Here is a 72089-nt window from a genome sequence, read left to right as displayed (position 1 = left end):
AAGCGATTTCGACAGAATCGTCTATGAAAACAAGTTGTAACTCGGAAACTAGGCAAAGCAGGAGACAAAATTAAATGACAGTAGATTGTGAGAACATATAGCTTTCATTTTTCACAACAGTTGTCACGATTTCCGATTTATACAAACCTGTAAACAAGATAATTTACCCCCTGAAATGTACATGAATTCTGCATCGGCCCTCATATCTATTCCTCATATGACGTCACAGAAACGCGCTGCTCTGATTGGTTGAAATTTCGTTCGCGGGTGAGAATTGTGCACTGTTGTCAAAAAGGTCGATTTAAGTTAATTAAAGATCGAAATGAGTAGTCTTAATGACGGGGTTTCATTTATAACGATGTCAATTAGTGATTTATGTATTTGTACCCCCCTAGAGTATATGTGATCTTTAATACTTTCTAAGCATAATTACGATTAATCTAAGGCAGAAAACAAACGATGGTGTCGGTGACCTAAATTAAGAATCCTTGCACAGGACTAACTGGCCTCTGTTCTGTAGATGTGTCTGCCCCCCTACATTAAGATGAACGTTACCAGAAAAAAATGATAAACAGTTTGATGACAGTTTACGTTCGGATTAAATATCTTCTCTTAAATATTTCAATTACATCTGTGATTAACATAAACCATATGGGGCAATCGTCGCATTTCTACTACCAATGTAAGTTCAGATCAGTACATCCAGATGAAGCTGAGTAGTCAAGCGACATTCCACGATTGCATTGTGGGAATGTAAACAAATGCGAAAGTTACTGTGTCGCTGAAAACTTGTGAGTCGGAATTGAGACATTTTAACCATCGGAAAACATAAGCGTAATGTTTCCACCAGTGATGTTAGCTGCATGAAGCAACCGCAAACCAAGAAACGGGATGCAACGGAGTAGTTTAATGTAGGAGGCTGTACGAGGCGATGACAACTGATATGCATCCTGACGTCGCTTACATTGTGACGTAATGCAAAATTGGTCGATTGCGAGGGGGCAGACTAGAATGGCGCAGTGACGCCAATACATGTGACGTAATGCAAAAAGTGCACATTATCATCTGATAAAGTACTGTCGGCACCTTTGATCTTTCACCGAAGCATCTTAGAATCCAAATTAAAATACACTAAAGGCCTATTCTTACCCAGACATCCAAGTATTGTACACTGAAGGCCTATTCTTACCCAGACATCCACGTATTGTACATTCAGGACCTATTCTCATCGAGACATTGAAGTATTGTACACTCAGGACCTATTCTTACCGAGACATCCAATTATTGTACACTGAGGACCTATTCTTTCCCAGACATCCAAGTATTGTACACTGAGGACCTATTCTTACCGAGACATCCAAGTATTGTACACTGAGGGCCTATTCTTACCCAGACATCCAATTATTGTACACTGAAGGCCTATTCTTACCCAGACATCCAAGTATTGTACACTGAGGGCCTATTCTTACCCAGACATCCAATTATTGTACACTGAGGACCTATTCTTTCCCAGACATCCAAGTATTGTACACTGAGGACCAATTCTTACCCAGACATCCAAGTATTGTACACTGAGGACCTATTCTTACCCAGACATCCAAGTATTGTACACTGAAGACCAATTCTTACTCAGACATCCAAGTATTGTACACTGAGGACCTATTCTTACCCAGACATCCAAGTATTGTACACTGAGGACCTATTCTTACCCAGACATCCAAGTATTGTACACTGAAGGCCTATTCTTACCCAGACATCCATGAATTGTACACTGAGGGCCTATTCTTACCCAGACATCCAAGTATTGTACACTGAGGGCCTATTCTTACCCAGACATCCAAGTATTGTACACTGAAGGCCTATTCTTACCCAGACATCCAAGTATTGTACACTGAAGGCCTATTCTTACCCAGACATCCAAGTATTGTACACTGAAGGCCTATTCTTACCCAGACATCCAAGTATTGTACACTGAAGGCCTATTCTTACCCAGACATCCAAGTATTGTACACTGAAGGCCTATTCTTACCCAGACATCCAAGTATTGTACACTGAAGGCCTATTCTTACCCAGACATCCAAGTATTGTACACTGAAGGCCTATTCTAACCCAGACATCCAAGTATTGTACATTCAGGACCTATTCTTACCCAGACATCCAAGTATTGTACACTGAAGGCCTATTCTTACCCAGACATCCAAGTATTGTACACTGAAGGCCTATTCTTACCCAGACATCCAAGTATTGTACACTGAAGGCCTATTCTTACCCAGACATCCAAGTATTGTACATTCAGGACCTATTCTTACCCAGACATACAAGTATTGTACACTGAGGGCCTATTCATACCCAGACATCCAAAGTATTGTACATTTAGGACCTATTCTTACCCAGACATCCAAGTTTTGTACACTGAGGACCTATTCTTACCCAGACATCCAAGTATTGTACACTGAAGGCCTATTCTTACCCAGACATCCAAGTTTTGTACACTGAGGACCTATTCTTACCCAGACATCCAAGTATTGTACACTGAAGGCCTATTCTTACCCAGACATCCAAGTTTTGTACACTGAGGACCTATTCTTACCCAGACATCCAAGTATTGTACACTGAAGGCCTATTCTTACCCAGACATCCAAGTATTGTACACTAAAGGCCTATCCTTACCCAGACATCAAAGTATTACACACTGAGTACCTATTCTTACCCAGACATCCAAGTATTGTACACCGAGGAACTATTCTTACCCAGACATCCATGTATTGTACACTCAGGACCTACTCTTACCCAGACACCATGAGACTCTTGTTTTTGAGGGGTACAGGTTGTGTTGATTATACGTATGTGTAACAGAGGGCTGGCCAACTCATACAATCATATACCGGTTTGCAGTAGCTAAATTGCTGATTCATATTCATATCTATGATTACACCATGAATAAGGCCAAGAAAAATATCTGATTTATTCAGGCGGTTCTGATTTGTGTGGGAAAGTTCTCTGTAACACAAGTTGGAACTGATTTTTCTCTGTAAACATAACTCTATTCAAACTTTGTCTTGACACATGGATATGTCCAAGATTTCACCCAAACTGTCCCAAGCACTCAAAATGGGGCAAAAAATATGGTTACTCCTGAATTGGGATCATTAAAAATATCAACCTAAGACGAATGTAAACTGTACTTTCAGAGTGTATTCAATGCAGTTACAGATTACAAAAACGACCATTAAAATTTCTTCCTATCTTGGTGTGGTTATCAGTGAAAAGCGGGTTATCTCTACAATGCCATAAACTAGTTAACAAGGCAGGGATTTACAGGACGCAAAGTTCCTGCATCCTATACACATAAAAATTGACAATGGACACAACGAAATTTATTAACGCATCCACTGGGACGCAGGAAAAGTCCAAATACTTTTTGTAAAGATTTAGATCAAGTAACAATAAGTTATCACCGAGTCTGCTACTAGCCGGGTTATGGTATCATTTGCAATTTAGTTACTGTAACAATGTGATGATCATGATACACAATACTGAATAACAGTAACTGAATTACAACAATATTGCAACGCAGTATTAATAATGATATTTAAGTGTCTCGGCCCCCCATTTTGTAGCCCAGGACCCCTGAAAATTAAGAGTATGTGTTCCAGGGACCCTCAAACCCTCAAATATAGGACTCAGGTAAATCCCTGAACAAGGTATCACATATCTAAACTCACATTCATAATTTGTAATGTCAGTTGTTGCAGATTTGGAGAGCAATGACCCCTGAGCAGGTCTAGGAAAATCCCTGCAGAAGTTCTAATTCTGGGGAACTATACATAACTTATATTACATTCCTTACATAGATATTGTCTGATTACTATATGTTCATATGCTGAAGATTACGTCTTGCAGTTTATTTGAAAAGGAAAAAATGCACAACTTTCAATTCAGTTCATTTAATGTAATAAAACCCATGTAAACAATTGCAAGTAACTTCAATGTTTACCACTGTATCATATCAACGCACATTGAATTTCAACACCCTGTGTCCAAACGTTGAACATTCTTTTCATTGTCAACAAAGTTCTTTCATGCCATTTTTTTCAGTTTGTAGACGATATATGGCAACACATTACTTTCAATGGTCGTGATATTCTTTGATGGCAAATTATATAGCAATTATACGAACAGATAATGCTTAGAAAGACAGTCGCGTCTGTGTACGTGAGACAGTGCATGCACGGAGACTAGACGCTGCCTTGCACCAGCTTGCTCACACAACACAGCTGTATTACGAAGGAACCTGGTTCACACCTTGATTTCACAAACCGAGCTCCGAACGTTAGCTGACAGAGCTCTCGTATCAGACAAGCTTTTGAACTGCTCCGAGGCGTAAGTATGACATTTAATTGGTTCCAAATTAACATCAAATTCTGACAACAACAATCCCGGAAAAAAATACGCTATTATTGTTATACTTACTGCTGTCATGACCTGCCCATGCCCCTTTCTTCTTCACACTGCCATCTGTCGAGCAAACATGTCACATTGTTTAAGGGGAGAGAACTCGATTTGACCTGTGATTATTGATCCACTGCGACTTCAGTTGGATACTATGTCAGAACAGAATTAACGCATATATCTAAACCGATACAGTTGGTTAAATGGTTACAAATCTCGTGAAATAAAAGTGTTAAACCAATGGTTCAACTTGTGTACAATTAATTGGATAACGAATAAAAAAATTATTCGTCCCTGATCGATTATGTTTCTCACTTTTATGAACAATAAAAAATACCAGCGCCTTGAGCATGCACTATTGCGTGATATGTGCACTATATAAATTTCCTATAATAATAATAATAATAATAATAATAATAATAATAATAATAATAATAATAATAATACCTTTTTGATAAAGCCAATGAATTTATTTATATCATTGAATTTTCTGGCCCTTTTGACACCAATGTGATTGGCAAGATTCAGGAAAAGCATGATTAATATGCGGACCTCGCCTTTGAAATGTCTCGCTTGCATCCCAAGTACACTGTCGTCAGGCTCCCCACTGTTCTCAGCGCCTTTGGTTTTGTACCTCCTGATCTCTTGGCGCAGATCAGGAGAGTGCCCGGGTTCTCCAACGGGAGCACAGCCCTTCTGACACTCTGGGTAATGCAGAAGGCTGCAGTGTTGGGGAGCCTTCATATTCTCCGGAAAGTTCTTGGTGGGTTCGACTAGGCAGCGTTTCCTGGGAGAAGTCCCATTCGCTGCCTGGGCTGCGTGTTGAGGGGGCAAGGGCCCTGAGCTGACGATGAGCCTTACCAGCCTGACTGTGCCAGGATCACCCGAACCCTCTCTGCTGCATACAATCTTTAATCTGTAAAACATAATAATAATAATAATAACAACAAGAAGTGTGCTTCTCATAATCGTCCAAATTCATTCGCTAACGATTTTTTTGTTTATTGTTTAACGCCTCACTCAGCAATATTCAAGCTGTATGACGACTAAAAGATCGAAGACCCAGTGATTGACATCATGAGCATCGTTCTACGCATTTGGGATGCGATGATTATTTATTCCAGACCAACGTCAGTGGCAAAGAGAACAGTGACGGCATTGATTGTTATAAGGGTAATGCTATTTTTTAGGGCATTATCATTTGCAGAAGCCCGAGGTCTTCCATTAACTGCCCGACGAAGGAGCTTCATGTATTTTAGCTATAAGACGTCATAGTAACTAATGATGCCACAATGCTCTGCAAAGCATTGGATAACAATTTCATTGTTGCGATATTTCTTCCCTGCGGTCATAAAACATAACATTGTCCTAAAAATGGCCAATAATTGTTTTATTGATTAACCTGAAAGAAAACCCGACAATATTTCTAATTGTTTGTCGGTCTATCAATTTTGCGCGCCATTGGTTTATTAGGCAGAGCCATACCACTTGACTGGTGCATGCATGGTGGTTCTCAGGACAATAGCGAGTATTAAGGAAGGATGTGTGATCCTTTCTCAACCAATGAAAAACAGATTTATTTTATAAATTCAATCATTGCAGAGGGAACCCTTTATACGAGATAGTATGTTGTGATGTACTGCGTCCATGCTGATCAGGTTTTGTAGGTAGGCGCCGCACTCTGGAATATTCCAGCCACGTATGTAGTCGAGACTGGACCCTACAAATCCAGTGATTGACATCATGAGCTTAGATTTGGAGAAAAGGGATACGGTGACGTGCATCAAGCAAAGCAGGATTGACTCCCCGATTCAGTTGTCATCACTGACGACCAGCTTGGGTTACTGAAGACCAACTAAACAATATTTTCAAAAGGTCAGACTGATCACGTGATCATTGTCTGGATTAGGTAATATCGTCATGGAAAGTGTGATCAACGATCCACGCCGAAGGGACATGAGGTGAGTGAGTGAGTGAGTTTGGTTTTACGACGCTTTTAGCAATATTCCAGCAACATCACGGCGGGGGACACCAGAAATGGGCTTCACACAGTGTACCCATGTGGGGATTCGAACCCGGGTCCTCGGCGTGACGAGCCAACGCTTTAACCACTAGGCTACCCCACCGCCCCGAAGGGACATGAAGACATGCAGCCTAGTTTGCTTGGGCCCAACTTCGGGGATGTTTGCATATCAACAACAACACCAAAACGCACGTACTTACACTCTGAAATCGTTTCAATTCTTTAACATAAGTTCAAGAAAAAAGGGTGTACGGGACTGTAAGAGTACTAAGACCCTTGTAAATTCCGTATTTTCTGAGACGAAGTGACTAATTTATTACCCTTAAAATCTCTTTAAAAACCAACATTAAATTGAAAATAATAAAAAAACGACAATAAACTGTATATTGTATGTTTCATCAATCAAAAGGGAGACAACTCTTTGAACTTGAGGTGTTTGTTAAACGACAAATGAAATACAGAAACATTTGATATTTTTAAATATTTTTATTGACACAAACAAATAAGAAATTATGGCAACAATTGTATTACTCTGTTTATACTCATAGTTTGTATACGCCAACACTAAAATTTCGAAGCGATCAACTGTTTGGCCGTCATATTCCATCTAAGGGGCACCCGTGAAGAGCCACCTCCTCGTGGTGGGTGCTGGGTAACGCTAAGCGCTCTTCGACCCCCCGTTGTTGACCCGGGGGTATATTTGGTCCACCAACCCGTTTGCCGTGGGTTGCGCCCCTGTGTCGGTGGAGGACGGGAGGCTGGTGGTTGAGGGCCCTCGGAGCCTGGAACCGTGTTCCTTTTGCCCAACACACCACTTCGCCCCTTACTTCACCTAGACGGGTGGTAGAACTGGCCCGGTTCTATCAATCGGCTGGTCACGTCATGCCCTGTGCATGGAAAGTTTTCATTTGGATTAATCATGACATAAAATTGTTGGTTAAAGACCGTGACAACCTTGTTAATGCAAATTTACATTTTGCCTAGAGTCCTATGCCAGAAGGCGGTGGCTCATGGGCAAATCTGGTGGTATAGACCTCTAAATTCTGAATTTCTTAAGAAGAATGTTAAGGGCCGAACCAGTCTGACACTTCTTCTTTTTGAGTTCTTAGCTATTTATGTCTGTATTTCTGGAGTATAGCATCCCTGTAGCTCTGATCGTGCAGTTTGGTTTCCACTGCAGGATCGTCCTTGTTGACACTCGATGGCGGGTGGAGATCAGAGTTGCTGAAAATCATTATATTACTATGGCTCACAACATTCCCCCTGGTTCAAAAACGAATAAACGTCGACATCTTTCAACATCATCTGATGATGAAGTCTCTTCAGAGGTAGTGGATTCATGGCCAAGATTCTTGGTTATTGAAACCGCAGATGGAAGTCCATTGAAACTGAATCCCTTTGCTATATCCATGGGTATCAAAGGTGTCTGTGGAGAGGTAGCAAACGTCACACGTCTTCGTTCTGGCTCACTTATTGTTGAATGTGCCCGGAGGCAACAATCTGTAAACTTGTTGGGATTACAACAATTTGTTAATACACAGGTTGTTGTCTCTGTGCACAGGACATTGAACTCTTGCAGAGGTATCGTCCGTGACTGATCTCGTTGTCTGGCGTATATGACAGAAGAAGAAATTGTTGATGAATTGAAACACCAAGAAGTAACTGCTGTTAAGCGGTTTACCAGGAGGCAGATATAATTAAAACAGGAGGCAGATATAATTAAAAGGGCTTGTTCTGGCAAATACATACCTGTTCACCTTTGGGCTGTCGGCTCTACCAAAAGCTATTAAAGCTGGTTACTTCATAATATCCCAGTTGATGTTTACATCCCTAATCCCTTTGCTGTCGATGTTTTGGTTACTTAATATCCCAGTGCCAAAATGTTTTAAGTTTGGACACGGTACCAAGTCATGCACTCGTAAACCAGTATGCTCCAGTTGCAGTGGGGCTCATGATAACACCGAATGTACAAAAGACATCAGATGTGCAAACTGTAACGGTGAGCACATGGCATCGTCCAAATCATGTCCTAATTTTGAACTCGAGTCAAAGATTCTCAAAATCAAAATCACTAACAACCTCTCCTACCAAGAAGCCAAAAAGTTAATACCTGCACAGTCTCAAACCACTACAACTCGAACATATTCAGCCACTGTTTCTACCCCTGTTCATTATCCTGTAACAAAGGTTTCAACTTCATGCCAGACAGCAATATCTTGGGTAAAGGCCAAACAAGTTACAATCGATGAATACACCCAGTCCTCTCAAAATGAGCAACATCTGCCTCTCAGACAGAACAAGAACCAGAGACACAATCAAATCCAGGAAACATTAGCCATTTGTCAAATAAAGAAAAGAAAAAGATGCGAAGGGCAAAGGCCCTCCAGCATTTAGAGGTACCATCTACCTCGTCAACATCCGTGACGGTTCATAATCCGTTTGGACCTCTTGATATGGAGGTCACTCCCTCACAGCCAGGAGGAGGGAGTAGACATTCTTCGTGGTCAAGATCCCCTGTTGAAGCGCAATGAACAACTCTATTAATTTAATACAATGGAATTGCAGAGGCCTTAGGAATAATTTTAATGATCTACAATTATTATCTCAAGATTTTAAACCATCGGTTTTGAGTCTCCAAGAGACATACTTGAAAAATACAGATAGATTTGAATTGCGTCGATACAATTCATTTCATTCATTCTCACCTCCAGGTGATAAAGCCACTGGCGGTGCTTCTATTCTCGTGAGGCAGGGTGTTATCCATAGCCCGGTTCCTCTTAAAACCAATCTTCAGGCTGTTGCTGTCCGTCTTACTTTACAGATAACCTTTACGATGTGCTCTTTGTATATTTCTCCTTCTTCAGTTCTTCAGCAGTCCGATCTTCAGGATCTATTCGATCAGCTCCCAAAACCCTGTATCATCATGGGTGATCTTAACGGCCATAACCCTCTGTGGGGTAGTTCCGCAACTAACAATAAAGGTAAACTCCTTGAGGATTTTATTTCAAATAATAATTTATGCATATTTAATGATGGATCAGCCACATATTTACATCCTGGTACAGGAACATATTCTGCACTTGATCTGTCACTCACAGATCCCAATATTTATAACGAATTTGAATGGTCAGTCCACGACGACCTGTGTGGAAGTGACCATTTTCCCACAATACTTTCACCTGTAAACCCTAATGATGATCCTCCTACAACAAGGCGGAATTTTAAAAAGGCCAACTGGCTTTTATTTCAGACTCTTTGTTCTGACCGATTGAAATCTGACTGTTTTTTCAATGTTATGGATCCTATTCAGTTGTTCTCGGACAAGCTAAATATAATAGCTGATGAAACTATTCCTAAGTCCTCTGCGACACCACACATTCGTAAACCATGGTTTACTGACGATTGCAAACAGGCCAGGAAATGTAGGAAGAAGGCAGAGAAATACTTTCGCCGGCATCCTACAGTTCACAATTTAAATCATGTTAAAATCACTAGTGCCAAGGCTCGACGTGCTTTTAAACAGACTAAGCGTCAGTCTTGGCGAAATTATGTTTCCAAGATAAACTCACGGACACCGATTTCAAAGGTGTGGAACATGATACAAAGGATAAAAGGTAAAGGTTCCAAATCTACTGTTCATCATCTGAAGGATGGTGATAATTTGTTAACTGATCAGACTGACATTGCCAATAAACTTGGTGAAACACTTCGCCAAACATTCGTCTTCATCCAATTATGTCCCTGAATTTCAGAAACATCAGAAACAACAGGAGAAGAAAAGAATAAAATTTTACCTCAGACAATGGAGAAGACTACAATGAATTATTTTCAATGCATGAGTTACGTACTGCCCTTGAGCAAGCTCATGATACAGCAACAGGGGCTGATAATATACACTATCAGCTCTTGAAACATTTACCTGAATCATGTTTGGAAACACTTCTAAATATTTTTGATACAATATGGACTTCAGGGAATTTCCCAACTTCGTGGGGTAAAGCCATAGTAGCCCCTATACCAAAGCCTGGCCGGGATCATACTGATGCGTCAAATTACAGACCAATCTCTTTGCGTCTGTAAAACCATGGAACGAATAGTAAATAATAGATTAACATGGTATCTTGAAACCAATAATCTCATAACAAATATTCAATGTGGTTTCAGGAAAAATCGTAGTACCATTGATCATTTGGTACGTTTAGAATCCTTTGTTAAAAATGCTATAATAAATAAACAACATGCTGTATCAATATTCTTTGATCTCGAGAAAGCGTACGATACCACCTGGAAGCATGGCATTTTACAGGATTTACATGATTTTGGTTTAAGGGGTCGTTTACCTCTTTTTATATCACAGTTTTTAACAGACAGGCAATTTCAAGTCCGAGTGGGTTCAACCCTGTCTGACCATTATAATCAGGATCAAGGTGTCCCACAAGGCAGTATTTTGTCTGTAACATTGTTTAGTATCAAGATCAACAGTTTATCCAAGGTTTTAAATGATTCAATGGATGGATCACTTTTTGTGGATGATTTTAACATTTCTTGTCGCGGTAAGAATATGCATACTATTAAACGGTAACTACAGTTGTGTTTAAACAAAATAAATAAATGGTGTCTTGAAAAAGGCTTTAAATTTTCTAAATCAAAAACTAATTGCATACATTTCTGCCGTAAATATAAACCACATAAAGACCCAGAACTGTTTTTAAATGGCACTCTCATCAAGGTTGTAAAAGAGGCCAAGTCCTTAGGTCTCATTTTCGACTCTCATTTAACTTTTCTTCCGCATATCAAATCTCTAAAAACTAAATGCCTGAAGGCACTCGATTTATTGAAAGTCGTGTCTAATTCAAGGTGGGGAGGGAATCAAGCTACGCTCCTGCACCTTTACAGATCACTTGTCTGCTCGAAGCTTGATTATGGCTCCATCGTATATGGTGGAGCCTGTAAAAGCAACCTAAAACTCTTAGATTCAGTCCACCATCAAGGTCTGAGACTTTGTCTTGGGTCCTTCAGAACGTCTCCTGTTGACAGTCTTTACGTCGAGGCAGATGAACCTTCTCTTAACCAACGCCGTATAAAATTATCATTACAATATATTACAAAATTATATTCTAACGAGTCTAATCCTGCATTTCACTGTGTCTTTAATCCTCTTTATGAGGATTTGTATAACAAAAAATCTTCTCTTGTTCCGCCTCTTGGGCTCAGAATTAAGCCATTTATTGCTGCTGCCGGCATTGAGCTGGAAAATATAGCTCCTTCCCGTTTTCTTTCTTCTCCTCCTTGGCAGTTAGTTAGACCAGAAGTTGACTTAACACTTACAACATTTAAAAAATCGGAAACAAATGAATTACAATATAAACAAGAATATAATCAATTAAGAAGTAAATATAATACATATAAATCCTTATTTACAGATGGGTCCAAGATTGGTGGGGCAGTGGCTTGTGCCACTGTCAATTGGTCCAAAACAATATCTTCCAGATTACCCAATGACAGTTCAATTTTCACAGCAGAAGCTAACGCAATACTAACAGCTCTCAAGTATATTCATAAACATCCTAAATATAAACAATATATAATATTTTCCGACTCTCTCTCTTGCCTTCAGGCTATTAAAAACCTTTCTTGTAAACATCCACTTTTATTAGAAATTATAGAATTATATAATGATCTTGCCACTGGCCAATACGACATCGTCCTCTGTTGGTTACCCAGCCACGTTGGTATTTCTGGGAATACTTTGGCCGATCTTGCTGCCAAGGCAGCACTCAACAAATCTGTGACACCACTTCTTATTCCATACTCTGATTACAAAGCCAGCATTAGAACTTACATCCGTGATCTGATGCAGAAGAAGTGGGACACTCAAGTAGGTATTAATAAATTACATGAAATAAAACACTATATTGGCTACACTTACTTGGGTTGTCAGTCGAGATTTGAAGAGGTCATCATGCGACGATGTCGTATTGGTCACACCAGATATACCCACGAATACCTATTAAAAGGTGAGGATCCTCCGTTTTGTATCCCTTGTGATGAAAGAATCACGGTCAAGCATGTCCTGCTTGACTGTGTTGAATATTCCATCACAAGAGATATCTATTTCAAATCACGAACTATGAAGGATCTTTTTAGTAATATAAGTTCTCATTTAATTATTGCATTTTTAAAAGAATTAGATTTGTTAACTGATTTGTAAATAGATAAATATTTTATTATTGGTAATTTAAATTAGTAACTGAGATTGTTAGTGGCTGTACCCTCAAAGGGGGTTGAAGTAGCGTAAAATTATTGTCCTCCTGAGAGGGTACGTAAGTCCCAAAACCAGGTTTTTAATCGTAGTATTTTTGTGTTTTTAATGTATGGCTAAATCTCAGTATAACCGCCAATGGCTGAAGGGATGGTGTAAATCCAGCTAGGGTCCATGCAGGTAGCAAAGGCACTGTAAGTCCCCATGGTCCCTGGTATGGTGATCTACCTTCAGTTGTTGGCGATTACTGGCCCATTTTTACATTGTATTGTCTAAAAATAGTTTTCTACTTTTAAAGTTATATGCTAGCTAGTTTTAACTCATTTTGTGATAATCTAGTGATTTTACTGTCCTTCGTTGACAGGGTTTTATATATGATCTGTATGTATTATAAATTTAGAACTAGTTTTAGTCACGATATGGCTGAAATATTGCCGATGTGACTTTAAATTTTAACTCACTCACTCCATCTAAGGTCAAGGTAGTTTGCACAACCAGTGTCGTTTGTCACGTGACAGATTTGACGGGGTGTACGGTTCGTACACCTTGGCAAATCCGCCTACATGGTTTCGTATGCTTTGGCTACTGACCAATCCGAATTCTTTATTTATCTTCAGGGTAATAAACTACTGTGTCTCTTTCATCTGTCCACAGTTACCTGGGCTTCTGCTACAGAATGGAAGTCGCCGGTGAGTGAGTTAGATATTGTTGATCGTTGGATGATTTATTCTGTTTCTTTGATTTGATTTGATCATATGATCAAAGTGATCTAGACATACTAAACTTGTTATGCCCAGAATGTTGTAGGGAAACAGTTTGGATATCTCTGTTGTAGATACATATAAACAGTGAGGCCAGCTCGTGTTCGTAAGCTATAGAGTAATAGTGACATTACCAAATTCAGTCTACATATACTACCCATCAAAAGTTTAGACTCACTTGTGTAAATATAGCCACTTACTTCTGGCAACTGGTCTAAACTAAAGTTTGCAAAATATTCCATACTGTTTAAGGTACTGTTTACACATGAACTGATGTATTGTAAAACAAATTCGTAATGTTGAAAAGATTATTGTCATAATGATAAAATAAATGATAAGAATCCGTGAAAATTGGCGAATTCTTAACAAAACTTTACACCAAAACGCAGCTGTTCACATGCACGATATCTGCACATGCTTTTCAGCAATTTGATGCATGATCCTCATGCAATTCATCTGCATTAGGTTTGCAGTTGGTACCCCCAAGTTAGTTGAGAAATATATCTTCGATGTAACCATATATATACATAACATATAGTGAGTGTTTTAAGTGAGTCTAAACTTTTGATGGGAAGTATATATGAACAGCGAGGCCAGCTCGTGTTGGTTCTGTTTGATAAGCTTTTCAAGTACTAGTGTTACGTAAAAACATTGCACTGCAATATGTTTGCTTACATTCTTGTGTCCCTTGGTACCTCTAGTATCCGTAATTTAAATGAATATAGTTTTATGCCGTTTGGGGCAATATTCCAGAAATATCACGACGGGGATCACCAGGGATGGCCTTCACACATTGTACCTGTGTATGAGGAATCGAATCCGGTTCTTCGGCGTGACGAGCGAACGCTTTAACCACTGGGCTACCCCATCACCTAGCTCTTGACTTACCTGTAGTAATACATACACCGCACATATTCGAATTTCTTTTTGCGTGACATTTCTGCGCGTTTTCTTTATCCCTTCTAATGAAATTAGTTTTCACGACAGCAGGGGTCACCATGGGAGATAATTATACGCGAGTTTCCGCGTAAATGAGAATATTGTGTTGGTCAGACTCTGTGGTTTATTGACTCCGTCAACGCAAAAAAATCTTCAATGTGATCTTAAGTCATTTTCAAAAGGGGGGTCGAACCCCCTGGAATTATCGGGAAACAAAGGGCCGTAATGCGAACATCACCGTGTCTGTTCAAATCTTGAAACAGTTTCGGTTTCATGTGTTTCTTCTTTGTGTAGCATCGTCTTCATGATACCTTCCCATTCTAATAAATACCTTGTCCCTGAATAAGGTTCTAAGTAATAAAAGTTTTATTTGAATTTTTTTAATAACTGTGGCATTTTGTCATTGGTCTAAACGGTGTCATTTTCAGTGCATGGGTTGCAAATAATTACATTTGTGAGGACAATTAAGGATAGATGGAGCCAGTGATTATGTAACAGCATTGTATAACATAATAATGATACATATTTGATGCGAAATATTCTCAAGCACGACGTTAAAACCAATTTCACCTCACCTCACCTCACATATTTGATTTTAAACTGTCACTTTGTTTCAATATATTGATAACATTGTATTACAAATACGAACTGAGAGCACAAAGTAGAAAGCGGAAAATTAACGTCTCATAATTTGTGTGTTTATATTACATTGCCTTCAAAAGTAAAATAGTTTTCGACTTACATGCTAGTTTTAAACACCATCTGTGATACTCTAGTTATTTTACAGTCCTTTCATGACTGGATTTTTAACAACTTGTATTTATTATGTATGCAAAACCTTTCTCGTCACTATATGGCTGAAATATTGACGAGGTGACGTTAAATTTTAACTCACTCACTCATTACTGTTTCAGTCATCACTAACATAATCGTTATTATTGATAACGCTGACATTGTTTCGCTTTGGATTAAGTATACAGAAATCATTAAAATATAATAAATGTAATATTAGGACACGCAATTGACAGAAAACACATTCCAGCTTGTAAAACCTTCGCGAAACCGCCTGTACTTTGTCTGACAGTCCCTGAACCGCATAGTATTAAGCCCTCCCTGCAAAGCTATATATGTTAAAGCTCTAAACTAAGCAAGACTAGATTTCATAATGTTCTGAATCCTACATATCACTGGAGGTCCTTTTCAATTTAAATGATATCACTATCAAAATTATATATATTTAGAGACAGAGTGTTAGATCTAGTCTACGCTGTACTCAACATTCTTAGTACTGCTGTTGTGAGGCGAAGAAATGATTGCGAAAGTAAGGATGGATTTGATTGGTCAATTCTCAACACTACGCACTTCCGTATTTACTACTTTGCGTAATAGGCAACGGGCGTTGCTTTGGTTTCTGCCGAAAGATCGCCTTTGCGACTAGATTTCGGATACTGTAACACAACACAGGTAAGGCGAGAGAGGACTTTTACAATGGCTGATGGTATTTAGGACCTGTCGACTGTGTGGTATTCTTTTCTGTCTTATCTTGTCTTGTCCCCGACGTCCGCCATCAAGCTGTCAGAGAATGTTCAAGATACGCTTCTTGTTCTGCAATCATGAATGCAACCTGTTTTATCAAATCGTTAAAACTCGTATACAGCTTTGGGCATATCTGGCAAGTCCAGAGATCATTTGAGCTATTTTATGTAAAACTAATATTTTGTTTGTATGACAGTCATAGCACTACGGTTGTTCAATGCTGTGTAAAACGGCACCCTGTGAGCAGAGACCATATAATAGATTATTATATTATTATATGGTCTCTGCTACGTTTATATCAGGACAAAATGGTATTATTCATGGGTTAATCAAGGATTTACCTTGAGCCCTGTATTGGAGGGTCCCTGGGACACATACTCTTAATTTTTTACAAAATGGGGGTCCCAGACACTTAAATATTATTATTATACTATGTTGTATTGTTGTTGTAATTCAGTTACTGTTATTGTATTGTGTATCATGATTGTCACATTGTTACAGCAATTAAATTGCAAATGATACTATAACCCAGCTAGTAGCAGATTCCGTGATAACTTATTGTTACTTGATCGAAATTTTTACAAAAAGTATTTGGACTTTTTCTGCATCCCAGTGGATGCGCTAATACATTGCCTTGTGTCCATTGTCAAGTTTTATGCATATAGGACGCAGGAATTCGCATCCTGTAAATCCCTGGTTAATAATTATATGAGGATGCTTCTGTCAATTTATGTGTTAACTTTGTGAATGCAAACAACAGACTGATTATTGTTTGTTAGGAGACATAAGGTCCGAAGCTGGGTGTTGGTTGTTTAATGCTGTATCCAGCAATATGTCCTCTATACTGCAATCTCAGACAAAATATAGCTATTGATATCGACACATTTGTGATAAGGTGACGCATATGTCATAACAGGGCATCCATCAATCATCAAGCCTGTTACGAAATATGTGGGTAGCTGAAGACCTATCCTACGCTGGATCTCCCCAGGTGCGTAACTGGTAGTAACTGACGCTGAATGTAGAGAGGATTGATCATTGAGAGGAGCTAATGCACCCCTGTGACGCAAGGGCAACACTGTCTCTTGTCGCAGTTACTTGTTGCGACATATCATTGGTATAAATATAGGTATTGCAGTGTTAGTGTCTTTGTAGTGCTGAATTCTAAGGGAGGGCCATAGTCATTTCAGCAACCCATTCAAGGCCTTGTTGAGGTAAACATTTTCTTTGAAAGATTGTTGACTTTTAAAAATCATTGCATTGGTCTTTGTGAAGCTATGACTTCATAAAAATGAAAATAGAATCCCTGTCTATACAACCTAAGTTTGAGATTGCTGTTATCAGAACCATAACATATATTTCCAGGGACTTATAATGTAGAAAATTGGATTGACAAGCACAATTAGTGCCATTTATTGTCAAACACCTAATACGTATCACAATACAGGTACCTGAATCGCAAAACATTGCAATACAATTTATTTCCCAATACACAGCCCTAGTGAACATCCAGTTGTAGCGGCCATAAAATTTCCGAGTCCCGTGCTGGGATTCGAACCACGGACCTTCTGATCCGAAGTCGGACGCCTTGTCCGCATGACCAAAGAGGTTAACCCTGTCAGGAAAAGACATTTTGGTGTTATGCAAAGTTTACATTTAAGATGCAACGAAATGTATTAGTGCATCGACTGGGACTCAGAAAAAGTCCAAATACTTTTTGTAAAAATTTAGATCAAGTAACAATACTAGCCTGGTTATGGTATCATTTGCAATTTAATTACCGAAACAATGTGATGATCATGATACACAATACAATAACAGTAACTGAATTACAACAACAATACAAAATAGTATTAATAATAATATTTAAGTGTCTGGGACCCCCATTTTGTAGCCCAGGACCCCTGAAAATTAAGAGTATGAGTCCCAGGGACCTTCAAATATAGGACTCAAGGTAAATCCCTGTATGACACTGGTTAGAAAAATGAACATATTTTGTTGTTGATTACAGGGTCATGTGACCAATTTTGTGATAAGATATCGATAAGAGAGATGGATAATATGATGTTGCCTCTGAATCAAAGCTGTGGTGGCTGATGAGTCAAGGTACATTTGTCTTTAGGGATATGATGCACAGTATAATCAATCATGGATATCAGATAGGAATGTTAACTGGAGGTTCAAGGTGTGTCACAATGTATTGCGATACACAAGGCTGTATTGCAGTACGTCTCATTATATATTGCATAATTCCAAATTTTGTATTCAGAAGCAGTCAGAAATATTATTGCATGGATTAAAGTTCACAAAATAAGTTCACAGCAAAATTAGATTCTGGTGGTAATGGCAACCCATGCCTCCATCTTTGAGACCCGGATGTTGTTGGCAGAAGTGTAGGAATGTACAAGCACAGTAGGACACTAACAGAGAATTCACCTTCGCGGGCTTGCCTTTAATGATTATGGTAACAGTTCGAATGTGTTTGTCAAGTGTATAACATTAAACGTGATAAAAATCGCTATTTTAAATCACCCCATGTAGCGGGCATTAATTTTTTTGTTGTGATCGTGGAAAGAATGAACTTCAATAAACCAGTTCACGATAACACCACATACCCTTAGCAGGGCTCGATTTAGTGCTTTGTTACTTGCACTGATGCTAGCCAATATTACAAAGTGCAACGTAGTTATAAGTCTAACTTGCACCAGGTGCAGGTCAATTGTTGAGTGGGTAAACTTCTGAATAAAACATCTAAATAATTCAATGGCATATTCCATTCATTACATATTACCATAAAAACAGTGCAACTGGAATTTGGCTGGTGCAACTAGGTTTTTATCTCAGGTTGCACCTGGTGCAAGTAGGTTAACATCTCTTAAATCAAGCCCTGCTTAGTATTGGCTGACTTTAATTCGACAGAACTATAACTGCTTTACACGCTTTGTTTCGAATGTTGTCAATATTATGACTTCCTGTGCAGTTAACCGCGGTTATAATGGACTCAAACCGACCACTATGTTTGGTTCATTTTAAATTCGATCGAAGTTTGTTGCATGCATTTTTACTTTGACTCAAATATACACCAAGTGGCAGGTACCCCAAAACAGTTTGTTATTTCTGTCTTCATTAATACTGTATTTATTTTAGAATGTGACGAGAAATATTTTATTCTTGAGCTACTTTGTCTGCCTTATAGACATTATACATGTAAACATGTACCCTACCAGGAAGTATAATTTAAACCGGTTTGTGAACATGAACGCCCTATCCCTTGATCTTTGAGATTGAACAGGTTTGAAGAATGTCTTAAATGAAAGATTATAGTCTAGTGGTTGACCCTTTGTTGGTATATAATAGGTCTGGGTATTAGCAAATCGGTTGTACTGCAATATATTATGTTTCAGGTACTTGTATTACAATGCCTATTGTGATATATTGTAAACTAAAATGTTTGACTGTGAGTGAAACTGATTGTGCATACAGATTCTATTTTCTACATACTAAAGCTCTAAAAAATGGCTCTGATAACATCAATCTCAAAATTACGTTGGACAGCTAGGGACTCTAGTTTGTGTTTTATACAATTTATAGTATGTAAAGTATGCCATTTTGCCAATTACGGGAAACCTCAGTCTTGACTGAAAGTCTGTGTAGGTTTTAGTTTGAACCATAGAGATAGTCACAAAGCTCCATGTATTGTTGTACCCAATGTACTGGGACTCAGAAAAAATGTTGCAATCATATTGTTTAAGAAGCACATTAAGGTATGCTGGTATACCAGGAATACTGTGGAGGTCTAGGTTATAATGCTGCAAAATTAAGGCGTCGGGGTGGCCGAGTGGTTCAAGTGATTGCTCGTCACACGGGTTCTATTCCACACATGGGCACATTGTCTGAAGCCCATTTCTGGTGTCTCCCGCGGTGATATTGCTGGAATATTGCTAAAAGTGGCATAAAACTAAACTCACACTCTCTCATGTTACATAGGATTTGTGTAAGGATGACATTTTCCTGCTGTAAGTTGTAACATTACTGCATCCTGTGGGCCAGAATAACTGTGTTGTGTTTCCTGTTGTGAGGTTCAGTGGGTCATGTCCAGCACTAATCCACAGTCTGTGAACCTACACCTGTAGAGCTTTGTCAACATCAGAGCCTTGTTTACTAAGGATTGTTATTGACTTAGCATCGATCAGCTTGGAGATCACAGGATAATGGCTTGACTAACTGCACATGTAGTTGAATTGCTGAAATATAATGTTGGGATTTACAGCCTTTTTGTCTACTTAAAAACAATATTGGTTTTGACTGTCTTTTCATGATAAGAGTTCATTGGGCCTATAATGAAAACGAATTATCATGTTGTTAATGTTGGTATGTTTTCGGTGTTTATTGCAAAACTCTCTTGTCCCTTGATTAGATATTTAGCATGCCTTAATTATAGCAAAAGACAGGCTGTGGAAGTACAAGTGAACTGACTCTGAGAAAAAAGAAATATGCTTGCAGTCCTTTTCATGATACCAGTATGAACAGTCATAAGATTTGGGGGTTGTTATTTTTCTTGTACTAAAAGGACACCGAAACCTTTAAATTTGAGTCACTGTTTGACCTTATAAAATGATGCTTATATTGTGGTTCACGACTACCCTCCTTATGTTTCAGCGAAGATGAGCAAGCATCCCACACAAGCGCCACCTAGTTATGACCAAGCCAACTATGGCTACAGTGAACATCCAAACACAGGTGAGCTTTTGTCTGTATGATTTATTGAGTGTTTTCATAAAGATAGTAACATCATTAGATTCCTAAGAAATATGGATAAATATATGTGGATGAATTAAGTTTCATTACCTGCATGTTTCATCTTGTTGACGCACATTTTCAAGAATGGCTAAATGCAATCATTCATCCTTTTAGCAAAGATTTTGAGAAGAGCATCTGTAACTTGGTTGATATCTTTAGGGAGAGTGAGTGGGTGAGTGAGGTTATTTTTACGCTGCATTCAGCAATATTCCAGCTATATTGCAGCAGTTCTGTAAATAATCAAGTCTTGACCAGACAATCCAGTTATCAACAGCATGAGCATCGATCTACACAATTGGGATACAATGACATGTGTCAACCAAGTCAGCGAGCCTGACCATCCGATTATGTTAGTCACTTCTTACATCAAGCATGGGTTACTGAAGATCAATTTTAACCCGGATCTTCAAGGGTCTGATATCTTTCTGACTGCATGGTGTAAGACAAAAACGTAATTTTTATCTGTAATATCATTTAAAGTTTTTATTTTACTAATCTTGAGTGATAAAGGATATATTCATCTATATCACACAAAAATATCAAGTGTTTCCTACAAAAATAGCGTTGATGACATTGTATCGGCGAAACAGTGGCCGCTCATAACATCCGGGAATTTTGTATAGGATCATGTGGCTTCCTATTTATATATTGCCTGTCACCAGCAGACGACTGATCTTACTGAATTTTTGCTTGCTATTTTTTGTTATAAAGGCAACTGATTTTGCATCTGAAGTGGTATTAACGATCTCGGGTAAATAATATTGATGTTTGTTTGCTTTTTATATAACTTTACTTCCCGATTTCCATTGTCAATAAAACTTCTCACGACAGCGACTGGGCACCCGCCCTACCAGTGAAACTGTTTGTGCACTCCGATTGCACACGTACTCACCCGATATAGCGCGAGCAATGCAATCGTCGAAATCACCAGAACGTCGAATTCAGCTCGTGTTGGGATACACTTTTCAATATAAGAAAATAAGATTTTAATTTATTATTTGTTTCTTTGAACCTAAAATCTACTCAGAAACTCAATCATTGATTGACAAAATGATAGTAATGCAGTAGTGATTTCACATTGTTATCTCCCCTGTATCCATGACAACAAAATGTCTGCAAGTATCGTTTACTACAGCATGTAGTACAGTCAGTGAGAATCATATTCAGACACTTATTCCCCCAATCTTATCGCGTTAGGTATCCCCATACATATTCCCTGTTGATACGGTTGTTCAGTGGTTGATAAGCATAAGTACAACAGCAAGTACTTTGCAAGTACAAAGTTTTCATGCTAGTCTTAGGTGCCCATGACCAAGGTTTTTAATGGATAGCTCTCTTCAAATGACATCTATTAAACTGCAAGAGTATACAAAAACTAGAAATTGTTGAGAGAATTATCCATTTACATTTACTAGATAAACAGCTTCTTCTTGGATTTCATGTTTAGTTAGCTGCAAGGTAAGTCGATATTTAGTTAATTTAGTATAATTTTCACTGTGAACTATTCCTGTTTAGCATCATATTGCAACACACGGTTTTTGCTAACACACAGCAGGGTAGGGGTGGGTATTGCAGAGAATATTGATATTGCGATATATTGTGATGCGAAAGCATGTATTGCGATATGTATTGCAATATATTGCATGAAGTATTTTTAAACAAAAAAACTACTTATAATCGAGTTACTGCTTGATTTATAGAGCAAAAACACAACAAAGTCACTATGCTTGATTAAGCTTTAATAACAACTTTTAATCATGATAAAATAAAAATGTGAACAACATCTGGCACAAATGAAACAAGGAAATATCCGAAGATTTCCGAGTTTTATGACGATTCCCGAATGCATGTCAAATACCGGTTTTTGATCAGCGTATCGCAATACGTATCGTTTTCATGTCTAAACCGGTAAATACCGGTAAACTGGTTATATTGCGCAGCCCTACAGCAGGGTATCTAGCAATTCAATTTTGTGACATGAACCCAATATTGTGACAATATTTTTTCCACCTTTCTGTGACAGGTATTGGATTTGCTCCGGTTGAGATGGGTCAAGGCCAGTATAACACCGCCTACAGCCAGGGACCAAATGCCTCCGCATCGTACCTTACCCGCCACCACCCCAGCCAGCCTTTGTGAGACCGCCGCCTCCAAATGGAGCCCAAACCTGAAGAAGATAACACTTTCAGTGATACAGTTATGGCAGGCTTTTCAGATAAAGCTGTTCGGAAGATCTTTTATCAAGAAGGTATGATTGAGGAAGAGGTTAACTTATGTTGTATTGGAATGTACACTTTCTTTGTATAATTTCTAGTACCTTTCTGGGGTTGAGTCCCATCCAGGATTCGAACAGATCTCAAACTATGGCACCAAATGGCCAGCACACAAAGACAGTGATCTAACCCACTCAGCCAATGTGGCTTCCACAAAAAGGGAAGACCAACAACTGCTAGTCTAGATCATGTAGTTTGTGAACCTGCTGACGAGTGTAAGTTGGCATGGCTAAAATGGGGAACTGAGAGAGTGAGGTTGGTCTTACACCGGTCTTACACAAAATCATGGCAGAGCACACCAGAAATGGGCTTCAAACGAGTGACCACCTTGCTTCCATAGGACAAGGTGACCAACTAAAACGTGTCATTTTTTTTACTGTCTAGTCACTTACTGATTCAGACAATGAAATTGATAGTCCTAGCTGAAGAACAAGAAGGGAAGTAACTCTGACTGACTGACTGAGTTTAGTTTTACGCCGCTTTTAGCAATATTCCAGCAATATCACGGCGGGGTACACCAGAAATGGGCTTAACACATTGTGCCCATGTGGGGAATCGAACCCGGATCCTCGGCGTGACGAGCCAACGCTTTAACCACTAGGCTACCCCACCGCCCCCGAAGTAACTCTGTACTATTACACGCTGCCATTTTTTTTTATTATGCACTCCAGTGCGTGTCAATGTCAACTGAATGTCAGAATAAATGGAAATATTTAAGTTATTACTTCTAATTAGTCTTTGTTAGGTGGAGGGGTGGTGTGGTAGCCTAGTGGTTAAAGCGGTCGCCCATCATGCCGAAGTCCGGGTTTGATTTCCACATGGGTTGAATGTGTGAAGCCCATTTCTGGTGTCCCCCATCACGATATTGCTAGAATATTGCTAAAAGCAGCGTCAAACCCAAATCACTCACTCACTTTTGGGTGGAAAAATTATTATTATTTTTTTATACCTTATCCTGCATTACACCTTGATGCATTTACTGCTTTCTTTTGACAAGACGAAGATGTGCGATGGAAACGTTGAAGAGAAGTTGTTCCAACTAAGCAAGCTGCCATTGCACTGCACCCAAGTGCTGATGTCACGTATCTTCTCATTACTGCTTGTCACCAGCCTGACAGGCCATGCGATTTTTCATGGATTAAAGTTTGCGACTATACACGTTTATTTTGTGTTTCTGTTTCTTTCATGTGTTTCTTTGGATAGATTCTTCTGAACCGGTTTGTGATTTCACATATTACTATTTAGCTAAAGAGAAGTGTAATTGTGTATTAACCTGGTCTGCATGATAATTATTTTATTCACGGTAATATCATGCGTGCTTGTTCCACTTAGCCATGTTGAATTCAGTTGGCGTGAACACGGCCTCGGTTTACGCTCTGTAATTCATGTATTATTCTTTGGTAATTTCTTTTATGCTACTTGACCAATGTTCAGTTTATATACTACAATTTTAGTTACAAAATACAATTGTAATTTATTTGGTATGTTGTTACAAGCATATAGATTTTCCCCTTAACCATATATTGGTAGGATGGACATAATGTTTGTCAATTTATTGGTGTGTGTTTATTTTGTACACACTTGGGCTTCTGCTTAAATTGCAGATATGCCACGTTGTATATTGTCTGCAATGGCAGCAAGTCAAGCAGGGCCCCCCATCCGAGGTGTCTAAACTATACTCGGCAGTGTTCCATGACATCCAAGTGCTGACATGGTCTCAGACTTTCTCCCACAGCTTTCTATAAATACCTGAGGGTTTCCAGGAAGTGCCTCACGCAAAATGCATCTATGGAGATGCATGTTTGGAGGCGACGTCGCCCCTGCCGACTATGGCGATATCTGGTTTATTTACAACAACGTCTTTTAGTGTTTTGTCGACACTTCCCACCGCTTCAGCGACTTCGTCTTCAGTGGCGTCAGCACTTGTTTCTCCGACACCATCTACGTTTCCCGGCGCCTTTAGTGTCTTTAGTGATGACAGCACCAGGACCTTTGGTGCATCCTAGTTTACCTGTCGACCAGTTCACGCCTCAGGTGCCCTACATGGATCAAGGTTGGATACAGTCCTTTCTACAGTTTATGTTTCAACAGAGGATGGCGCCACTTGTAACTCCCGTTACCGATCCGACATGTGTGGCGCCTTTGGCGTTACGGGTAGTGCCTCTACCTCTTGGGCTACTTCATATCGTGATTCGGCTTCACCAGGAGCCGGTTCTCGATCGAGCAGGAAATCCACTAAACAGAGATGCAGGTCGAGGAGTCGTTCTCCAGTCCGGAGGCCTTATAACTACCATTCTGATTCATCTGGGGGCGCCTTTGTCCCGATTTATGAGGACTCTGCCAAGTCCTGGATTGGATGGCAGGTTTGACTATCCTCTGTGGCTCCCTCCCCGTGTCCGGGGGATTGACATCTTGATGAGGATTTTGCCAGGCTATCCCTTACTCCATCTATTAAGGCGCCACGTTTTCGGAAGGATGATTTTCCTATCCATGCTCTTGAGGTAGCGGATTTACCTCACGCACTTGATGAGGACTTACACTGTACAACGCTTTGTATGCCAGACACTCGTTTAGCCTTTAGTGAGACGGAAGTTTGACGCTCCCTCAAACCTTTGTCAGTGTTGGCTTCCTCTTCGAGGGCAATTAGTCAGGACTTGTCTGAAAGCAATCTGAATCGTATAGACCATCTCCACACTGTGATGACTTTCCAACAGAGGCAGATTGAGCATATGAGTAATCATCTGTAGGCGGCATTAGTTGAAATCACATCGACACGACGCCTGGGGTATTTGGCTCTCTCAGAAAGGGACTTGGAATTTAACGTCTGCTATGTCAGCCTTGGTCTGCTTCCTCCCTTTTCAATGGTGAAGTTTCCAACACACACTCCCGTGTTTCTGCTTATGCCCGTGATGAGACAGCCCTCAAGGCCCTGGAACAAGTTTCTAAGAATTCGGTGCAAAAAATTCCAAGGGCAGGAAACTATCAACCCTGGTGTAACTCTCTCAAGCCCCAGACCAGCCAGCCCTTTTGGGGTAGAGGCCATGAGAGAGGGAGACAATCTGGGAATTACCAGCCCCCTTGAGACAGGAGTTCTGGCAGGGGGAGGTCCAAGAGGGGCAAGCAATGAAGTGCTGGACCACAACGACTGGGAACTGCCACCCCCACCCGTTCCAATCACAGACACCCTAGTAGGTGGGAGACTGGGCTGATATTGGAAAAACTGGTGCTTTCTAGGGGACCTGTTCGTCACCAACATCCTCCGTCGGGGCTATCGACTTTCACTGTTAGACAGTCCACCGTTAACAATATCACCCTGAACGGATGTCTACCCCCCAACAAACATTACATCTTATTGGACAATATAAACATATTGTTACACAAGAAAGCCATAGAGATAGTTCAGGGGCTGACATTGACACCAGGATTTTATTCACCAGTGTTTCTGGTTCCCAAAAAGGACTCCGACAAGTTCTGAATAATCCACAATCTATCTCGGTTCAACTAACGTTATCTGGAACCTCCTTTCAAATGACAACGTTGAGACTGCTCAGGACCAGAATCAGCGCCCACAATTACCTTATCAGTCTCGACCCACAGGACATGTATTTGCATGTACCAACCCACCCCAGCTACAGGCGTTTCCTCAGGTTTATTTTCAATGGTGTCCATTGCCAGTGGGCGGTACTCCCATTTGGAATTTCTTCAGCCCCGTGGCTAATTTTACACCTTAGGAACTTTCAATTCGAGTCGTACATCGACGATTGTCCTACACAGGGATTTCACCAGACACCTCCTTTATCAGCTGGGATGGATTGTCAACGAGCAGAATTCGGAGCTGACTCCCTCTTGCATGCTCATAGGGGGGATTGTTTCAGACCCATCTGGACCTCTTATCCGTTCGGAGAGAGACCGCTAGCTCAAGATTCTGCGGCATCTTCATCCAGCGCTCCATCAATCCCATACACTTCGCCAGTGGCAAGGACTTCCGGGTTTACTAACATCAGCACAGGGTCTGACAGCCAGTGGACACCTTCAACTGTGCCTGATCTAACTTTTCCTAGCCCCATTCATCAGGCGTCAGGATTGGTCGGTCTCCATCACTCTACCGTCTCACCTCAAGATGTACCCACGATGGTGGACGATAGAGTCGAATGTCTTAGGAGGTGTCTCCTTTACCGAAGTAACACCCTCTCTGTATGCCTCTTCGTAGATGCATCTCTCCAAGGCTGGGGTGCCCATCTCGAGGGCAAGGTCATCTCAGGGCGGTGGTCCACTGACCAACACAGTTGGCATATCAACAATCTGGAGCTGGAGGCAGTCATTCTGGCCATGTCTCGGATGGCAGTCAGGACTTCAGCATGCCGACCTCATCATATCGACAGACAACACCAAGGTGTCTTTGCAACTCATTCTCCCTCCCTGCTGCGTAAGACTTTTCGTTTTTTTTCATCTTGTCGATCGCTTGGACTTGCAATTCATCGTCCAGCGTATTCCGGGCTGCAGAAACATTCTAGCGGACGACCTTTCCAGACCGGACAAGACAGCGCCCATGGACTTAAAGCTACACCCGGAGGCATTCGTATGTCGCCTTTTCGGCCATCCCAACACTTGTTTACCACCAGCCAGAACTTCTAGATCCGAACCTACATATCTCCAGTTCCGGATCCACAAGCATGGGTGGTAGACGCTCTCAGCGTCCGTTGGGAAAGCCTAAGTGCGTACGTTTTTCCACCACCGGTACTTCTTCCCAAGGTCCTTGAAAAGGTCAGAGCGACTCACCACCTCTCTCTCTGATTATTATGGTGCCTTGGTGGCCGACGAAGAGTTTGTTCGTTTGTTACCAACGACCCTCTAAAGCTACCAGAGTGGCCCCAATCTACTGATACACCCACACAGCAGACTTCCACACCCGGCTCCAGATCAGTTTCATCTGCACGCCTGGTACATTTACAAAGGGCTTTAAACGCCACAGGTTATACAGCTAGAGCAGTTAGGGCAATAACTAAAGCACAGACACCCTCTACTTGAGGTTTATATGTCGACAAATGGAGATCCTTTGAGAGGTTTTGCAAGGACAAACACCAGGATCCTGTTACCCCATAACCTTGAATTCTTGGCTGAATTTCTTCTGTTTCTGCGTAATCACAGACACCTCAGGAGTAGTACCATTACCACGTATTTGGTTCCTCTGAACTCGGTGTTAGCTGTTCCAGAGGACAGAAGATGACCAAGATTCTGGAATTGCAAGCTTTGCTGCGGCGCTCCTTCCAATTAGAGGACCAGAAGGCCAAGTTCAGACCGCCTGCTTGGGACCTGAAAGTGGTGCTTTGGCTTTTGCAGGAGGCGCCGCTCGAACCACTTCACACCATATCTTTTCACAACCTCACCAAGAAAACAGCTTTTCTGCTTGCATTGGCCACGGCAGCTAGGATGAGCAAGCTGCATGCACTCGATGTCACATGGTTTCGTTTTGAACGTACCCAACACAGGGCCGTCCACCTGTTACTGTGCTGGGACTTCATAGCAAAAAATCAACTCCCAGGACAGCCCGATAGGTCTTTCACTATTCCAACTCTGTCTTCGATTGTGGGGGTCTGAAGATGACGTAGAACTTCATTTATGCCCGGTCCGCACACTTCAGTGTTTTTCCCGTCGGTCAAGGGCTCATCGTGGTTCAAGAAAACAGCTGCTCATTCCTGTCTCCAAGACATCCAAGGGAGAATTTAGTCGTAACACTAATGCAGGATAAGGTAAAAAAATATAGTAAAATCTAGATATTTTTTATATTTGTATACTTAGCCTGCATTACTCAGTCTCGTCGCCTGCCCATCGCAGCGCTACCTCACCACGATGTTTCTTCAGATGTTACGATTCAGCAGTAATGTGAAGATACATGACGTCAGCACTTTCCGGGTCACGTGGGTGCAGTGCGATTGCAATATGGCGGCTCGCTTAGTTGGAAAAACTTCTCTTCAACGTTTCCATCACACAGCTTCGTCTTGTCAAAGGAAAGAAGTAAATGCATTAAGGAGTAATGCAGGATAAGTATACAAATATACGTAGAGAAACAAGTAAAGGATCACAGGAGAATTCAAGTGTTCCTTTATTATTTTCTAGTTTTCATCACAAGCTTTGAATAGCGCTGTGGTGATGAAAACTGAAAAATAATAAAAGAACACTTTGAATTTTCTGTGTTCTTTTATTTGTTTCTCTACGTATATAAAAAATATCTAGATTTTACTAGTATTATTTACTTAATTTGACAATGTGATTGACAGTTGTATTGGGAAGTAGGAAATCGTGATTCTATGATGCACAGTTATATTGTCTAACCACAAGTTCGTGGACTGTATCATCTTCAGAATGACATGACCCATATGATGGCGTGTATTTCAGGTGTATCTTATCCTGATGGCACAGTTGCTGGTCACCCTGGCCTTCATCTGCCTCTTCATATTTGCGTGAGTATGTTGTGTGGGGACCCATGAAGGTCCGGGTTAGAATATTGGTCTTCAGTAACCCATGCTTGTCGTAAGAGGTGACTAACGGGATCGGATGGTCAGGCTCGCTGACTTGGTTGACACATGTCATCGGCTCCCAACTGCGCATATCAATGCTCATGCTGTTGGTCACTGGATTGTCTGGTCCAGACTTGATTCTTTTCAGACCTCCGCCTTATAGCTGGACTATTGCTGAGTGCGGCATAAAACTAAACTCACTCACTCATGTAGTGTTGTTTATTCAATGAACTTCACCACAGTGTGTTAGTTAAGTCATATGATACTTTTATGAGTGCGGCATAAAACTAAACTCACTTGCCCACTCAAAGGGCATAGGCCACTAAGGGGATTGGGTGGTCAGGCTCGCTGACTGTCACAGTCAGCTTGGTTTGTATTCTTTCAGTGAGAATGGATATCAAGTGCTGTGTGATCAAGAATGAGGGCTATTTTTATGGATATACAACTTCTTTATTCTGCATAGGCGATGTTGATAAGATTCTAAGGTCGTTGTCAAGCAAGTCCTCATTCTTCATCTACCCAACTTCTAGAATGCCAATCAAAGAAGTGCAGTGTGATCCATTGCCTAGGGTAATAATGTTAGTGGATCAAGTATAAACCTTGTGTATTGAAGTCGGTGCTACATGAATACACACATTATGTAGTTGGAGTATGAATGTGAAAAGTAATTAATGATAGGGATTGTTTGATATGTAGGAGTACTGAAATGAATAGTGTACTGACCTTTGTTAAGCCTTGACAATTTCTGTGTTCCATCTTTCAGGGATCAGATCAGAGACTGGGTGCAGACTGATGGCTTCTGGTTTTACTATGTGTCCTAGTAAGTCACTCTCATTTGTCTTGACCCGTGAAGATCCGGGTTAGAATTGATCTTCAGTAACCTGTGCTTGTCGTAAGAGGCGATTAATGGGATCGGGTGGTCAGGCTCGCTGACTTGGTTGACACATGTCATGGTATCACAATTGCTTATATCAATGCCATTGTTTTTGACCACTGGATTGTCTGGTCCATACTCGATTATTTACAGATCACCGCCATATAGCTGGAATATTGCTGAGTGTGGCGTAAAACTAAACTCACTCACTCTTAATCACAATAACTCTTTGTTCTTCAGTGGGTTGGCCTGGTGGTTAAGGTGTTCGCTTGTCATGATGAAGCCTCTGGTTTTGATTCCCCACATGGATACAAAGTGTCAAGCCCATTTTTAGTGTCCCCTGCTGTGATATTGCTGGAATATTGCTGAAAGCGGCATAAAAATATACTCACTCACTTCTTGACAAATCGACAAAACAATGTCTTATTACGCTAGAGTATCAACATTACAGGGGGAGTGTGAAGCCTCTAGCCTGCTCAACTGGTGTGGGAGTGGTGGGGTACCCCGTGGCTGGTCACGCCAAAAACCGGGTTCAATTCTCCACATGGGTACATTGTGTGAAGCCTATTTCTGGTGTCCCCACCGTGATATTGCTGGAATATTGCTAAAAGTGGTGTAAAACCCAACTCACTCACTCATTCAGCTGGGTGGAACCATGTTTAGAGCACCGTGTGGTAATCCAGGGTATCATCAGAAATATTGTCAATGGGAAGAATTATTAACAATTAGGCCAGACCAATTTTATTTCTTGTTTTAGGGATCAGCCGTGTTGTATTTTTTCAAGAATAAGAATTTTTTTTTAGTTTTCCCCGCTCAAAAAATAAAATCCTAATGTTTTTATTGGTCAAAATTGTACACTTACAAGAAAACAATTTTTTAGATTGTTTTTTGCCCCATATGCACTTCATAAATTGCCAAAAGTAAAATACTTGAGTATTTAGCAGGAATATTACTTTGACAGGTGATTTTTATTATTATTTGTTTTCCCTCCTGTTTTTAGGTTTTCTGAGGACAAAAATCCGTAAAACAAGAAATAAAATTGGTCTGGCCTTATCTGTATGGAAATTGTGTCACTGATAATGTCTTACATGAACTATTGTGATGAAATAAAGTTATGATTTTCGCGCTCAATTTATAAAGTTATGTGTTTATTTGCATTCCGCTTCTAAGTGTTAAAGGTTCTATACACTGTTTGCATTAGGAATCCATGCGTAATTTGTCTTGAGTCACATGTCACATGAAATATGATGATGACTCATTGTTATTACTTTTTTCGCATTCAAAGTTACTTCCCCAATAGTTACAAATAATCGATTGATATTTTGTTAATGATAATAGAGCTGTATGAACTAAATTGATAGCTGTATGCGGCATCATATTTACAGCAGTGTGTGTTGGTTTTGTCTGAACAGTGCTTAGGAATTCTTTTGGTTGCTCAGTGATTTATTTTTACCAGTTTAACACACTGAATGCCTATCACAAGTATACTCGTAGTATCAATTCTGGCCACATTTGCCACTACGAGTTATCTCGTAGCTACATCAGTGGTATTTTAAAACAAGTTTCACATGTTGGCAAAATAGGCTCAAGAAACAAACGGCTCCTGGTGTTCTTTGTTACCAGGAGAAGATTGCTTCTGTGCCTGTTTTGCCAACATGTGAAACTTGTTTAAAATACCACCAATATAGCTAAGAGATAACTCATAGTGGCAAATTGGGTGAGACATTGATACTACAAGTATATTCGTGGTGGCAGTCAACGTGTTAAGGTCAATGCAGCCCCATTTGATCTTCTTTTCTATCCAACCTATTTGTCTCATCATTAATATTATATACTAGGGTTGCCTATCAATATAGATCACAGAGATTGATAACCGTTACTAAATATCAATCGATTATTGCTAAATATCGGAGAAATAATTTTGAGCTAAAAATGCTCCAAAACATTGTAAGAAATTAATATATTTCACATCACTGGTGAGTGGAGATATATTTATGCATGGATTACTAACACAACTGTGTCTGGAACATAGTTTAGGAGCATGTCATAAATAAAGACCTTACTTTGTATATTGTGTGAGTCAAGTAAAACTTTTCTCTGTCAGAAAAGTTAATGTATGATATTATTGATAACACAGTTTTCATATCGATAATGATGAATAATTTCTGAATAACGATCATTTTAGGCAGCTGTGTTATAAACACCAGTTAAACCAAAATCAAATTGTCTTGATTGTTTCAAGAAAGTGATGATGATGATGGTGATGATTATTATGATGATTATGATAATGATGATGATTCTCCACAGCATCATCATCATAATTATTACATGTTTATGGTTCAGAACTCTTTCTCCTATCATTAATGTGACATTGTTTCCTACTTTACAGCGGAACATTTCTGGTGACATACATTGTACTGATTTGCATTCCATCTGTCAGGTAAGTGCTTTTATCAATGCGTATCAGGGGCTTTATTTGTAAGACTTCTGAGAATTGTTTTAAGAGTATTCTTAACTTGCAAAGAAAACTCCCAGCCAATAGTTACACTTTAGCAGGTGCTCTGGCATAATTTCTTTAAGTGGGTAATCACAATGATTCTCTGACCAGATCAGTCGAATGATTTTCATCCAAACCAAACGGGATGTTTTGGATAATTTGGCCATTGTATACAGATAAAATGTCTTCCCATTCTAGAAAATGTCAGTGATGACTGTGTTGTCCAGCCATAGTCACTTTTTGACGTTTAGAAATTCTTGAGTACATTTTTAAAGATAGCTGCAGTTTGTCCAGTAACTGAGTCAGCCATCACCCATCACCCATCACCATTAGTTAGAAAAAACATTGATCTAGTGGTCTTTGCCATGAGGAGTGGTTGGGTAGCCCAGTGGTTAAAGCGTTTGCTCGTAACGCCAAAGACCCAGGTTTGATTCCCCACATGGGTATAATGTGTGAAGCCCATTTGTGGTGATCCCCATCGTGATACAGCAGGAATATTGCTGAAAGCAGCGCAAAACTAAACTCACTCACTGACATGAATTTGATTGGAAACATAGATATCAGCATGGCTTTTATAGTCGTTTTTCTTCTGCTATGTGCAACAAAATATGATGTTATTTTAAAAAAAATATAAAAATATCTGAGAACGAGATTTTCATAAATGCTTGCATTTATTTACTGGACAAAGTCTCTCGTGTAATGTTTTTTCCCTGAAAAAGGTGAGCTTCTATACCTATCTGTGCTGGTTTGAGGTGGAACATTAAAATGTGTTTTTGTTAATAGGCGTGATACTCCTGGAAACTACATCTGTCTTGCTGTATTTGTGAGTAGCTTTCCGTGTAGTCTTGATTCTTGACTTATGAACATTTTTCTCGTATACTATGTTACTTGGCACAGATTATATACTTCCAGGTTTTGACTAGATTGATTTCTAGACTGAACTGCCTGTCAATGTGAAGTAAAATTACAATTAGAATTGATGAAACATGGTAAAAAATTAAATATACAGTTGAAATTTAGAAAAATATATAAATTACGTTAAAAGTAAAAGTATTGTAATGTCTTTGTAATAATGTTTTCACGTCAATGTTTTCTGTTTTAGACATTGGCCTTCTCCTACATGGTGGCAACAATATCGTGGTGAGTAGAATTGTTATCTGACTTTGTTCAATAGTTCAGAGTTGGAGCAGTTTAATTCTCTGTACAGAGTTGCATTCCTTTCTTATACAGGATCTGCTGATCATTAGTCCTTGATCCAGATTCAGCCTGATGATCCATTATGATCCAGTATTTCTTTATTGTTGGTTTTTACAGAAGTGCTAGAAGGCAGAGCTAGGCGGATCCAGGAATTTGAACCCTCTGAATCCCCCCTTGGCTCTGCCAGTGCAAACATTAACTTCAAGGGGGGGGGGGAAGAGAGAGAGAGAGAGAGAGAGTCTCAACATCTTTTCTGAAATGGAGTTATTGAAATCAGTTGATATAATTATCACATGCTTCCTGTCCTAATAGCTCTCACACTGATATGCTCTTGGTACTTGAGTTCCTATTGAGAGATATCAATGGTATTGGTTTCCTTGTTTCAGTTATTATACCACAAACATTGTCCTGATCATGATCGGTATCACAGCTCTTGTCTGTCTGTCCATCTCGCTGTTTGCCATACAAACAAAGGTGAGTCCATTTGAACAGCATTCGCAATCTAACATCACCGTCATTCTTGGTTTCGTTTGCTCTCAGCAGCATTACAGCTACATGGCGGCGGTCTGTAAATAATGGAGTGGAGTCTGGACCAGACAATCCAGTGATCAACAGCATGAACACCATCCTTGATAGTCTCCAGGGTATATGTTCTAATAAATCTCCACTATACCCTGGATGCATCTACGGCTCCAGTCAATGATTTTATTACCTCCCTTTGCTGGCTCCGCATTCTCACATTAGCCAATCACATAAGCCGCCAAATTGAAAAATGACAGCGGTCACAGCCACGGAAGTTTGTTCGCAGTGCGACTCAGATTTGGGGGGCAACCATGCAGACAAATTGACAGGTCTAAAATCTTTAAAAAAAGATATGCAAGAACTCTGTCTACCTCTTTCAGAGTTTACCTCTGCAACAATATATTATTGTGTTGCCAAGTTTAATTGGTTAGATAACTTAAAAATCGAAAGTGAATTGTGATTGGTACGCTCAACTTCCCAGCGTAGACACTTGATTGGATAAAAAGCCAACCAACGGAGGTAATAATATCATCGCCCAAGCCGTAGATGCATCCAGGGTATAGTGGAGAGTGATCGGAAATTATACCCTGGAGATTATCGAGGATGCATGAACACTGATCTACACAACTGGGAAATGATGACTTGTGAGCTTGACCAACTGATACTGCTAGTCATGGGTTTGCTGAAGGCCATTTCTCACCTGGATCTTCATGGGTCCGTCCTATATGCACTATGTACATATGTACTAAGGGACTGAGCTATTGCAATAATAATGTTTGTACTGCAATATGCACCATAATTTATTGCTCTTTTACGCTAGTTTGTATCAGTGAAAATAACCTATATTTTTTAAACCTGCATGGCTGTATGTATTAAAAACTGGTCAAGATTGGTTTCACCATTTTAAGTACAGGAATCTGTTTCTGATTTTGAATTTTATTTAATAATCATCACTGATTATTTGCTATTTGTTAAATGACTTATTGTGTGATTCTGTTGTCCAGATTGACTTCACCATGTGCAGCGGCCTGCTGTTTGTTGTCATTACTAACCCTGTTTGTGTGATTCTGTTGTCCAGATTGACTTCACCATGTGCAGCAGCCTGCTGTTTGTTGTCATTACTAACCCTGTTTGTGTGATTCTGTTGTCCAGATTGACTTCACCATGTGCAGCGGCCTGCTGTTTGTTGTCATTACTAACCCTGTTTGTGTGAATCTGTTGTCCAGATTGACTTCACCATGTGCAGCGGCCTGCTGTTTGTTGTCATTACTAACCCTGTTTGTGTGATTCTGTTGTCCAGATTGACTTCACCATGTGCAGCAGTCTGCTGTTTGTTGTCATTACTAACCCTGTTTGTGTGATTCTGTTGTCCAGATTGACTTCACCATGTTCAGCGGCCTGCTGTTTGTTGTCATTACTAACCCTGTTTGTGTGATTCTGTTGTCCAGATTGACTTCACCATGTGCAGCGGCCTGCTGTTTGTTGTCATTACTAACCCATTACTAACCCTGTTTGTGTGATTCTGTTGTCCAGATTGACTTCACCATGTGCAGCAGTCTGCTGTTTGTTGTCATTACTAACCCTGTTTGTGTGATTCTGTTGTCCAGATTGACTTCACCATGTGCAGCGGCCTGCTGTTTGTTGTCATTACTGACCCTGTTTATGTGAATCTGTTGTCCAGATTGACTTCACCATGTGCAGCGGCCTGCTGTTTGTTGTCATTACTAACCCTGTTTGTGTGATTCTGTTGTCCAGATTGACTTCACCATGTGCAGCAGTCTGCTGTTTGTTGTCATTACTAACCCTGTTTGTGTGATTCTGTTGTCCAGATTGACTTCACCATGTGCAGCAGCCTGCTGTTTGTTGTCATTACTAACCCTGTTTTTGTGATTCTGTTGTCCAGATTGATTGACTTCACCATGTGCAGCAGCCTGCTGTTTGTTGTCATTACTAACCCTGTTTGTGTGATTCTGTTGTCCAGATTGACTTCACCATGTGCAGCGCCTGCTGTTTGTTGTCATTACTAACCCTGTTTGTGTGATTCTGTTGTCCAGATTGACTTCACCATGTGCAGCAGCCTGCTGTTTGTTGTCATTACTAACCCTGTTTGTGTGATTCTGTTGTCCAGATTGACTTCACCATGTGCAGCAGCCTGCTGTTTGTTGTCATTACTAACCCTGTTTGTGTGATTCTGTTGTCCAGATTGACTTCACCATGTTCAGCGGCCTGCTGTTTGTTGTCATTACTAACCCTGTTTGTGTGATTCTGTTGTCCAGATTGACTTCACCATGTGCAGCAGCCTGCTGTTTGTTGTCATTACTAACCCTGTTTGTGTGATTCTGTTGTCCAGATTGACTTCACCATGTGCAGCAGCCTGCTGTTTGTTGTCATTACTAACCTTGTTTGTGTGATTCTGTTGTCCAGATTGACTTCACCATGTGCAGCGGCCTGCTGTTTGTTGTCATTACTAACCTTGTTTGTGTGATTCTGTTGTCCAGATTGACTTCACCATGTTCAGCAGCCTGCTGTTTGTTGTCATTACTGACCCTGTTTGTGTGATTCTGTTGTCCAGATTGACTTCACCATGTGCAGCGGCCTGCTGTTTGTTCTGGTGATGGTGTTGTTTTTCTTCGGCTGGTCGTGTCTCATCGTCTTCTACACAGTTGGCTACAGCAGGGTATGTTGAAAATCTTCTACCACCACAGCCATTATAACCATGCTTAAAGGTCACATGCAACAAAAAAGCACAAAGATAATTAAAACACAATTATCACTTATTCAGACATATAATATACATTGTTGATTATAAAAAAAACAAATAAACAAAATTATAAGTGTACAATTGCATATCACAAGTGCAATATTTTGTACTTGGGTTTACTTCCCTCGAAACGAAGCACCCGGGATAACGAACCCAGTCACAGCGGGTGGGTGTGCACTTAAGTGTAACGAAGACTTTCATTGGCTGGTTCATTTGCCGATACACTCTTTGTGTGTGTCTAGAGATGTTGGGTTTTGTAAATACGTGCTCATTTTTTGTGTATAACATTTTGCAATCAACAGACGCCATAACATGTCATGTGTACAAGTATCACACCTGCCTGTCTGTGTAATTACATAATGTGACAGAGACCGCACTCGGCCATAAATCAAAGCGTTTTGTTTATGGTGTATAGCCTGATAGGTGTTAAGTTCAAATTGCATGTGGTCAGTGATCGAAGTTGTGTATTGCATATTGTCATTAGCAGACAGGCAGGCAGACACATTTTCACTGCGCATGCGCCATGAGCACAGTGCAGCACGGCTGTTGAAACCACTTTTCATCCCAGCTGGGGGGAATTTAGTGAATTGTCTGAACTGCATTTTGATCCTTTGTTGCTGTAAGTCCATACCGAAAGGTATCAGAATCTGCAAAGTTGTGTTTTACGTTGAATGTGACCTTTAAACAAAGAAACACGACAGCCATAATGCAAAACTTGCATCGTTGAAATAAGGCCACCTACCCAATACTTCCTGTCTCAGACAAGGATTTACATAGGATTTTTCGAATCTGGAATGTTTTAGAGTTCTCTTTTTTGTAAGTCAGAGTTGTTTTACTATTGTATTTTAACTAGTGCTGTAACGATGCATCAAACTATCGATGGATTGCAATTGTTGAGTCTCAGAGCAATTAATCGATGGAAGAAATGAAAAAAGTATTGATGCATCGATAGTCTGTGTAACTATGGATAGATTAGTAATTGACTTCTGTTGATAATGCGCATCGCAAAATAGAGGAAGGACCAGATTCGTTCACTTTGATTTAGAGTTATCCGCTCCTGTTACCTCTTGAACAAGTATGGCGGCAAACACGGCCTGCGACTTGGAGTTTGAAATTGTGAATATTAATAAGTTTATGCTTTAACTGTTTACTTGATCTGGGTTTCCAAATCTCTACAAATACTGTCAGTGAGGGTCTGACAGACTCCGTGAATGTGTGCGTGTCTCACCATGCATGCATGCGTGCTTGTCTCTGTCAAAATTTTGTTAAACTCCTTTCTATAGATAGCTCATTGTGTCAGGAAGATGAGCTTTATTCAGTATTTGATGACACATGCTTATGTATACATGTAATGTTTTCATTGGTCAAAACATTATAAAAGTGAGTCATAAATTGGCAAGATTACAGAATACCGGATACCTATCCGCCATTTTTATTTTGATTACGCATTTATTTTTGCGCACTTCCGTTTTGTTTCCTTAGCAACGGCACGCCATGAATGAAGTCTGTGTTGAAGCAGCGTTCAATATTAAATATTAAATATTAAACAATATTAAAGCTAAAAAAAGGTAAGATAATGGGGGTAAAGGGGGTACCCCCCTTTATTTAAAAGCCCTACCTACCTTACCTTACCAATCAAAAAACACTTACCATCAGAGTGTTCCCACACTGTAGAGTTCCTTTTCCCAGCATGCATTTGAATAAAATTTCAACACACGATTACTTTTTACTCTGTTTACGTCAGTGAACACTGTTAAAATCCCCAGTTTAGGTTTCCTAAACCAGAAGTAAGGTGAGCAATTCGATTTTAACCTTATTTTTTACCTTAAATTCGTATTTTTATTGGATCGCTCGCAGGCTTGCGCTCTCTGTTTCTTCTATATATAGGAGCTTCACGCGCACAATAGAATGTATATAATTAGGTATCCGGTATTCTGTAAGTGTACCCATAAATTCGTTATTTTTAGGATTATATAGTGTTTGATCTGTATCAGTGATTGATTAATATGAATCAGTTTACTCAGTGATTTGGTTTTTTAGATCTTGGACTGTGTCTATGGAGCTCTTGCAGCCCTTGTCTTTGGCCTGGTGAGTACTGATGGAATGTTTCAGGGAGCGGTTAAAGGAAATATTCATGAATTTTATGCCAGGTCCTATCACATGACATAAGGGATGTTTGACCGAAATTGACAAATGTCTGATCAGAAATAGACAACTTCCTAGACCGAAGTTGTGTCAGATAAACAGCATGAGCATCGATCTAGGAAAATGGGATACGATGACATGTGTCAACCAAGTCAGCGAGCCTGACCACCCGATCCTGTTCGTCACCAAGCATGGGTTATTGAAGACCAATTCTAACGTGGATCTTCATGGGTCCACTGACTCATTGTGTGACATGATGTACATGCAGTCTAAGTAAGCTTAGGCTCAGTATCATTCGTTACACTGTCGGATATAGACATCTGCTGAATATTATTGACCATTTACGACAGTAAACGATTCCAGATCAATAAATCAATAAATCTTAAGGGATGGGAGGCTGGCAAGGTGCATTCAACTTGTCAAGTACATGTGGCTCACACAAATAACTAGCCTGAAAGTTTATATTATTTGGGTACATGCTGGAACAACTGATCATCCCAGACTCACTCACTCACTCACTCACTCACTCACTCACTCACTCACTCACTCACTCACTCACTCACTCACTCACTCACTCACTCACTCACTCACTCACTCACTCACTCACTCACTCACTCACTCACTCACTCACTCACTCACTCACTCACTCTCACTCACTCACTCACTCACTCTCTCTCACTCACATCCTGCCAATGTGCTGAATGTTGCAGTTTTTGATCTACGACACCCAGATGATAGTCGGCGGCAGGAAGCACGAACTTTCCCCAGAGGAGTACATCTATGGCGCTCTGCAACTCTACTTGGACGTCGTCTACCTCTTCCTCATCCTCCTCTCCCTCTTCGGCAAGAGCAACTAGGACATCTGATTCTTCATCAGAACGCCATGCCACTTGCCCTACTGACAAGTCAATATTCCGTGTCCAGTACATCTGACACAATTGTTAGTTCCAACATTCAGCCACAATATGAAAATAATCAATCCACGTTGCTACCAAAATGCTTGATTTGTGGTCAGCTGTGAAATTAACATTGATTTCTCTTGAATCTTCAAGTGATTACCATCATCAACGATATGGTAGGTGGTATAAAATGTTATGATTTTAACTGATAATTGTTGAAACTTCTCCCATGGCCTGCATTGTAGCACACAAATAATTACACCAATTGTACATAACTCATCCTTGCTGAACGAAGCTAGCCAGATACTAATGCTATGTCAGCCATGGATGCAATACCATCACTGGCAATATTTCTCAGGCAGCTTCCTCAGCAAGATGCAACAGAGTCCCTGATTACTTAATTTGTACGATGAATACACGATGCCATTTTGAAGCGGCCGATGAAGCATCTGCTATGTATCGGATTACACTTCTCCAGTAGAGTACAGATTCTAGTATCTTCATTTGGTTGGGTCAAACTGAGATTCGGACACACAATCAGCATCAAGCTGCTGTTTATAATTAGAAACAGCATGTATGAGTGAGTGATTTAACATTTAAAATCACATCAGCATTATTTCAGCCATATCGGGACTACACAAGTTATCTATTAATAAAGGCCAACTTTATAAATAAATACCTGTCAATTAAAGACTATAAGATCATTAGATTTCACCGAATTTCTCTTAAAACTAGTACATAACTGTAAAAATATATTACTATAAACAACAATTCAATGTAAAAACAGGCTATAGATCGCCAGCAACTGAAGGTAGATCACCGTGCTAGAGACCATGGGGACTTACAATGCTTTTGCTACCTGCATGGACTCTATCTGGATTTATGCTATCCCTTCAGCTGTTAGCCATTTATCTAAAACTGACATATATACTGCGATTATATATGGTATGCATAACTATTCTTTGAATGATGTGGGTTTGCATACCCTCTCAGGGAGAAGCAGCATGGATTTGTTGCTGGTATTGAAAGAAAAGAAAAAGTGGACTGTGTGAAGTTTGTTATATAAAATCATTCTCTCCAAAATTCACATAAGAAAAACAATTTGTATTCCCCACCCTACAGCCAAACTGAAAAAATATCTCTGTGTTTGTTTACGTTAAACATTAAGGACTCTACTTACGTGCATCTATTGGTGGATGTGGCTCAAATTATGTCCTTATTTCTGTCTGTAGCCTATTGGCTAAAGGTGTTGAGTGTTCTGTGTGAACCAACAATGGGATGAGTTTTTGATTTGTTAAGGTGTTAGAATAGACAGTGTTTTTGATAAAAAGTCCAGTGTCATTGGGAATTGATATTGTGCACAGTTGGAAATAAATTGTTGTTTTTGCTCAGGCCATTCATATTTTGTAAATGTTTCTCATCTCCAAGTTCGACCATTAATAGAGTGGATGGAAGAAAAAATATAAGATAAGACAGTGGAAATAATGTTTTTCACTAATTGTGTTCTGATTTTATGGCATATAATTTAGATCACTTTGTTACAGCCTTTAAAATAATTTGTGATGAAGACCAATGCTTAGGTAAGAATTTATAAATAAATGTAGATGAAGAAAGATGAACCTGGCCTTGATTTTGATGAGTGTGCAAAGGAAGAGTATGGCATATATATTTTTTTTAATCATGGTATAAATTTCCTTAACGGCAGGGAAAGCTGAGATAGAAACTAATCTTAATCTGGAAATGTTCTGATGTAGATTTGATGCCATAGCCGTGGATGTCCACGATGAAATAGCACAAGTCCTTCTGGTGCGATACAACCATGACATACATCGGAGACAACCTTGATGATGGCTCTGACTTGTATCTTACAGTGTGGTCAAGATTGGAGTCATTGCATTACTCAGTATTAGATTCCATTGCAGAAGTTCAGGAGACAGTTCAGTGATTGAGGTTTGAGTTGAGATGCTGTCTTTGTCCGTCTTTTCTGAAACATTTCACATACACTAATGTATGTATTTATTTCTAAAAGTCTTCATTGAAAATTGCATGTGCCAAAAACATAGCTCCCTTGTTATATGTTCAGTGAATGATACAACTTCTGTATTACTGGTTAACGTTATATTGACAGAAGAAAAACTTGTTGAGTTGGTTTCATTGTGACAATAAAAGGATTTTATGACAATAGAAGGATTCATCACATGAAACTAGATGACAATTTGTTATGACAATAGAAGGGTTCTCTTTATCACATGAAACTTGATGACAATTTGTTATGACAATAGAAGGGTTCTCTTCATCACATGAAACTTGATGACAATTTGTTATGACAATAGAAGGGTTCTCTTCATCACATGAAACTTGATGACAATTTGTTATGACAATAGAAGGGTTCTCTTTATCACATGAAACTTGATGACAATTTGTTATGACAATAGAAGGGTTCTCTTCATGACAATTTTGTTATGACAATAGAAGGGTTCTCTTTATCACATGAAACTTGATGACATTAGAAGGGCTTCTTTATCACATGAAACTTGATGACAATTTGTTATGACAATAAAGGGATTTTCTTTATCACATCATGACAATTTGTTATGAAACTTCTTTATCACTTTGGTTTAATAATGACAATGAAGACTTCTTCGTCACACCACACTACTGAGTTTAAAATGACAATGAAGACTGTTACTGAGTTGTGTTTACAGCTGTTACATTTAACAAATTTAATCATCAGTAGTGGTTTGGCTGCCAGTGTAAGAAACTTTCTCTACATGATTCATGTGACTTTGCTCAACCCTTGCATGACATTCAGATGTTTGTATATATTTTTAGGAAAACATGTAATTAGTAATTCAAAATGTTTTCCCTTTTGATTCTTTACATGCTGCTTAGCTGCACTGGCCGACAATGTATAAAGCTGTCAGGGTTATAGTCATTGCTTTACTGAAAGTATTTAAGATATTCATAAATCCTTGGGGCGGTGGGGTAGCCTACCGGTTAAAGTGTTCGCTTGTCACACCGAAGACCTGGGTTCGATTCCCCACATGGGTACAATGTGTGAATTTCATTCTGTGGTGTCCCCCGCCGTGATATTGCTGGAATATTGCTAAAAGCAGCATAAAACTAAACTCACTCACTCATAAGTGCAGAATACTGCAGCCAGAGTGGTCTCTCTGTCAAAGAAATCAGATCACATTCCTCCCGTTCTTCACTCACTTCATTGGCTTCCCGTCCACTACCGCATAAAATATAAAACTCTACTCCTTGTTTTCAAAAGTTTACATGGTCTAGCAACTCAGTACCTCTGTCCTCTGTTCCACCGTTATACTCCTGTAAGTTCCCTCCGATCAAATGATCAGTTTCTTTTGACAATTCCTGTGACTAGGACAAAAACATATGGTGACAGGTCACTCGAGACGACTGGCCCTCATCTCTGGAACAATCTTCCATCTCACCTCAGAACACAACCAGACTTAGCTGTTTTTAAATCAAATCTGAAGACGTGTCTCTTTGCTGAAGCATTTGAACTCTATGTGATATCTAGACCATCTTAGAGCCAGAGCGCCTTTGAGCGGATTACGGATATTGGCGCTATACAAGTATTTGTATGTATGTATGTATAAATCCTGTATGACATCAGCGATCTTATTAACATATAAGTTCGCTTCAGTTGTATTCAATAGCCTTGGAATTGATTGCGAATGATTTTTTTTCAAAGAAATGTGGTGAAAAGTCGAGTTCTCAGTTTAAGAAGGTTTCAGGGTGAAGGTACTACATAATGGAAAATATAAAAGTTTGTATCCAGCATCTAAACAATCCTCACATGTGACAGTGTTGTGAGTCATCAATTTCTAAGGATGCCTTACTTGACTGTTTATCAGAATGTATTGCCATTTTTTAGTATGTAACATGTCTCATGTCTATTTTTGATACACTTTCATGTAGAAGTGGCTATCTTCATATATCGTCAGTCAGTGGTAAATCCTACTTTTCAATTCTCTTTACAATCACAAGAAAATATATAGGTTTTCTTCGTATGTCCTTACAAAACTTTAGAGTTCTTTACATTGAAGTATTATCACAGTCATACTGTTCATATGGATGGATATTTTTGTATTTTTCAAAAATGATAAATGTCTAATAATATTCTTGTATTTCTTGGAGACTGGATGTTGTTTTGTCTGAAAACCATTTTAAAATAGCTTAATGTTGTAGTGTTTTATTGTGAGAACTTTAATGACATTTTGTGTCATTTTATTGGTTCTGATTAAAGAGATGTCACTAATTAGGTCAGTTATTTGTGACAAGCATGCCAAAGACAAATCAGATCAATAAATGATTTCTAGATAACTTGTATTTTTTTATGTGCACAATGTACTTTTGGACCAATTTTACTTTTTGAATTTTTATTCAAATGTATATATATATATAGCTCTCCTAGATGTTTTAGCCGGTTGGGCTTATGAATAATTTCTTGAACTGAAGGTTTTCAGTTATCCAGATTGTAAGAATTGGTAATACTGATTTCTTTCCATTCCAGAAGTGTTTGAGGATTAGTATGAAAGTTTGACAGAAGCTTCTGATTATAATCAAAATCAGTTATTGATGATGGTAACTAGAAGGCCAGCTTTGTTTTGTAACAATTATAGACGAGAACATCGAAATGGATGACACCTTGTATGTTGGACGGTCACAGTGGAACTTGACATGACAGGTGTGATGATGAAATGACAGCACACAAGTACTGTCAAATATCGGAAGAGAGTTGGTAATGTATTAGAGATATTTTCAGGAGTTTCATGGGAAATCAACTAAAATAATTACTAGATATTAATATGTGTTAAAAGATTACTAACCTCATTGCAGACTCGTTTAATTTTATTTTCCCCTCTTTCTCAAGAAGGGATCCAAATGTGATGAACTTGAACTGTAAAGTCACTAATATGCTTGTGTAATTTCAGATACCGTGTATCATTTGTGGATCCAACTTTGAGAATTGCTCAAAAGAGCTTTGTCAGTGTCATTGTGTTTGAAAAACAGCTAATGTTAATTGATGTCGACTGGGTGATAAGACATTTTAGTGCAGTCAGTTCGTTACATATATATATAATGGACACCGGTTTGATGTCGCCTTATGATAGATTTTGAGTTCCTGTGAAAATTTGTTTTTGTTTGTGTGTTGTTTGTTTATGGGAAAATGGTACTGGATATTTACAGTATACCATAATCACCATATTAAGTGACCCCCACCAACAAGTGCCCCCTCAACCAACATAGATCTTCTTAAATCTGTGCACAAGTTTATCATAAAATGCAAAAGATTCCAATAGTCAAACTTATACCTTTTCTTATCCCTGATGTGAAGGCCATTTCTGGTGTCCCCTGCCGTGATATTGCTGGAATATTGCTAAAAGTGGCGTAAAACTAAACTCACTGTTACCAATTCCAGTCTGCAAATCTGTTTCACGTTGGCACCACCAATTCACAAATCTTACTTCGTTTACCATTGTTGAAGTCTTCAAACATATTTAGATCAGTCTTTCTCTTGTTTCTTGTTACCGGAGCATTATTGATACAAGAATTTTGCTTGTTCATGTGTTTCTTTTGGAAATAAAAATATGTTTTAACCAAGTGCCCCCTTGACTTTTAGACCAGTCGGCAAGTAGGCTTCATGACATCCAGTTCTTAGCCTGAAAATCTCCACAACAGGCATTCTACATCATATTTGAAAATCACACATGACATTATTGACTTATATTACTGTAATGACAAAACTGGCAAGATTGTTGATCCCCTTGTCCAGCCATTATTGCAGAATTGTAGAATTTCATTGTTTTTGATCAGTTTCATCACCGGTATATGGTCTCTGGTTTCATGTATGTTTTGTTTGGCTAGATAGCAGTATATAAGGTGTCACTTTGAAGCTTTGGGACAATCAGGAATCAGCCTGTGATAAAGGAGGGGTGCAGTTTGTGGCTGGTCACTCGTGTTACAGGAATTCCAGGCAATTTGTGTTTGTTAATTTTGCACTAATTAAAGTTGCCGAGAGTTTGGCGTTTTAAACTTGGTATACCTGATTACGTGTGAAACATCCAAGTGGATCATAGTCATCCCTCTGGAAGTGTGGGGACAATATTGATACAAGATGTATTGATTTGACACTGATATTGGGCTTTGGCTGTGCTTGTCTTTTTGTCTGTGTATTTGTTTGTGAAATTATTGTTAATAAAGATACAGGTATGTTCAGTTACGGAGTTTGTTGATCTATTCTTAGCAGTTTGGTGTGAAGCCCATTTCTTGTGTCCCCTGCCATATTGCTGCAATATTGCTAAAAGCGACATAAAACCATACTCACTATTAGCTGTTTGTGTTTTGCCAGTATCTGTATGCACCTTTCTCACTTTCCAGCACATTGTATATACCCTGTAATCAATAAGTGTTTCCATTGTATACACAAAGAGGGGTGGTGGGGTAGTCTAGTGGTTAAAGCGTTGGCTCGTCACGCTTGCTCACTCAATAACGTTAATTCCTGGTAATACCGAAGACCCGGGTTCGAATCCCCACATGGGTACAATGAGTGAAGCCCATTTCTGGTGTCCCCCGCCGTGATATTGCTGGAATATTGCTAAAAGCGGCGTAAAACCAAACTCAGTCAGTCAGTATACACAAAGAACTTAGTGAAGCACCCCCTGACATATCTCATGATTGAATGAACCCAGATCGTAACCCCTCGGAGCACATCTGGGACATGATTGGTTGTCGTGTGCAACAAAAGGATCCTCCTGTATGGAACCTGGCCAATTTGGAAGCTGCTGTACACGAGAGATGGCGTAGACTGGATGATCTGATTTGCAGATTAAACTTTCATTTTGATGCTTGGAGACATCAAATCACTGTGACCGTCTGTTGGTCCAGTGGATAGAATGTCTGCCAGAATGAAAAGATGGTGGTTTGATTCCTTGCCTCATTACAAGAGTGAGTTTAGTTTAAATATTCCATCTATATGGCGGCGGTCTGTAAATAATCTAGTCTGGACCAGACAATCCAGTGACCAACAGCATGAGCATCGATCTACGCAATTGTGATACAATGACAAGTGTCAACCAAGTCAGCGAGCCTGACCACCTGATCCCGTTAGTCGCCTCTTACAACAAGCATGGTTTACTGAAGATCAATTCTAACCCAGATACTCATGGGTGCTCATTCCAACAGAAATTGAAAAATTGAATGTTTTAGTGCTGTCGGGATGTAAACAAGGTCTGGCCATCTTGAAATCGGTACACTGTGTATGTGGAATGCATGGCAAACTGTGGCCTGGTAGCCTCCTCCAGAAAGTGTCCTAGGACTAAGACTGACGTAAACGTGTTACAACTAATCTAGTCAAGCTATCTTAACGGTTATTTCCAGATTTCTGCGAACTTAGTTGCAGAAGAAGACTTCAATGTATCTGATGGCACTCCATATAAAACCCCACATAGATATTAGGGGGCACTTAGTTGCTGTAGGTGCAGTTTGCAACTCCTAGAAGAGGAATATTACTTCCTTCTTGTTTGTCCTTTTAATGCAGTTTCCCACAAAACTGTTTATTGACAGATAATAATAAGGGCATCTGTAATGCGCTGAATTCTGCATCATAGAGGGGCACACTCTAAGTGCTACAATCTGATTATTATTACCCCGGATAACCCAAGCTGCCTGTGAGGCGCTAGATGGTTAACAGTCACATGACTTCTCCCACTGGGTACCCATTTTCTGCTGGGTGAACAGAGGCATGTTCTAACAAACTCACTTGACTAAGGTGAGACCACATGCATCACACATGTGTTTCGGTTGGGGGCAGGACTGAAGTACTGGAAACTCTCAGGAGGAAGTTGCCAAACACGGTCATCCATCCATGGACTCTTTGTGCCCAACGTTGCTGAAGTTCAACTGATTTGTTACCTGAGCTCTATTGACAACCTCTATACAACCAGAGAAGAATCTGCCAGTTATTGTGCTTGCAAAGTGTTAAACATAATGAAGGTCTGGAAATATATACTGAACATTAAAAGAAACGCAATTCTGTCTTTTTGTCAAGTTTTTTAATAGATGACAACCAAAATTATGTCTAACCATTATTCTATAGAAAACACTGTCAATTTAACAGATAAAAGTTGCTGCTGACATTGAATTGCAATAAGTTCAAATTGATCACAGTCCGTCAAATGGAGATACCCCTGAACGCGAAAAGTGACAGTCGCTTTAGTAGCGAGTATAGCCACCTTGAGCTTGCACACAGACCGTGAAACGTGGCCTCATTGAGTTCACTAGTCTGAAAGAATGCCTGAGGCAACTGGTTCCGCTCAAACACCAATCTCTATTCCAATTGTGCAAGTGTGAGTGGCTGTCTACCTTCAGCAATCCTCCGTCCAATTTCGTCCCAGAATGTTCAATGGGAGCCATATCCGGGAAAGAGACGTTAATGTTGTTCTGAGCCAGATATATCCATCGACACCCTTGCTGTGTGAGGGCTGCAAACGTCGCTGGCGTTGTTGACGTGCCAAAATTGGTCCGACATATGGCCTTCGGCAGTGGATTCCAGCAGCCCGAAGACGACGCCTAATTGTATCGCTTGGCACTGCTCCCCTTGACCCAAGAACTAAGGCTGCTGTTACTGTTGCTGCTTGAGTTCGGTTCCTTAGATGAGTGACCCGGATGAACTGATCTGGCGCATGAGTTGTTACTCGTTGCCATCCGGTACGGGGACGATCAGCAGCAACCCGCTTTGCTGATGACGTTGAGCAAGTCGTGTAATGGTGGTAAGATGACAGCCCAATTGTCTAGCTAGAGCGGTTGCAGAGCTTCCTCCGTGCAACTTTCCAATGGCCATTCCCCTCTGTTCAGTTGTTAGTCTAGGCAGTGTTTGTGTGGCGTGTACACCTCTTAGCGTCAATACTGAACTGTTTTTTTACACAAACCTTAAAGGATATCTCAGAGTAAAATGCATGCTTTTCATCAATAACTGTCAATGCATGTGCTAAAATTATGGTTTTGCTGCATTGTTGATGTGTTTGTGCGAATGATTCGTATGAACGTCAAATTGCATGACATCATCTCATCTGGGATCATTACTTCACTTTACCATGAACGCTTACCTTCATGAGATTTCATTTTCTCTAAACTTGCGTTTCTTTTGTTGTTCAGTATATTTACAAAACATTTACCAATTTAGCTACTCATATATTATATATAAATCCTGTTGAAGTTAAAGCTGCAGGGCACATTCCTCGAAATTATTAAACATTCACTTCTGTGGGCGACGAAGCAAGAATTGCCAAATAAGATTTGTCATTTGTCCAACCCCACATAACCCTACTTGTGTTCCTGTTTGGTAGCACCGTACCAGTGGTAGTGCATCTTTCCTCCCACATCTAGCTGACTGGGTGGTGGGGTAGCCTAGTGGTTATTCATAAATACATGCCGAAGACCTGGGTTCGATTCCCCAAATGGGTACAATGTGTGAAGTCCATTCTGGTGTCCCCTGCCGTGATATTGCTGGAATATTACTAAAAGTGGCATAAAACTAAACTCACTCACTCATATTAAGCTGACACACTGACTCAAACACTTTTCAAAGAGGCATTACTGGCAAACAAGGATAAGTTGGACTAGGTGGTGCACGGCAATGAGCAAACCCATATGGTTTGTGAAAGGCAGAGCAGATATAGGCTAGTGCATGTGCAGTGCATGACGATGAAATTGATTCTGTGCGTAGCCGCACACGCCTTGCTCATAAGACTCTCACGTGGTCGGTGTAGCAAGTCGGTAATATTTGGAGATATAGATATATATTTCGAGAGAATTAAACATGTCAAAGTTAGGTAAGCACGGTCAAATAATACATTCTCAGACTCGAGAAGTGGCATACAATGTTATTAAGTACATGGAGAAAGAATGTACATCTACGAAACATGCACTGTTAAAAACTAGCAATGCCACCGGTTTATCTCTCTCTTCCCCTGAGGCGCATCCGAGCAGAAGGTGTCGATCGCACTACACTTGATAACGGACAACCTGGGGCCCCTTCGCTCACAATGGCAAGCTAATACGGGTCAATTGTCAGGTCGGTGTTCAACTTATCCTTGTTTGCCAATAAATATAATTCTCTCACACTCTCATCCACCCACTTTTCTCAAAAACAAAACCAACAAGACTATGTTATTATTTATTTACAATAGAGCTGTGTATCGTGGCCTAAGTGGCGAGACGATATATCCCGATACTAGTTTAATGAGGCGAGACGATATATCATGAAAGTATTGGCAAGGAACCTGCGAGACGATTATCATCACGATACAGTGATGGCGATACGATACTTATCCCGATACTATACAATCCTAAAAAACAGGACATATATGATAGATAAAATGACTGAATCTTTATTTGTTATTCAGCAGAACATGTGTTACATTCACACACACTTAAAAGGCTGTTCATGTAATAAAGTTTCAGCATTTAATGTTTAAGAAAGTACAATCAAACATATTCAGTATACCTTGCTCTAGGTTTCCCTTGGAAAGTTGTGTTTCTGCACCAATGCTTGCACAGGCAATTTATACAGCTGTACAGTAATTTATACCAGAATCACTGCAAAAAACTCATAAGTATGCTTTCTAAATTTTATCTTCTCTTTCTTAACAAAGCTAAGACATCGTTCATAGTTGTTAATAAATGGTTCACAGAGATTGTTCACATTCTTTCACTGATACACTAACTCCTTTGTTCCTGTAACAAAGATGGCAGACACAAACAAATTCCTTTTAGGTTCAGTTTGTTTTTTAAAATTCAGAAAAATTTCAAAGAGACTCCCTTCCTATTACTTATGCAATACTCCCTACAACTTTAAGTAATATTTAAGTTGTATCGGGATATATCGTCTCTTTTGGCGATACATCGATGTATCATGGACCCTCGCGATATAAATATCCTAATATATTGCCTAAACGTGTTTTGTATCGATGCACTCGTATCGCGTAGTTGACGATGCAAACATCGATACTATCGATGAATCGCTACACCACTAATTTACAATAGTGTCCATTAGATCCAGTTCCTGCAGCTGTTTGCTGACAATGTCGCTCCATCCTTTATTGGCAGCTGGGTTGATAGGGCTGGGATGCATGATACACTCGATACGAATACCGTCAATCCTGTTTACCCCTAAAACTGTCCTTGCACGTTTATATGCAAATTTCCCAACACCGACTATGGTGGTAATGTCTAGAAGGTTTAATACTTCCAGCAAAGCTTTGTCACACGCAGTGTTGATCCTCTGCAAGGTCTTGGCTTCAATCTGTGGTGGGGTGATGTTTTGGCCGGTTTCACTCATGAAAGCAAATGGGCACATGTTGTACACAAAACAGTTGGTGAAGAAAGTCTCGGGGCTGCCACACAGGTCTCGGAAGAAACCCCAAAACCTTCGACCAGAAACCTGAAAATGAAGAATCATCACTTGAATAAGTGACAGCTGTATCGGTCTTGGAATCAGGCGACAGTGTTGTGTATAACAAACAAAATGAAAAAACTCCTAACAGCATCACTGCCTGGCTATCGATCAATAGCCAGTTCATGATTATTGATCTCTATGAACTAACATCTATTGATCTCTAACTTTTGTAATGCATTTGATGCCTGCACTTGATAAATTTAGTTACTTTTATATACCTGCCTTATTTTTCATCATGCTGCTGATATTAAAAGTATGTCTTAAATTCATTTCACAGATTCTTACCTCTGATCTTGTACAGTTGAGTCCGGTCACCAGACGTTTGGGGTGTTCGGGACAGGGTTTGAGAACAGCACCAGATATCTTCAGCCAGTCTCTCACCATACTGCCTTCACCAAATGGTACCTACATGAGATATAAAACATCTAACAAAACATTTCTTTGTGAAGTTTAGTACGCCAGGAAATACAGGAAGCCATTAGTACAGTGTGGTAATGCAGTTAGCCAAGCACATTTCTAAAAACAGAAAACCAACTATAAAGACATCAAAAACAACAAAACCAAATATTTGGAAGTAGTCATCATTAAGTAGTGGTTCTTTCTTTTCTTTATCAAATTTACATAGTTATCTGAACATTAAAATTAAAGTTACTTAAAAAATTAGCAGGCCAGCAGTCATTATTTAAAACCATGCAAATACTCAGTCTGGTTCGAATGAGAGAGTGAAAGAGTGAGTGAGTGAGTGAGTTTAGTTTCATGCCGCTTTTAGCAATATTTCAGCAATATCACAGCGGCACATATCACGGCTTCACACATTGTACCCATGTGGGGAATCGAACCAGGGTCTTCTGCGTGACGAGGGAATGCTTTAACCATTAGGCTACCCCACCCCCCCAATCTGGTTGAGGACTTCCTCAACAAATATATTGTGTCAGTTATCAACTAGTATCAGAAACATTTGCAAGTATTCCAGACAATTATTGCATTGAATATACAATGTGATTCACATGTAAAAACCTGGTGAGACATCGGAAAATAATGGTACAACAGGGTCTTCACTGAGTTTCACCGTATTCTAATCCTGTCAATACTCACCCCATTCTGCGACATTCCCCATGGCCCAGGATTCATACCAAGGAACAGGATCTTCTTCTTTGAGTTGCAGAACTTCTCAACAAAGTTGTAATGAGGTTCAAAAGCATATTCTAATGGGTTGTACACAAATGCCACCTTTGAAGGCAGAGTTATCTCCCTTAGTTCCTCACACTGAGTTTTCTCAATAGAAATATAGCGCTCTGCCATTGATGGTGTTGGAGACTTTGGAACAAACATGTAAATACCTCTTTGAGAATTTTCTCTTTTGATATTCAAGCATGTGTCTGACACATCATTACATGTTTCCTCACCAGCCTGAGGTAAATGAGGCAACATTGCTTTGTTTACTTCATCATGGTCTCTGTCCTTGAATGGTGGAATAATACTACTGGGATTAGATTGATTTTGTTCATTCATAAACGGTCGATGAACACCTGCATGGGTCAATGACGTCACATCATTTGTTGGGTTAATACTACATGGTAACATATTCCATTTGGGTGTTCGATACAGATGATCATTCTTTGGTGAATCTTCTTTTTCAACATTTCCCATTACTTTCCTACATTTGAAATAGTCCTTTAATTGTTTCTGCGAAGCACCTCCAGTGAAAGGTGTGTCACAGTGAGAAACATGAACTCTCTTCAGGGAAGAAGCTGGTACCTCTCCGCCTTTATATTCCATTGTCCTTCAGGAAATTGTGAAGGTCTTTCCAAATGACACTTAAATAATATGCCTTCTTGACAGCAGTAATGAAGATACCTTTATCAGAGATTGGCGTGAATGCTAGCAGCTGAAAGTTAGAGCTCCGCTGTTACGAATTGCTGCACATCGCTTGGTCTCTGCCTTTATCCTTGTAGCTGGAAGGTGGTAGGTTTATGTGTTCTGCTACCTGGTGTCTTAATCCGAATTTATCTTAGAATAATTTCAGATTATAATGTCATGAACTATCAATGTGTGACAGTATCCTAAGAAAGGTCTCATATGCCACGAACATCTATATATGTATCCAAGGGGGTAATGGGTAGGGCGTTGTCAGCTTAGGGCGTTGTCAGCTTTGGGCGTTGTCAGCTTTCTCCCATACTTGAAGGTCTTTCAATTTGTCATTTATATAAACGTCATATTCACATTATATGAATGTCATATTCAATTCTCATGCCATTAAAGTAAACTGATAACGTCTATCTCGTACTCAATGTTAATAGGAAAAGAAGCAGAAAATTGCACTTGGAGAGACAGGTATGATATGACTTGTGACATCATCTCAAACAGTTACTGATGTCTGAGTCACGGTCATGAGAAACTACCTGTACCGTTTCTACGACACAACCTGATACTATTTAGGTGATGTTATTTACACACGTCATGACCTCACAAAGCCTGATCGAAATGACCCAGAATCACATGAGCATCGACATGGAGTAATCTTTGCAACTGCCGCAATAAACTTGTCTAGACAGTATATTATATGTGTAATCACTTAACACTAGTCTTGATTGTAAAAGTATATTATTATACAGTAGTGTGTGTCTAAAACAGCCCATTTTGTGAATGTTTTATGAAGTATCAGTTTGATATACCACAAATATAATAACTGCTCCCTGAACAGGAAGTACCTGTGGACGCCATTGTTGGTGTTGACATCTTTACGGAAAGAGTGTCAAACCTCTCTTCATTTCAACATGAATCGCTTATTTGGAAAGGGAAAACCGAAGGAACCTGCGCCGAATCTCAATGACTGCATTTCAAATGTAAGTATAACGACAAGAGTCAGTGTTTGATATTATGTACGCAAGACAAGTGACTTGGTTATAAATATCAGAAGCGGGTAAGACTTACTTGCGTAACCCCCACCTAATTTAAAAAAAAATAATACAAAGATATACAAGTAATGAAAAGTATCTTATAAAATAGGCGGGGGTACGTAAGGAACTCTATCCCAGAAGCGTTGTGGGCCCACGAAAACGGACAGTCCAATATTGCCATCCTATTCTCGCTAAGATACCATTAGCCTTAGTGTCCCACTGCTGTCTGTGGGTAGGCATGGGGTGTTCATGTCAGTCACGGGAATTTCCAAGATAATAAAGATTTTTATAATGTAATAACGATTTACAATACCATCGATTACGAAATCATGTGCCTTATCATTCTTATGTCCGGATCTTGACAAATATTTGTGATTTCCTTTTTCAGATTGACAGTCGAGGAGATTCGGTAGATAAGAAAATAGGTCGGCTAGATCAAGAATTGAACAAATACAGGAATCAGATGAAAAAGATGAGAGATGGTCCATCAAAGGTATTAAGAATGATCGTTATTGGGATGTAGTCATATACAGTGAAGACATGACCCTGCATCGCGGCTGTCGACTAGGTTTAAAGGGCCACTGATCCAGAGCAATTATTGTTTCCAGCCAACAGTCTAATTATGAAACCTAGCTGCAAACTGGTCAGCCCCCACTTGCTCGACTGTGACGGACACAGGGACTGGGCTACTGTCCACCCTGGCAGAATTTCTTCAACGTAATCAGTGGGACATTAGGAAGGGTGGATGCCCATCAGATGCCGTTATTTGACAGTATCCCCTGTAGTTCTTGTCTATTTGTAATAAAGTATCCCAGCAGTGTAGGCTTTTTCAGATTTTCAAATGTTTGAATGGTATAGTGACTAATCCAATTTGATCCTATTTCTGTGTTTTTTACCTCAATATTTAATCATGTAAAAATATGATGTCTATTACGTATGCTATGATATCAATAACACATTTGATATATTTGAATCCATAAACTAAACAACCCCACTTTGCCATTGCAAAATAAATCTGAAATTTTACTTAGGTACATAGGTATATACAGTTTTTAACTAAGTACAGAGCAAATGCTTATATATATTTCTTATGTAACAATGAAGTTCCGTTCGTATCCTCAAAACAGTGTCTGCCCATAAGTTTTTCTTCAGGCAATCAAACTTGCATGCAATACAGCGATTACTACTCTCTTGCTGTAACCCTTGTTTGGTGGTAAACCTACACATGTTATTTGTCATCATTCACTTGATGGTCAGTTAATGAATTTATAACAGGTATAATTAGTGATAACACCACTCAGATTACCCGACAAAGGTTCCCATTTGGCATTTCTTGTGTCTGGAGTAAATACTCATCATTATAAATTGAGGTCTGATGTGGCAAATGTATTACATCTTATGTAATATGCGCATGGAAGTGCAGTAAGAGGAATTATCAGCTGAGTTACAAAACAAACATCGATCAAAGGATTAACAGATAACACGCTGATTGATTAATTGCTTTTATCCAGCACAGCGGATTTGTCAAAAGGTAGTGTTTATGGATGTAGATTTACTAATCTATACTGAATACACCCTGTCGTAAAGTCTCTTTGTAAAAACAACGTCCTTCCTTCAAAGGATTAACCGCCAATACATTGATTGATTGCTCATTATTGGTTAACTAAATTACTTTTTTAAAGAATTGTGGACATCATGCAATTAGTTGCCAGGTGTGCTATCTTGGGTGACCAATGGGATTATACACCAATGTGAAAAACCTGAAACGATAGATCACTCTTTCGCATATTAGACTGTTAAGAGACACATGACATGGAACAGTATACTTTGCCAGCTGCAGATGAATGGCATCTCATTCCTTTATGTGGATATTGATGGATTGATGGATACATTCCCCGAACAAGGTAATAGCCAGATATTGTTGCTATATAACTTTAGTCTGTTTTAATTTTAATATTTGCATTTTTTTTTTATTTATTTGTTATGGCATTCAACAGAATCATTTTTTTTTTTGCCGTGAAGTTTAATGAGACAGACAACATACACTCAGGGCGTGTGTGTGACATACACGTTGGCAATCTATAAAATGTCGAGATATTACAATCATGTTATAAATTCACTAAGTATAAGCAGATCATGTGCATTTTATTAAGTTTCAAAATGCATACAAATATGATAATAAACTAATTAGGATTATAAGACAAAATATAAAGCCGTACATTGACCTCGTTATTTCAGTCCTAACACTTTTTACCACTGGCAGATGGTTAAACTGAAAATGTTTTCATTTGTTATCAAAATAATGCCATTTAATACAACATTCAGATTGACTAGTAGTGAACCCAAGCTCACTACTCTCCCCAAGACTCCCCATGAACTTAGTTAGCCTTACTTTCAAAACAATGCTATTGTATCAGGCTTCTCACCAAATTCAAGGTCAAACTATTTCTTAAATCAAATTCTACATCCATTTACGTTAACATATTTATAAAGTCATCATTACTATGAAATCAAATTTACATCAAAATCAGCATTTTTTATCAAAGTGAATATTTTTGTATAAGAAACCAAATTATTCATCAAAGTCTACATAATTTTACAACAAACTCAACATAAGATTATCCAGTAAAAAAGATTTCATCTTTGTTGATCAGTCTATACTTATACTATCAATTGCGCATGAGGGTGGCGCAGCAGAGGTAACGAACCTGTCATGAATTCTGGGATATCATCCGGGTACTCACTGGAGAAAAAACAATAACAAAAGCAACAACCAGTCCACGGAAATTGCTCTGGATCAGTGGCCCTTTAACCCACCTTTGAACAATATTCTTTTTGTCATGTTTATATTTTAGCATGCCAGCTGAATGTGGAAAGAAAGCCCAAAGTGATGCAGGTCTCAGATGTTGACCTGTTTGTTGAAACCCATATATATGACCACATCACATAAACCCAACTCCTTGTTCATAAGTTGAAGCATACAGTCTATTTCATCTTTATTTGGTGGATCAGGGAAGATAGTATGACTTAAGAGGTCAGCTACTTTCCAGTACTGTAAAAAAGTAAAACAACATCTGGTGAACATTGTCGTCACTGTGCATGGTTGTGGTTGTATCTTTTTATGAGTAAGAGGCCACTAATGGAATTGGATGGTCAGGTTTACTGACTTGGTTGAATATTGTACAGCATTAAACAATGAACAATAATACCTTTTCATGAATTCATGTTGTTTATGTTTGACTGTTATTTTTCTTTGCAGAATATGGTTAAACAGAAGGCAATGAGGGTGCTGAAACAGAAAAAGATGTAAGTCTATTTGTGTATCAACATGATTTATTGAACAGATGATGATAACAGACTTTGGTACATCAGACTTCTGGTCCAACTTATGCACTCAGTGACTGAAGTCAACAGCCTGCTCTGTCAGTTGCAGCGAGAGCTACTTTAATTGAAGACACATTTTGGGGTAACATGCACACTATAGTGAGTAATCATGACAACACCATCAGCTGAATATGCTATCATGGCTTTGGTTTTGTTTAACACTGCACTCAGCAATATTCCAGCTGTATGGCGGCGGGCTGTAAATAATCGAGTCTGGACCAGACAATCCAGTGATCAACATCATGAGCATCGATCTAGGCAATTGGGATACAATGACAAGTGTCAGCCAAGTCAGCTAGCCTGACTGCCCAATCCCGTTACAGGGGTGGAAATAACCCATTGCCGAAGTCCGAGTCCAGTGTTTTTTTCTGTCGGGCAAGCAAATTTGTACATCACACTGTACGGGTGTCCAGTTGACTTTTCAATGTTAATTATGATGTTTATTTAAAAAAGTCAACAAGAAAACGTCCGGTATAGTGGAAAAGTTATCAGGGCAAGTGATTTTCCATGTGCCACTGTTCTGGAGTACACTAGCAATTTTAAAGTTATTTCCACCCCTGCCGTTAGTCGCCTCTTACAATAAGCATGGGCTCCTGAAGACCAATTCTAACACGGATCTTCACAGGTTACTAGCAGGGGAAGAATGACTGTCTGTTGTCTCACATTAAAGGTGGTCACTGTACTCTCACTCAAGTTGTTGCATATGCTGAAATGAGGCCTACATGGTTGTTCTGATTTTACTGTTGTGGGTTTAACAATCCCCATGGTCCATCTGCTGTTGTCTGTGAGATAATCAATCAAGGTGTTGTGGTAATTATTTCACTGGTGCTAAAAGGGACATGCGACTTGGTTGGTGACATGTTTGGGTCTTTCCACCTTTGATTTTCGCTCATTGAGACATTTTGAATATGTGGGAGACATGTATACTCTTTTGCCATGAATTTTTCAGTTAATGTTATTCAGTATCCTAGTTTTGATGTTGAGTCATGACCCATGAAGATCCGGGTTAGAATTTATCTTCATCAACCCATGCTTGTCGTAAGTAGTGGTGGTCCGATTAATTGAAATAATCGGAAGATTGGTCGCAGTGACTAAACGACCAAGCAATCGATCATGTTTTCTCATAATCGAACACAAACAATTCTGGAACACTTGTTTTCATGAACAAAATATTTCACAAGGCTGGTTTTGTCTGTTACATTTCATAAGCACTACAAACTCGTTCCAAGTCATGATTGAATTTATCTTCAAGACTCCAAGAAATTTATGTTCGTAACATACTTGTCATCCTTTAAAGATGTGAAATTTTGCCCAAAAAATCCCAAAGAACTACATGTTTGTTCCTTATTTTTTGTGTGCATTAACAAATTTCATAAATAACACTAACCAATTATTTTCGATGATTGATCGGTTGTAATGAAGCAATCATCAATTATGAGATTTTAACTAATTCCCAACACTAGTCTTAAGAGATGATAATGGGATTGGAGGGGTCAGGCTCACAGACTTGGTTGATGCATGTCATCATATCCCAAATGCATAGATCAGTGCTCATGATATCAATCACTCAATTGTCTGGTCCCGACTCGATTATTTACAGACTGACTTCGTATAGCTGGAATATTTCTGACTGCTGTGTTTAACAACAAACACACATATCTTTGATCTGGATAAATACTTATTACCATGTTTCCTTGCCAGGTATGAAAGTCAGCGTGACCAGCTGATGCAGCAGTCCTTCAACCTGGAACAACAGAACTTTGCTATCCAGACCATGAAGGACACCAAAACAACAGTAGGTAGAAGATAGAGTCAAAACAACAATATGTTGTAGTCAGGCTTAAAATAACAATAAGTTGTAGTCAGTCTCAAAACAGGACAGCCTCAAAACAGCAGTAAGTAAAAGTCAGATTTTTCCTTATCCTGACTCATGCTAAATGCTTGTCTCCTTCTTCTTGCGAATGATAGTGGAACACTTGAAATCCCTTGAAGTTCCCTTCTAAACAAGCGGACGTAAATTCATCACTCACCCATGAGTTGCCTCCCTTGCCCCTTTGGCGCCCTTTTCAGTTACCTGACTGGCCATGCTTTCACTCTCTCCTTCTTCGCCCTTGAGGACGGTTGTGAGAGCACCTGGGTCCCTATACAGCACATTTCCTTTTCTTTTTGGACCTATTACATCCTAAATTCAGCTGTATACGGTTTTGGATTAGAATACTTATAATATGGTTTGGAATTTTGTCTAAAATTTACGTTGTTTGTACTTGATTTTCATCGTGTTTACATTTGATGAAAATTTGTATTCGTTGTAGGTACTGGCTGTCTGTGGCTGATCCCCATTTATTATGTCCTGATTGCACTATATCCGGTTCTTCCAGCTCCCACTGTTAACATTGTTAGGAATTAACCACCTTTGAATTTAATAATTACCTTTATTCCATTCATAGACGTGCAAAGGACTTGGTTAGAAGGTATTCACAAGTCATGTCTGGTAAATCAAGTGATTGCGCTGATAACCGTGTGTTGAATGTTATTGCTGATATTCATTCTTCTAGTGAATCGCCGAGCGTACGAGGGCAGGTCGCTGTTCCAGTGATGAACTCTGGCTCACAGAAAAGTGTCATTGAGCATTAGAGCTGACGTCTTCTAGGGCGGCTTCAATGCAGAAAAAGAGAGCTCCTACCCCTAAGATTTGGTCGAAGGCTCTACACAGTTCTACACAGAAAACGAGATCTTTTTCTGCCGAGATTGTACCTCCAGCGGAAGTAGATGTGTATGATGATCCCCCATCCTCATACCTGAAGTCACAGTCGTCTCCAAGAAGACGAGGCCTGCTTCTACAGAGACATCGGCAACCATGTCAGCACAGACATTGACAGAAGACTTTCTATCAACGCAGACATCGGGGACTAGAGATAGCAGCAGCGTCAACTCTTCTCAAGCGCAGCGTAACTTAGAAGAGGCTTCATCGCTTTCCGAAGTATCATCAACCCTACAGCAGTCTCAACTTACGTCTCAACTCGAGGCTGTTTATGCAACAATTTTCGGAACAGATCATGTTGATGATGGAATGTAGCTTCGCGCAGGAGAAGGCTACTACGAAGACCTCTGGCGTGACTACAAGCCTGCGTGAAGGATCAGTTGCCACTCCAACGCATCTGGAAGAAGAGACGAACCTGGGTGAAGGTTCACGCACCCGACAATCTTCCCCGTCTGAAGAGAGGAGCTTGGAAAACGCTACCAATGTCAGCTCAGCTTTAGACGTCCCTGAAGCAAACTCTAAGAGTCCTCCACGCAGAAGTAGATCGAAGCATTCTCCAGAACTCTACAGTAGATATGGATCGTCATCTCCATCGGACTCAGACTCACGTCAGGAACCTTCACGCAGGCGCTCCACATCTCACAGAGAGACTTCGACTAATCAACCTTCGCGAAGGTCTAGAGAAATATCACAAGACTCCAGGAGAGATACTCTTTCTCATCGGGATCGTTCACCTGCGCGCAGCTCTACGTACAGATCTACATATAGAGACTCACGTCGCCACGGATTGGGAGATGTCGAAATCTGAGGATGAAGGTGAAGTCATATTCTCCGATGCGGATGTAACCTCATGGATTGCAAATGGTCTGGACCTAGCATCACCATCCAAGGACACAGATGAGGCTTATTCATACGAGATGTCCAACGAAGAGTTCGACACTCTCACCTTCCCACCGATCGACCCGATTTCCAAAGTACCGGATAATCTCAGAGCAGCCTTTGATAAAGCTACCAAGTTTCAGAGTCAACACATCCCGAGGTTCAGTGCCAAGGAATTCCCCCTACATCACGTGGAACCATTCCTGAAGGCACCAGAGATTGATGAGGACTACAAAATCATCAACGACTCCCGTTATAGAACTTATAAGATAGAGGATAAGAAGCTAGTGCAACTAGACACGACTACTAGACATACTTTCTTCGTACTAGCCAGGTCTAGGGCTATTAATGAAGCACTCATCTCTAAATTCAAGAACTCCACCGACAGTGAGGACCGGATGATATATTCTGCTCTACTGACTCAGAAAAAAGACCACCAGTTTATGTCGGAGCATCTAGCGTCCACGTCAGCGGGCCTCACTCTTCTGAGGAGGCAAGGACTACTGTCATCGTGCACCTGGAGTGAACGGTTCACCAAGTCCTTATACAGAGCCCCATGGTCAGGACCGCCTCCGTGGTGTAGTGGTTAGAGCGTTCGCCCGGAGAGCAGAAGGTCGCGGGTTCGATCCCCGACCGCATCATACCAAAAGACGTTAAAATATGGTACTTGTTGGTCCCTGCCTAGCGCTCGGCATTAATGGGTACAACAAGGACTGGTCGGCTCGGAGTCAGTATAATGTGTCTGAGTGGGGTATTCATGCTTCACTGCGGCATGGTATCTCAGTGGGCTAGCACTATAAAACCAGCTTCAGTCTGGGCTAGTACAAGCAGCCGCACCTACACATACACACGCATGCACGTCGTCATATGAGCGAAATATTCTCAAGCACGAGGTAAAACCCAATTTCACCTCACCTCACCCCCATGGTCAGCATCATCCGTCCTCGGAGGAGGAATCGAAGAAGTTGCTAAAGACGTTACACGCGAATCAAGGGAGGTCATGATGATAAAGTCAATAGACACCTTGGCAAATGTGATCAGCCAGACGTACCAGCGCTACTCCAACAAGTCTAAGTTTGCTGGAATCCAGAAAGCCAAAGAAAAGAAATACTCCAACCTTAGAGGAGGAAGAAGTTCTTTTCGTCACCCAACCGGACCTCCCAGAGGCAACCCTGGAAGAGGCCGAGCACCCAGAGGTGCCAGGGGATTCAAGCGCTGAAGGACAGGTTTGGAACGACTGGAGTCTTCCACCCCCAGCCGTTCCCGTACAATCTTCGACAGTGGGTGGACATCTGCATTCATACTGGGAGAATTGGGGAATACTACAGGATGACTACGTATCACAGATACTACGCAGAGGGTACGAGATGGAATTGGAAGCCACTTCACCACTTACAAGCAACTCGCTGGCCTTCACCTACGCAGCCAACCAGATAGACAAACTGGACGACGCAATCAAAACTCTGCTCGACAAAGATGCAGTTGAAGAGATACATCAAGACCACATCAGGCCCGGGTTTTACTCCCCAATTTTCCTGGTACCGGAAAAGAATTCCAAGGAGAAGTTTCGGCTCATCTACAACATGAGGAAGTTCAACCAGGAGTATCTTCGCAAAATTCAAGATGATACATCTTCCTCAGCTCCGACATCTCGTTCGTCCGTCAGAAAGTCTACCTAGAAAGGACAAAGACTAGGAGACGAAAATTCAAGCGCCTTTTCATCCCCTTATCAACTGAGACACCCACGGAAGTCTCACGGACAACTATATCAGTATGGATGAGAGCCGTCATACTAAGGGCCTATAAAGCAGCAGGACTTGAGCCTCCACGAGCCTCCAATCCACATGAAGTCAGAGCCCTGGCATCAACACTTGCTCTGCATGGAAACTGCTCAATTACAAGTATAATGCTTTTGGAAATCAGACACGGTGTTTGCCAACCACTACCTCAGAGACATTGCCACCGAAGACGTCTCAGGCAGTCACCAGTTTGGGCCACTTGTTGTAGCACAACAACTAATGGTTCCTTTTATCGCGACTTGTGAAAACCAACACTCTGGAGAGCAAATGGTTAAGTCCATGCACACGTCTAGGACAGACTAGCATGAGTGATAGACCCTGTACTTGTATAGGACTGTACATGATGAAGGGTCGCATCTCCACTTGATGCACGCATCAAGAGATGGAGTTGCAATAGATAACTAATGGGACATTAGTATATCTAAAATCCACACAAAAATGTGAGGAAAAGTTTGGAGGAAATCTGACAAGTTGTGGTCCCCCCCAGACTCATCAGATGGGAGTTGGAAGAAAGTCATCAGCAGTGCCGTCATAAGTTCCCATGGGGGGGTAATACAGGACGTAAAACAGCAGCCAGTGAATCCAGGAAGTGGCTTGACCCACCACCGTTTCCGACGGATTCTGCAAGCATTTAGCATGAGTCAGGATAAGGAAAAATATGTAATTTTCTGATTAAAATTGATATTTTATACTTATCCTGACTCATGAGGTCAGCCCTCCCAACCTCCCCTCTCAAGGCACTCTGGATTTCCCTGTAAATCCGGGTGTCGGGCGAAAGTAACATTCAGGAGAGAGTGACAAGCATAGCCAGTCAGGTGACTGAAAAGGGCGCCAAAGGGGCAAGGGAGGCAACTCGTGGGTGAGTGATGATTTTACGTCCGCTTTTTTAAGAAGGGAACTTCAAGGGATTTCAAGTGTTCCACTATCATTCGCAAGAAGAAGGAGACAAGCATTTAGCATGAGCCAGGATAAGTATAAAATATCAATTTTAATCAGAAAATTGCATTTTCAGGCAGACTGTTATTTCTGAGTAATCTTGTACATTTCTACAATACCCCTTGCCTCTTTGCATGTCGGGGGTGGTATGCTTGCCTCACAAAGGGTTTTGTGAAATTTGGATCCATAATACTATTAGCTATACCACATGAATTTTTCATATTACAGATAACTGATTATAAATAACATTGTCTGATAGCTGGCATTCTACTGATTTCAGATCACTTTTCCTTTTGAAAATCGGACCATAAATATACCTGTATTATACCTGTTGCTCCAGTACAGGCTGATTAAGATGAAGACTGTGTGTGTGTCCTTGTCTCATTGTTTATCAGAACCCTGATGTTTGAATGCTATCTGAATCAGCCTTATGTCATCAGTGAAACTGGGGACGGTGGGGTAGCCTAGTGGTTAAAGCGTTTGCTCGTCATGCCGAAGACCTGGGTTCGATTCCCCACATGGGTACAATGTGTGAAGCCCATTTCTGGTGTCCCCCGCCGTGATGTTGCTGGAATATTGCTAAATGCCACGTTAAACCATACTCACTCACTCACTCACTCATCAGTCAGCTGGTCAGTTGGTCGATACACTTATACTGCGCTTGTATCCAGCAATTAATTGCTGCTCAAAAGTGCTTTGAATCTAGGGCACTGATTAGTCTTTGTAGGCTTTAGTGAACAAATGAGATTTCAGCAAGAATTTTTAATGATTAGTTCATTAGTTGATAGGAGTTCAGGTTTCCTGTCTAGATACTTGCATATAAAGCTGATGTTGTGTTGATGGTAGTACGCACACAAGCAGACCGAGTTCACATGTGTTTCCCCAGATTCAAAGCAGAGAAAATAATGACACAAAGAGTTTTTGCCTTTTGTACTTGGCTGAATCTCACACCTCTTGCTTTGAAAAGTGGAAGCTCCATCTTGAGTGCCATCTTTTTTGATGATATACAGCAGCTCCTGTTATTGCTGGAATATTGCTGATAGCTCGGTAAAACTAAGCTCACTTGCTTGGTTAAGTTGACATGCTGTCAGTTAAAACTTAACTCACCCACTTCCTCACTCACTCTTGTATGGTGTATAGAAGAATGTTGTTTGTGTATGGTTTAGAACAGTCAGGCTATATGGTTGCAATGATATTGACAGTATGACACGTTAAATAGTAGATTTAATGTATATATTTGTTCAACAGGTTGATGCCATGAAAGTTGGAGTTAAACAGTTTAAAAAAGAATACAAGACGATGGATATTGGAAAGATTGAGGTAAGAAAATGTTTCCATTAAAGAATAAGGCAAAATTTACTGTTGTTGAGCGTTTGATCAAACATTTTACAAAATTGTATATTATATGTGTACTTGTGATGAACCCCAGTGAAACAGTTCTGTTTATTGTCAGTATCTGGCACAAAACAAACCTACAGAACTTGGTTGAAACATGTTTTATATCAACAATGTAATTCTTTACCTGGCAGGATTATAAGGATGGATTATAAGGACATTTAGAAAATAGAATACCAGACCCCGTTTTCCCTCAAATTAACAGACTACTTCATTGCTTGGTGGCTAACGGCAATTGTCACTTTTCACAGAATGTAACTTTGAACTTGAAACCACCTGGTAAGTGACAGAGCCTTGACGTTAGTTTTACAGACATGTACCTATATCAATGGAGAAATGTTTTAGGACTTGCAAGATGAGATGGAAGACCTGATGGATCAGTCCAATGAGGTTCAGGAGATCATGGGAAGGAGTTATGGCATGCCAGAGGTGGATGATGATGAGCTGGAGGCGGAGCTTGATGCCCTGGGTGTCGAGATTGGCTTGGATGAGGATGCTTCCTATCTTGATGATGCAGTCAGTGCACCATCAGCACCTACAGGAGAGCCTGGAGCAGACAGTATGAGGGTAGGTATTACTATTACTGAACATGGCGTTTGCCTTACTGTGCCCAAACCATTCTCAAACATGCAGTCTGGTATATCTTCCTTCTGTTTCAATCCGTGAAGATCCAGGTTAGAATTAATCTTCAGTAGCTCATGCTTGTCGTAAGAAGCGACTAACGGGATCGAGTGGTCAGGCTTATTGACGTGGTTGACACATGTCATCATATCCTAATTGCATAGATCGATGCTTCATGCTGTTGATCATTGGAATGTCTGTCCAGACTTGATTATTTAGAGACCGCTGCCATACAGCTGGAATATTTCTGAGTGCATAAAACTAACTAACTCACTCACTGCATCTGTTTCCATCAATACCCTTTGACCCATTCAAACAAGTACCCATATTTGCGTGCAGTCGCTTATGAAAACAACAATCTTAAATGTGACACTTACCTCCATTTCACCCAAATATTGTGTATGATGGACAGAGGGTATTACTGACCAAGTCTGAGGCACCACAGTTTACAGTACAGCATTGCAGGCCTGCCAGATACACAATTATTCTTCAGTTTCCCTGCTTGAACTGGAATTTGTTCCATTCAAGAGTTACCTCCCTTACATTACTTTACTTTACTGAAGGAAAGATTTGTGTGAATATGCAATTAAACACTGTTGTGTCGAACTTGATGTGTGGAACTTAGGCTGTCTTGAAGTAAAACTTTGGTACCAGAGTATTCTTTATTTAGTTTCGATTTTGCAGTGTTTTGGAAATGCCGATTTGGAAGTATTTGCACAAGTCCATTCAACTTGCATGTGTGAAATGCACAATGCCATTTTAGAAACTGGTCAAATGTAACATATGTTATATGTTAAAGTGTAATCCCAAATATAACATATGTTGAACTTGTATGTGACGGCAACAATTTTTTCTGAATTCCAGGGAGACGTACCTGTTGACGAATTTGGTTTACCACAGATTCCCCAGTCAGCTAAATAGGAGCCAGCGAACTACATTTGTTACTGATTGTCACTTTGTAAATATGAAAGCGAGCTTGTACAGACTTGTCCAGAATATTGTCAATGTGGTTAAGCATGTCATACAGCATAGCTGTATCCCAGTCATTGCGTATGGCTGTACCGATCTCTGTCACTAGATGCTTTACATTTGCAGTCTGTTAAACTTGTTGGCAGAATCATTTGCCATGTAAACGGTTAATCTTTGTGAGGTTTTAAACTGAGTCATCAGAAAACAGATTTTGGCTCAATTATCAGTTTAATATACAAACTTTAAACAACACTGAAATGCACTAGTCCAATCAGATTTGCTTAAGGTCAGTTTTTGTTACTAAGACGAACAAATTTTAGCTGTTTTTCATCATTGCCTATGGTGGGTGTCACATGACTTCCATATGAGTCCCATGTTTTTTACATGAATATGTAATGATTATCATTATTCCCCATTTTCTATATACTGTGGTATTTTATACTGCTGTTTGGTAAAAATGGAGCATGTCGTCAATGTGCAGGCCCCTCCTATCCCACTTTCACTAATTTCAGCTGGAACAAAAACTTACACCTGATATACCAAGGAAGAAAAAACATCTGTATCTCACAGACATGGGAAATGTGTAAACTGTGCATAATGTAGCAGATACGTCACTGATCCATTGGTTTATGAAGATGTGTGGCTGTTTGTAAATATTAAATATAATTCAAGGCAGTGTGTGAAATTCAGCGATAGTAGTACTAGTCAAACTGCTATTGCTTATTGATTCTGCAACTTGAGACATGGTATTGGGTCAATTTGTATGGATTACTCACCATTTTCCTTCTTTGCGACCATATTTGAAGGAAACAATCTTCAGCTCATTTTATGACAGTATCTCAGAAAGTGAACTGATCCGAAAGCATGTTTCTTATGAATAATCTTACAGGTCAAGAGTGCTTGAGTCTCCACCTTGACTGGCGACTATTTAACTGTCTGGAGACCTTAAAAGTGTAGGTCTAGACACTGTATTAGGCCTGTTTGTGAAACAGAGACATAGCCTCAGTGTAGATTGTTAAACTGTTAAACTGATATGCCAGTACATTATGAACTTGATTGAAAACATGTAAATGTTCAATACCTCAAATCAGTTGTGCTGCCAAAAGTGGTACCAATGCATTGGAGTAAGTCTTTCTTTCATACAATAGCTCATGAAACATGAATTGAGTAGAATAAGTCAAGAATTCAGTAACATATTTCACTGTGCCAAACCACAAAAATTGTATTAACCATTGGACTAGCCATCTTAAGTTTAAGCATATTTGGGACTAGATTTTCACACACTGCTTTAAAGCTATCTTTTCTCTTTTACTGTTAGTGTTATAAAACTAAATGGAGGGGATGGGGGTATTATCATGCATCCTCATTGTGACATTTTGTACTTTAAATAACTGTGAATTCACTTAAATAAAGTCAGACAAGCTCTCAGATTTATGGTCATAGATCTAAAAGATATCTAAAATCAACTTGTTGATGTAAACATTGTAAGTTATTTCAATTATTGTCTTATTTATGCTCATTTTATTAAACATTTTGTACATATTGTGAAAGTGTTCTGTTGTTGTCTCCTTCATGTTAGACCTGTGAAGATCCAGGTTAGAATTGGTCTTCAGTAACCCATGCTTGTTGGAAGAGGCGACTAACTTGATCGGATGGTCAGGCTCGCTGACTTGGTTGACACGTCATTGTATCCCAATTGCGTAGATAGATGCTCATGCTGTTGATGACTGGATTGTCTGGTCCAGACTAGATTATAGCTGGAATATTGCTGAGTTCAACAAGAAACCAACCAAACCAATCTTTGAGTAGTGTGGAATGTCTCATATCCCTCACTCACACACTGTGCTCATGCCTCTTTGCTCTGGGGCGGTGGGGTGGTTAAAGCGTCCACTCGTAACATTGAAGACCTGGGTTCGATTCTCCAGATATTGCTGGAATATTGCTTAAAGCAGCATAAAACTATACTTACTCACTTAAACACTTCATTGCTCTGAAAGCGGTAGAGGTTTTGGTTAGTTGGTCTTTGCTGGAAGACATTTTAGATGTGCAGAAGAATTAAAGTATGGCTTGAATAGGACAAATTCTGAATATTTTTCATCAGCTCAAAATGGGAATATGTGATGCTTGGTGTTTATCTTCAGCATCTTCTATGCACAGACAGCCTCATCTGGTGAAGCTGAAAGGATGCATAAAGTTTTCCCAGAAATTACTGAGAAATCTTTTGTTTCCTATTAATTTTTTTTCATAATTTTTTTTATTTCCATCTCTAGAAGTTACATGTTTTCTATCTATTCTGAACATTCATAAGTTAAGTGTGCATCAGACTTTATGGCTATTGTTGTAAATGTAATTAATGATAATATACTTAGTTCCAAAAGAAACGCAACATGTCCATTTGAAATAAGTACTGTTATCCCCCATACATGCTTCCTGCCACTATATGGTTTACACAGATCGCACCAAAGAAAGATAAAAGACAACAGAAACGGCAGTGGATTTAAGATCTGATGTAATTTTTATTGTGTCCAACCTGAAGAATCTGCACTAGACACGTTTAGAAGCTTAAGCTGATATTCGATGTTATCAGTACCTAGTATGACCACCATTATTGTTTATCACATGAGTACACCGTCTTCCCATGGACATGAACGAACGTCGAATGAAAGCACTGGGAATGTTATTGTACTCATTCAACACTGCATTCTCCAACTGCCGCCGATTTTGTGCAGGAACTGGACTTGGAGGAAGGCGTCGGTCCAACTCCATTGTCTGGATGTGGTGATTGGCCATGAATTGTCCTGTGATAATGACGGTGTGGGCGCGGGCATTATCGTGTTGGAACTGCAACTGTGGTCTGGGTCTAAAGAACGGGATGACAACAGGCCTTAAGACAATGTCGTCAATGTAGCGTCGTGCAGTTACACCCCTTCCACGACCTTGACCGTTGTTTTGAAGATTACAGGTGGAACATGCCTTCCCCAGCTTATTCCACCCCACATCATAAGGGATGGCCCACCACAGCGGTCACTTTCCAGAACACATGGGTCTCTGAAACGTTCATTTCGTCGACGCCATTCTCTCACTCTCCCCTCTTCAACGTGGACACAAATCGACTCTCGTCTGAGAAAACAACGTTCTGTCACTGTGCATATCTCCAATGCTGATGTTGGCGAGCCCATGCTAAGCGCAGATGACGGTGCCGTGGCGTCAAAATCGGTCCAACATTGGGTCTCCTACAGTGTAGCCGGTGTGCTCTCAAACGTCGACGCACAGTGTTTCCTGAAATTGGTCTGTTGTGAATCCCAATTGTCTGACGGGCTGTAACAGTAGCTGGAAGAAAACGGTTGCGAAGATGTGACGTTACGATGTAACGGTCTTGCCTGTGTGACATCACTCGTGGCCTGCCATCTCAAGGTCGATCTCTCACCGCGTTCAATCAGTCGGTAAATTGTCGTCAGATGTGCTCCCAAATGTTGTGCAACGTTGAAAACACTGGAACCAGCATCAATCATCCCAGGAGCACGTAGACGCGCTTCATTGCTCAGACGTGGCATATTGTTCTCTAAACCATTCAAAAAAAGAACACAACAGAAACTGCCGTCGCATCTTTTAAAGGGTTCTTTCTCTCATTTTTCTTGAAGAAACTGTCGTATTATTAAATTCACGTGCACAACGCGTCAGGGCATGCGTTTATGTGATGCGTTTCTGTTGTTTTTCCCCATAAAAATGTTCAATAATTAGATTCGGTTGTTACGGCTTATCTGACGTTAAAAGCCTTGTTTCAGAAGTTGGTTTAAAAAAAGAACATTTAACATGCACATTCGTTCTGATTGTAAAGTAGATAAGACAATTATGGAAATTTCAAAAGCAAACATGAATGTCGCGTTTCTTTTGGAACTAAGTATAGTATTTTTAAATAGGTGTTACATTATGTAGTAAGGTACGCGATATGGGAGGCAACTCTTGTAGACTTAAGAATGAACCTTACTACACCAAGAGTTATCTCCCCTGGTATAGCAGACGGCTTCCTTTGTTGACATGGCAGATTTAACAGCAGAAGTGAAAAGAAAGGTGGTTCTAGATGATTTTGAAAGGGGTGTGACTAATGCAAAAAGGCTAGCTGGTAGACATGACATTCTTCTGTCTACAGTATACTGCAGTACAGAACTTTGAAGGAGATTGAGACAGGAGTTTGGATTGAGCACAAGGCAGGGGCAGGGAGGCCAATCAAGGAAATTCAGTAGTACGGATCGCCGGCATATTGTGAGAATGGGAAAATGGAAAAGCGTTTAGAATATCAGAAATGAGATGAATTTTAGAGGAAGCCCACAGATATGTAATGAAACCTTTACACACAACTTACAAAGACGTATCTGGGTGAAAAAGCGCGGAATTCCCTCACCATTGAAAGATGCACAAAAAGAAAGACGTTTAAAGTGGTGTAGGGCTCACGAAAATCAAGATTGGGATAATGTTTTCTTTTCTGATGAAAGTTCTGTTT

At 39.9% G+C, this 72089-nt stretch overlaps 4 protein-coding genes and 1 long non-coding RNA gene across 7 annotated transcripts in view; 3 read left to right on the top strand and 2 right to left on the bottom strand.

Moving 5' to 3' along the window:
- LOC124259563 (nucleolar protein 12-like) overlaps positions 1-4538 on the bottom strand; it is a 22307-nt gene extending 17769 nt beyond the window's left edge. For both annotated transcript variants that reach the window (XR_006893865.1, XM_046693712.1), the window contains exon 1: positions 4474-4538. The gene's annotated coding sequence lies outside the window, so the exon portion shown is untranslated. The remainder of the gene's footprint in view (positions 1-4473) is intronic.
- An 11261-nt stretch (positions 4539-15799) lies between these two features.
- LOC124259625 (protein lifeguard 2-like) lies at positions 15800-42767 on the top strand. 2 transcript variants are annotated; one of them, XM_046693796.1, is made up of 12 exons: positions 15800-15901; positions 20633-20713; positions 22797-23021; positions 29443-29507; positions 30328-30384; positions 32828-32878; positions 33719-33758; positions 34038-34075; positions 34519-34606; positions 37227-37331; positions 39456-39503; positions 40271-42767. In XM_046693796.1, the coding sequence occupies exons 2-12, from the start codon at positions 20672-20674 to the stop codon at positions 40415-40417; spliced, it is 906 nt and encodes a 301-aa protein (XP_046549752.1). In that variant the 5' UTR covers positions 15800-15901; positions 20633-20671; the 3' UTR covers positions 40418-42767. The 2 variants fall into 2 exon arrangements, with proteins under 2 accessions (XP_046549752.1, XP_046549753.1); XM_046693797.1 differs by lacking the exons at positions 37227-37331; positions 39456-39503; positions 40271-42767 and adding an exon at positions 35659-35808.
- Positions 42768-43053: 286 nt separating this feature from the next.
- LOC124259626 lies at positions 43054-43296 on the top strand. The gene is made up of 2 exons (XR_006893878.1): positions 43054-43121; positions 43153-43296. It is a non-coding gene; the product is annotated as an uncharacterized LOC124259626 (long non-coding RNA).
- An 8222-nt stretch (positions 43297-51518) lies between these two features.
- On the bottom strand, positions 51519-54449 carry LOC124259598 (single-strand selective monofunctional uracil DNA glycosylase-like). The gene is made up of 3 exons (XM_046693756.1): positions 53040-54449; positions 52230-52349; positions 51519-51929 (listed from the first exon to the last, which is right to left on the bottom strand). Exons 1-3 carry the CDS (start codon positions 53721-53723, stop codon positions 51519-51521), a joined length of 1215 nt encoding a protein of 404 aa, XP_046549712.1. The 5' UTR covers positions 53724-54449.
- A 183-nt stretch (positions 54450-54632) lies between these two features.
- Positions 54633-69133, top strand: LOC124259561 (charged multivesicular body protein 5-like). Its single transcript, XM_046693710.1, has 7 exons — positions 54633-54790; positions 55233-55337; positions 58104-58150; positions 59930-60023; positions 65852-65923; positions 66344-66565; positions 67484-69133. Exons 1-7 carry the CDS (start codon positions 54722-54724, stop codon positions 67538-67540), a joined length of 666 nt encoding a protein of 221 aa, XP_046549666.1. The 5' UTR covers positions 54633-54721; the 3' UTR covers positions 67541-69133.
- Positions 69134-72089: the final 2956 nt, after the last annotated feature.

Source organism: Haliotis rubra, unplaced genomic scaffold (genome assembly GCF_003918875.1).
Source record: "Haliotis rubra isolate DU_JTF1 unplaced genomic scaffold, ASM391887v1 Scf73, whole genome shotgun sequence".
NCBI classification, from domain to species: Eukaryota; Metazoa; Mollusca; class Gastropoda; order Lepetellida; family Haliotidae; genus Haliotis; species Haliotis rubra.
Note: the sequence above shows the minus strand (reverse complement) of the source record. Positions and strands in the feature narration are given on the sequence as shown.

What these genes read in the sequence shown, in the direction of transcription:
- LOC124259625 (XM_046693796.1), top strand. Translation starts at nt 20,672, where the DNA reads ATGACCAAGCCAACTATGGCTACAGTGAACATCCAAACACAG. An exon ending in ATGGTGGCAACAATATCGTG is followed by an intron (nt 34,076 to 34,518) that starts GTGAGTAGAATT and finishes TCCTTGTTTCAG; the next exon opens with TTATTATACCACAAACATTG. An exon ending in CAGCCCTTGTCTTTGGCCTG is followed by an intron (nt 39,504 to 40,270) that starts GTGAGTACTGAT and finishes TGAATGTTGCAG; the next exon opens with TTTTTGATCTACGACACCCA.
- LOC124259598 (XM_046693756.1), bottom strand. Translation starts at nt 53,723, where the DNA reads ATGGAATATAAAGGCGGAGAGGTACCAGCTTCTTCCCTGAAGAGAGTT. An exon ending in GGGGAATGTCGCAGAATGGG is followed by an intron (nt 52,350 to 53,039) that starts GTGAGTATTGAC and finishes TATCTCATGTAG; the next exon opens with GTACCATTTGGTGAAGGCAG. An exon ending in TCAACTGTACAAGATCAGAG is followed by an intron (nt 51,930 to 52,229) that starts GTAAGAATCTGT and finishes CTTCATTTTCAG; the next exon opens with GTTTCTGGTCGAAGGTTTTG.
- LOC124259561 (XM_046693710.1), top strand. Translation starts at nt 54,722, where the DNA reads ATGAATCGCTTATTTGGAAAGGGAAAACCGAAGGAACCTGCGCCGAAT. An exon ending in TGGATATTGGAAAGATTGAG is followed by an intron (nt 65,924 to 66,343) that starts GTAAGAAAATGT and finishes GAAATGTTTTAG; the next exon opens with GACTTGCAAGATGAGATGGA. An exon ending in CTGGAGCAGACAGTATGAGG is followed by an intron (nt 66,566 to 67,483) that starts GTAGGTATTACT and finishes TCTGAATTCCAG; the next exon opens with GGAGACGTACCTGTTGACGA.